Here is a 72,089-nt window from a genome sequence, read left to right on the forward strand (position 1 = left end):
TTCAGGACTTAACCTCTGACTAATCTAATTCAATTAAGATTACAAAGGCCTTCTCTTTGGGGAGAATACCTTATGAATACTTAGGGCAGGCCAGAGATTGAGAGGACACCACAGACTGCTCAAAATACACCTTTTCCCATATTCTCTACCTACCATTTGCCACTAAATTTAGTGTAAATGGAACATCCTGCTCAAAAAAGAGACTTTTGTAGAGTTTTTTAAAGCATGTTTATGTGACTGCACATAAATGTTTGTGTAAAAAGGGAGTTATGACAGTTTATACCACAAAGGTTACAGTAAGAAAAAGCACTTCTTTATGACAATAATTCACAAATTCACAAGAATCACTTTAATATACAAAGCAATTACTACCATTCTGAAACACAAAGCAGCTAATATGTACATAGTGTTAATAAAATGCATTATAACCCAGTACATTTTTTTTTAAACACAGATAAAGCACAAAAAAAAAGTAAAAAAAAAAAAAAAAAAAGGAACAGAACACAACAGGGATGTTTCTAGATTTTTGGGGAGATGTAAAAAAGAATTTATTTCCCCCCAATAATGGATTTTCATTTAGTCTTTTAACTTCCACAAGTATGTGGGAGTCAAGCTCAAATACCCTGTTCTGTGCTGACATGGTTTGGGTAAAGAATCAGAAATGCAGATGAGGTGAACATACTCTTTCCAGCTTACACTACAAAGGGAGAATAATAACCCTCGCTCTGGAAGCTTCCCTGAAAAACATTGTTTCAAAACAATTTCAAATTATAAATCCAGAGTAGAAACAACTTGTTTTTGAACTGAACAACCAATCTATGGATCAAAGTCAGTGGAGGGGTTGGCTGCCAACTAGCACCTCTTCTTGCCCTGTTCCCATCCCAAGAAGTCCATTATAAGCAGCACAGTTTCAAATCTCATATAAACTTGAAGTTGTAGAACTTTTTAAAATTAATGTTTTCATATAAATAAATGTAATTAAACACACAAAAAATGGAGTGGCACCTGGATAAAACATACCTTGTGGAAAGCACCCAAACGTCCTTAGTTCATAAGAGTGGCCATTTCCAGATACATGACTGGCTCAAGGCCTGCCTTCCCCATGCTCTCACTCAGCTATCCCCTCATTTAGAGAAATACGCAGCTGAGGCTGAGTGAACCGACTGCTCGAGTCCTGAGTGCACGAACACTCAGCTTATGGAGTGTGCCAGCCATGGGTCATTCCAGCCTGGCCCTGGCCCTTTCCCTGCCAGCACACAGCTCCTGAGGACAGCTGACTGCTCCTGCCTCTCCTGCTGAAAGCGAGTCCTGAACTCACCACAGAGCAAGTCACAAACCTGCACTTGCAGTGCCAGAAAGCAAACAGGTCACTCTCTTCAATTTGTGCTATGCAAATCAGCCCAAGCACATCTCTTTGCAGGCCACAGCTTAAATACATTTAAAAAACACATTCCAAGGCAAAACACTTGAAATGCAGACCCTCTTTACCACCTGGATCTGGTCCCTTTTCCCCAAAGATGCACAGGCTTAAGCCTATCTATCTGCAGACCTGAACCTGTCACAAGCACACAGTAGGTGGATTTCAGCACCCTCTCTCACCAATCTGGCTCCTTCCAGACCAACTGAGCTTCAGGATACATTCAGGCTTCTGTAAAATTGTGTCCTTTACAGCTAGCAAATTACACAGCTCAGAAAAAGGTTCCCAGACAGACAACAAAGAACCATCAGTGTACTGTATGCTTTTTAAAACCTGCTCACAGTGACAGACTTCAGGGTTATAGTTGAATTATCAATATTCCTGCAAAAGAAAGGTGGTTGTGCTTTTCAAGCAGGGTGACACACTGTCAGTGTACCTTTACTTCCTGGTGTCAAATTATTGGAAAGCCTTTTGATTCATTTTCTTGGAATGCAGCTTGTAAAATCTGCAGACAAATCTCAAATTAAGAAAAGAGGAATAAAGTGGCTGAAAAATAGTTTAGCCTTCCTTCCAAATTAACATCCTTTTCCCACATGGGATCACTGAACTAGTTCTACTCTAAAAATAATTTCACATCCATCCTCTACATACTGCTCTGAGACACCACACGCTTGATTCTTGCCCCTTCAGCTCTCCTGCCCTTCTGAAGCAATGCCTGCTGGGCACCAGGTGCTGATCCGCAAGTTACATCACAGAAGGAGTCAACTGCTGGGGAGAGGAGCGAATTGTGTCCAGGCAGCAGGATTACAACAATTATGCCAGAAATCTTCTCAAACAAACCAAATTTATCTTAAATTTTGTTCTCTGTATTTTGTTTGGGGTTTTTTGTTTTCTTTTTTTTTAAAAAGTGCACATTTTAATTAAGCATTTACAAAGAACATAGTGTAACAAAAATAAATACATGACCTTTTGGTTGGATCATTGGCAAATGTTACATCACTAACCAGGCTCCAGGGTGCAAAAATTAAAATAAAAACAAGGTCTTAGAAAATCAATTAAATCCTCTATGAACTGTCATAGATTTGTAACCACTGATATTGAACTTGCTTTGATGGGTGGACTTATCTTTAAACCACAAAAAGCACTGTCTACCATAAATGAAAAAATAAAAATAAAAAAGCAGGTGCTGGTTTTCACTAACAGATGACTACTTTCTGCTACAGTTTACTGGAAGCCCAGATTTAAAAAAAGCAACCTGCGGTACAAATTCAGGTCAGAAACTATCAGGGCTGTTTTTCCTTATTATATCTTCTTTTTTTCCTGAGCCTTTTTATGATTCCAAACACCCCACCAATTTTCTGACCAATGTACAAGTACCAGAGAAGACAGTGATCTACAATGCAAATGCCAACAACTACAGGCCAGCCCGACCTACAGGTGTCTGAGCAGTCCTGACGAGCACAACAGGCTAAAATTGTGCTTTTGGATACAAGCAACGGTGCCGGCAACTACCCAGTGCTGGTGAAATTGCTGCCTAAGTAAGAATGCGTTGCCACCACCCCAGGAGGAAAACACAAGTCTTACCAGTGGTTCCTTTAGAAAATAACACCTTAATAACTTTTCCAAATGTTTTGCCTTTGATATATAGCTGCCAAAGAGAAAAAAAGCACAAAAGTGAATTACTCTGGGTGGTGGTGGTTGTAAAACAACTGTTTATGTAATTTCAAAAATCTTCATCAATAAAAAATAAACCTCACAAAAGCCACGAAAGATGAAATAAAATTATTGAAAATGGGTAACTGAGAAACAGCACAAAACAAATCAGTAATAAGCGCTAGAATAACGCAGCCCAGAGCTACTGGGGTGAGGGGAAGCTTTCACACACACACACACATCCACACACACCCAGACACACACAGAAAAGTAAAAATTCTTTTTCTGACCTCCATATACTATAATACTCAGCATTCCTGACTTAAAAGCTCTCAGAGCTGTAGATTATATACTGTGTGTATATATATATATATGTACATATATTATACATATGTATTTTCCAAGAATATCTAAATTAAAAGAGCACCTTTGACAATATCTTAACTGCCTGATTGGTGCTGTTGTTTTGCAAAATAATGACATTACAAAAATTATATTTCAAACCAATTCTTGTTTATTATGAACATAATGGATCTAGCCCTTTCTAACCCTCTCTTCAGGTAAAACAGGCTATCAGTTCTTGAAAACTCACAACTGTGAGATATAAAACTAATCCTCCCTCCCCCTTGTCAGCATAATTTACATCCTACTTCCAAATGGCCTTAGTTTATAGAAGCTTATTACCCCAACCTCACTACTTGGTAAGTAACATAGGAATGGATTCCTGTGTCATATTCTTTCCCTTTTTGGGTCAATATGAATAGTAAAGCATGTATGGGTAGCCTAGCCAGCCCTGTACTTGGTCTAATACATTTTTTATTATTGTAATTTATATTTTCATTAAATAAATTTGTGTCCCTAAATCCTCAGTGCAGCACAAATAAGATTCTTGCAGACCCCTATGTACTTTAAATTACATTCTTTTTCTTAGCGAAACTTTATTTGCTAATGAAGTCTAGGCTAAAACCACAGCAGGCCACTTGGAGACCACACACAGACAAACTGGTAACACAGCTCTCCGCTCACTGCCACACAAATTTGCACCAACTTGGTATTAGGAGAACCCCACCTGGGCACTGTTTTAGGCTCCCATGCCCATTCAGCCCCCAGGCTTTGTGCCCAGTGATTATCAGCAAGCTCTAGGCAGTGTTTATTACCCACTGGACAGCCCTCAGAGCCCAGCTTGCCCTGCTCAGGTTCACAGCAAAACCTCATGTTTTTGCAAACAGATGTTCTACAAAAGAAACAGCCTTAATGTGGGCATAGACAGCCTCTTCTGTGTTTCTCAAAGCTGGAGGAACCATTCCATGCAATTGCAAATGAGGCCACCATGAGCTTCATGTTTTACAAGAATGACTCCTGCATTATCAACATTTCTGCTTCAGTACTAGTTCTGGAAAATGTAACCGTTTTATGTATTTGTATTCACCAATTTTAAGAATCAGATAATTTTTATAAAAGCACTGCTGAGAACTTAGGGTCTTCTTTAAATTTGCATTGCTAACTAATAGATTCATTTCCCATTAAATAAAAACACAAAAATCAACTCTCTATGGCAGATAAAAATAGACCATTTATAAACCCCCACAAAACTTGTGAAAGTGAATTATGTCATATTTCTGATATTTATGTTCTCTTCTTGAAATACAAATGTAATTTGAAATTCTTGATAACTCTAGATTTAACAATAATGCTGTAAGTTTAGCCCTGCTCCTTTTAAATTAAGTCTCTTGGAAACTGAATGCCCTCTCAAATGAGAAATCTAGAACTTTTAATACTGCTTAGGTGTTTGAGACTCAACTGCCCAGAGTGTTCCAAGTATTTTTCTTGTAACGTCACACTGATTGTATAACCTTTTAGAAGCTTGTGTGTGAAATTTATCTTAAAAACAGACAGAGTGAATGGGAAAAAATATTAGCTAATACTCTGCTAGGCAAGGCATTAGTATAGACCAGAGCCTTATCCACGTTTCTATACATAGAAGTTTGACCAGAAGACCAAAGTAAACTTACTCCATCAAATGACCCAAGTTAGCATAGCAAGAGCCTGGCTTCAGAGGGCCAGTACACAAACCACACATGATTCTTTTTGACACATTCTTTTTGACAACTTCTTGACGTTCTTTTTTGGTTCCTTTTGAGCATGATTCTTTTCAAGTCCTAATGCATAGTACAGAGTTTTTTTAAATATGAACTACCTTTTTTAACATCATAAATCTGGGGAAGATCACAGTTCCTCAGTGCACAGAAAAAAATCTGATCTTGCAAACATCTGAGGCACATGAGTAATTTTAGTTGCAGGAATAGATTACTCAGTAAATCTGACCCTTACCATGAAAAAATACCCCAAATAAATTAAGAGTTTAGCTAACCTGGCCAGGTTCAAATAATCAGTGTTGTCCCTTGCAAAGCAGGAGTTGGAATACTTGTGTTTGAAGTCCTCTTTAATATTTGAGATTGTCCTAGCAGTTGTCCTACTGCAATTTAATTTATGTATAGAAGGCAACCTCAAAGTTTGAAAAAGAATTTAGCAAACCAGGCTGATATTTCTATTGAGTACAATAATTTCCATTGCGTAAGACAGTGGTAGGGAAATAAAAACAACCTCATTGCTTGAGAGGACTTGGGACACAGACCATACTGTCATCAGGGAGTACTTAAGTGGAGCTGGCCATGCTTCAACTGCTTAGTTGTTCTGCATACAAATAGGTAGTGCTTTCATGTGTTACCCCTGCTTACTATGTGACTGTTTTCAGAACATCACTATTGCATCTTTTTAAAAATTATTTTCTTTCCCATCCAAATATAATTTCCCAACCTATATCCTATGAAGTTGGTGTCTGTTTTCTGTGCATTCAGAATGCTGAATGCACGTGCACACATAAGCTATGAGAAGCAACAACTGACCAGTGAAGCTCATTTCAATGCATTTGTTTATGAGGTATGGAGAAGGTTTTACTAGTCCAGGAGGGCTTAATAGAGATTGCAAATCAACCCCCCTCCTGGGCTAGTTTGAAAAAGGTCTGTTATCTCCACACCAAGAACGTGACAGTGAAGCGCCCTTTGTTTGGCATGCTGCTTAGCCGTGTGTCTGTACAGTTTATCGTGAATGTGTGAAACCAATTTGGCGACCATTGCTGCTTCATTGTACTATGCATGCTCCACCTATGCGGCCCACAGTTGTCTGGACCAAGAGGCTGGGATGGTTCTGTCTCTAAGGCAATGGAAAGAGCTCAGCACAAATTCTTGACATCTTTACAAAAGGACCCTCCCCACAGTAACTTCCCAAGTGACCACTGTTACTCCTTGAAGAGGATCGGGAGATGAGAAAGAAGCCTGTTCTTCTTCTTCTTCTTCACGCTGAGATTGATGATGAAATTCATCTTGTAAGGGGAGAAGTGGAGGCAAGTACTTGAACATTCACAGTTTGATGCAAAGCACAGATGAAGTATATTCTGTAGTTGCTTCAGGCAGTTTTGCGCATAGAAAAAAAGAAATGTTTAGAAAATAAAAAGTTTACTTTGTCTTTCTGGGTATAGCCAGAACCAGTCTCTATCCCACCTGGACAAGTGAAAATGAGAATCCAAAATTAATCTGATTTGTGGCAGTAAAGGTCCTTAAGTGCTTTCAACTCCTCAATCAGTGTCTTGTTTTGGTTTTCAAGCACAGCCACTCGATTTTCTAGACATTTCACATACTCCTTTTTCTTCCTGCGACATTCACGTGCTGCCTCTCTGCAAAGCAAAAAAGGCCATTGAAACCCAGAACAATCATTTGCAGACATGGGCTACTTAACTGCTTTTGGGCAAACCTTTACTAGTACTGCCATTTTCAGCATATGGAGGTATTGTTAAGAAATGCAAGTGAGGAAAAAACACCGAGTTCATAACAACTGCTCCTCACAAATCACACAAACTCAAGATCCACACATCATTTCAACATAGAGATCCCAGTAAGACAGCACCAATAAAATTCTCTTTCTGTGAGAAAAGGATCCTATTCAGTGATAAAATTTTGCTTTCAGGGATTTACATTAGAGCCTTTAGGCTGAGTCAAGTGCTGCTGCAATAATTTAACTGATTTTATTATCATCTTATTCTTTTTATAGTCTTTAACTTTTCCCTTTGCTGCAGTCCAACAAGATGATCAACTGGTGCAAAAAAGCACTATTTAGAGCATTCATGTATCTGCTCTTGAGCAATGCTTTCATTTTAATAATGATGTCTGCATCACTGCAATAATATTAATGACTCAAATAAAAACATCACAAAATAAACAGTAACTAGGAACCATATAATTCTTTAGTCCCTGTCAGCTATGCCAAAAACAGACCTCAAGATAATCAAACTTCTAAGTCTTGCTTGTAAAGAGTGAGCTGCCTGTAGGTAACTTGGTAACATAACAAGAACACCAGCGAAAAATACCAGAAAGGTATTAATGTGCTGCTGAGCATCCTGAAGGCAGGAACACCAAGGCAGGAGCTACCCTGCACAGCAACACAATGGCACCAATGTGCAAAGTAAGCACAAGGCTAATGCCACGGGCAGATGGGAGCCCAGGCAGAGGGCTCTCCTCCTGCAGTGCAACTTGTCCAAGGAGCACTCTGCAGACACATGGAAATAAACACACTTGTTTGCCCTGAACCTTCAGGTGCAAAGCAGAACAGCTTCAAAAATAAGAGTCTGTGCGTTCCTTCATTGCAAACGCTACACAGACTGGTGAGACAGTCAGTGTTCTGGGAAATGAGAGGACAAATTAGAACCCAGTTCCTTCCCTTATTAGATAAATAGTAGCTGTAAAAAAAGAATGCATTCCAGGACCTAAATGATAAGAAGCCTCTAAGTAATTTTTGAAATTCAGCTCCACAAATGAGACAGGATGAAGAAAACATAGTCTGTAAGCCCTGAAAGGACTCAGGTATTCATTTGTCAAATACAATTTCACATACTTGCAGTGCTTCAGTAAGCCAAGTGTAACATTTAGAATTTAAGTAATTTTGGGCTGGTACCAAAACATTAAGTACTACTGGATCAGGGAGTGCCTCCCAGTGCAAACTACTAACATGTCCCCTTGGGTGACAACATTTTCTTTCTGTGACTTTTTTCCAGCTTAGGCTGTGTATATTAAGCCACCTCAAGTCTGTGTGTGCTATTTGTTCATTATGAACAGCCAGAATTATACTGAATTACAGAGAACTTTAAAAATGTAAAATTTATACAGAAAATTTGCACAATAATATCTATGAATATTTACACTATAATCCTCCAATAAGTACCACCTTACCATCTGCCTCTCTATCCTTTTTCCCCACTTTGCTATGGAGCTTAGATTTGCAAGTATCTATTAAGCAGACAGCCTAAAAGCACCACATGCAACATGATACTGTTGCAAAAGCTGTTGATTTAACTCAAGTGGGGTAATTCCCCATTGTTTTTCTTGGCTTTCACAAACACAAAAGCTTTCTTTTACAAGAGTAAGACTGATGATTAAATGAGGGCATTCTGTGATCCTAATTAAATTTTTTTCAATTGCAGAGCCTGAAAGGGTGGTATCTACTATCTACTATTCACTCATAGGAGAAAACTATATAAAAAGGGAGAGGGTGACATTCCGTACAAAAACCTTTTAAAAAAGTGAACTCTGCTGTTCAGCATTATTTCCTTCATTAAAGCCCCTCGCATAAGCACTGGGTCTGCTCAAGTAAGTTTCTATTGTGTTCACAGCACAGCAACCTAGAGAAGATAAATGAACCTGTTTTTTTTGTGAACATCAGTTTTTTTGGACTGACAGATGAAGTTAACAAGGCTCTCAGGGGGCTTCCCCTGCTCAGAAGGGTGGGAAGCACTGTGTTCCCAGTGTTACACAGGCTCCAATCTGTGGCCTGTGGATAAGAGTTTAAGGCTTGATGTGATGGGTCAGTTCAGGCCCACCCCTTCCCACTCCGACAGTAACAGACTTCAGGAACATCGTGCCCACCTTCTCCCTACTGCTCCCTTCCTTTGCTACCTCCACCCACTCCCACCTCTGTAAGCTTAGCTGTTCCTCCTCACAAGCTGAATCCTACAGAATCAAGTCTTCTCTATCTTTCGTTCAGCCTGTCTGCTGCTACGACTGGCTCCACAAGACTTCAGTCAAAAGGAATAGCTGCTCGTTTAGCCTTTGCTTGAGCCTTTCTGCCTCTGGAGGAGAAAACCCAAAGCAGCTAAAAGACCAAGTGAGACAATCAAGAAAGTACTCACGAAGAGCACACATGGGCCAGCAGCAAGGAGAATGCATGCAGGAGGCTAAGGGAAAGAATCCAGGAAAGGAAACCACATGAATGTAGTAACTCCAAAAAAGCAACTCATCTTGGTGTTTGTAAGAACATATCTGCAGTCATACAAATATCTCACCAATTACTTTTCTCCTTATTGCAACAACCAAATTCACGTACCTCACAGAGTGAGTCTGACACTTTACTCAAGGTTTCACAGTCACAACACACGGCATTAGTAGATGTGTATCTTTGCTTTGCATCTTTAAATAAAAGCAAATTCTTCATAAAGCATTTCATAACATGACTAGGAAAGATCAGGACTCTTAGTGCTTGACACTCCAGGCCTGACTAGAGCTGACTGGGAAAAAAGAAGTGATGTGAATATACGTGCCTGTTCTTCATCAGACGCACTTCTCTCTTCCGCGCGGCCTCTTCTGCTGGCTGGGTCGGAAGTGCTGGAGAGGATGCCATGACTACTCCTGGTGCAATGGTGCTGGTCGGGGCAGTGCGGATCTGGTAGGTCTGCACATCTCCTGAGGCAGCTACAGGGACACACGGGAACAGGATCAGTCTGGTGACAGCGCTGTCACACGTGCTGTGGAGAGCACCCATTCACCTCTCTGACCTGTCATCTCTCTAACCGTGCACCCTGGGCCACAGCTCAGGAGGGACGGCCATCATCTGGGCCATCACTGATACCTCACACTTAGTTTAATAATACATGCAAGGTTTTGGGCATTCCTGCTGAAGAAGTCTTCACTTGTGCTTGATAGCCTGATTTGTCTTGCAGTATAGCTGTGCTTCTTTCTCCCTCAGTGTATTTCTTTGTACTTCTCTGGTTTTCAGGAAGTTCTAGCAGTTCCAGAGAAGGATGGGGTCAACACTATTTTCTAGCTATGCTCCGAAAGTCTATCTTCAAAAGGAGGAACTGCATGTGTAAGTATCTACCAGAGAAAAAAAGGTGAAAAAATGTAGTATTTATGCCCACAAGAGGAGGACAGCGCATTCTGTTGCTTCTCTAAAATAAGCAAGGTCTTAGCTTTCTTTTCTTGTCTTTATTGTAATCTAGGAGTGTGTTAATTTTGCCTGAGATCATAAATAACCACAATACCACCTAAAGAAATTAGATGTCCTTAAGAACACAAAAAAGAAGATCAATGCACCAGTAGTATTCTTCTCTGCTATGCATTTTTACTGATGCCTGATAAACTCTTCACTGGATAACTTTCAAATGAACTACTTTACAATCACAGAAGCAGGGGTACACTTCTGCTGTTATTTTCAATAAAAAATTTTGTAATACCCCTCAATTTTTAATAAACCAAAATATGTATTTTAATACAATAGCCCCCCACATCTTACTCTAAGAGAAAACAGCTCTGCCAAATTGAGGGCTAGACCAAATAATCACTTAAGGCACTCTCCTAAATAATTCTGTGATTCCAAGACTCACTGATTGAGTCACTCACTCAGCGACTAGTTACAAAAGTCACAGTGGGAAGGAATTATGACTTGCAATTGAAAAGAGGAAAAAATTACTAATAAATTGAAGTGTCCTTTTAGAAAGAATCAAACATCCTTCTCTCCTATCTTCAATGCTTTGCTTTAAATTTCCTATTGTTGCAGATATGGGAGAACTCAGAACTCTAAAGCGGTATTAGTTTTTGCAGAACATATAAAAAAATTTGTGTGGACAAAATGCAGGAAATACAGCATGGAAAAGTAAAAATAAATATATTAAACCTCAAATATCCACAATTTTACCAATCTAACAGAAGAGGCTTTAAGAAAATGTGACAAACAGCTTTGTCCAAAATTTCAGTAATTTTATGGACTTACCTGTGCCAAAGCTGTTAATTCTGTTTCCTGACACATTTGAGGGAGTCAGGTTGGCAACTTATATCTGCATGGAGAAAATATTACACAGAATGACTGCCTGTGAAGTTTCTCACCTTGTACAACAACTTGGTTGCTGGGTACAAGTATCTGCTGTCCATCTGTGGTCTGTGCATATTGTAAAATGGTGGTGCCAGGTTGGGTTGCAGCTGCATTGGTCATTGTCAATGTCTGGAGACCTTGTACTCCATCTGTGCCATTGTTGGACAACTGTATTGCTCCTCCTTGGGTGATAGCAACTGCAGACAAAAAAAATCAACCCAGCATTTAAGACACTAATTTACTCATTAACTTACAGAAACCTAGGTATGGAAGAATACTGATCTGAGCTATAAATCCTTTGAACACTAACACCCCCCCAAATCAAACATGTGGCTTCAATGCACATGAAAGAAATCATCCTTTGAAAGCTAAGTTTTCAAATGTTTGTGAGGGCCAAAACCCACAGCCTAAAATACAAAATAGTTTCCCTAATAAAACAGCATCACACAGAGGAGCTACAATCCTTCCCCAGGAATATTTTTTAATCTGTTAGTTAAGATTTTCTTCTTGGTTGGTTTATTTTTCTCAGTCCTTACTTTTTCTTCTCATCTGAAATTCCTCTCATCCTCTGTGCTTTATGCCCTTCAGTCTCCTCTGCTGCTACTGCTATCCATCTTGTGTTTCACTTTCCTTTGCTTTGGCATTTTTTTTTCCTGCTGACTGTATCCCCCCTTCTCTACAACTTCCTCAAACCCTTCCTAGGCTGTTTTTTCATTCATAAAGGTACAGTATGGTTTAGGCATTCTTAACTTTGCTGGCTTTTTCCCCTTTCTTTCCCTCAGTCCTGTCATGCAGGTATACTGGGACATCACCCCTTTTGTGACTGCACAGAATTTCATTGTGTTCCTGTATTCAGACACAACAAAATCTCAAGTGTCTGCACAAGCAGTTATTTTACAGTTATAATAGGAATCAGAAGCAACCACATCTGTTTCAACAAAATTAAGCAGGGTACAAGGCAAAGGGGCTAAGGAGTAAACAGAGATACAAAATTTTACAGAGATTTTAAGAGACAGATGTAAACAAGTAGTTCTCCCTTTTGTATGTGTTGTATGTCTCCTACTGTATGTGTTTGTGTGAGATATGTGAGCATGTCTTTTATCTTGACTGCCATATCCTCAATCATTCTTCAAGTCAAAGCACTGACTCTATAAAATCTTATAAATAAAGAAAACACAGAAACATGTACTTATGATATATATTAAGGTTGTTGACATTCTCATTGTTTCAAGACTTTCTAAAAATGTAATTGCAGACTGTCATGTTTTTTCCTAATGATGAGGTTACAGTTTCGTGAACAAGTGTTAATAATCTGCCAAGAAAGAAAAGAAACTTCTGAATTCCCCCATCCAGTTCCTGAAGTGAAGAAGTTTATAATAGCATTATAGTTAGTTCTTATTTTGCCTCAGCATACACTAGCTGCACCAAGTGGCAAGCAGTCCCAGAATGTTAACTGAGCCTTTCAAATGCTTACAATAGAAATGTGTTTAAAAGGCCTGGTTATCAGTCAAAATAAAGTAAACTTTTTTTCACCTCCTGCTTTGTCCTAGTCCAAACAACGGTTATAGAAATAATAGTTCTTCATCTTCTCATCCCCACTTACTAGCACCACTGAGAAATTCAGACTACATACTGTACTGCCCACTGCTGGTTTGGTAAATGGGAGTTGGCACCGTAACAGTGGCGATGGCAGGTGCTGCTGTTTCCTCTTCAGACTTTTCTTCTTCAATCCTTGGCACTCCTGGGGCGTCTGAGGACAAGTCATTCAAAATTTTTCTGGCAAAGACAGTGTGTTGTAGAGATTTTAATAAAAATTGGGGGAGAAAAATAGTCTATCTGATACACAATGTTGGGGAAAACTGTGAAGTGCAGCAAGCCAGTAAGGAAAATATGAATGCAGAATGAAAACCACACACTATCTTCAAACTCTTACTGGAGAGGATTGTTCAAAATGCCAAGCAGTGATGGGCAAGGGAGCCAGCACAGAACAGCTGTGCTTCTCAAAACCCACGATACATCTATCACAACCTTCCCTTTTTCTTCAGAGTATGTTTCTCTCATCCATTTTTGTTTCCTGCTTTTAGCTATACAAACATTTGAAAAAAAGTTAGAACCTGTCACCTCACTTACACTGGGGGAACTGCTCCATTTCAAAGACTATGAACACCTTAGCCAGACAGCTGAGTACCAAGGGAGTCAGCAGGAATACTTGCAGAGAGCAACCAGTTCATAATTTAACACCTGCCTGGGAGACAATACCAAGTGTTTGAGAACAGTCTCACAGTTATGTTCACAGGTGCCTTGCCTGAGAAAGTTCATGGGTAAAGGAAAGAACAGATTTTTTCATTATTTCCATGAGCTAATTACCCAAAGTCAAAACTTCTAAAACATCACTGCTACAGGTCCCACTGAACATGACTGCAGACTGACCACTACAGTCACTGCAATTTGCATCACTGAGATCAAACACTGTCCTTCCTCAGAGGACTGTCAAGCCCTTCTCACTGCTTGCATATTCTATTATGTCACTGCAAAATGCAGTAAATGCCCTTAGGTAAATGTAATGCCTTCAGGTAAAGGGCAATATTTTTTGTAATTCTTCTCTAATGTTTTCCAGTGGACTGGCACTAGAACTCACAGTGGGATGAAGCAAACACAGCTGTAGACTCCAAGTTCCAAGACAACACTAATTTCTTATACAAGCATCCTAAGGCTGTGGGAGCCAGAACACCTGTATGAAGCTCTCTGAGGAGAGTACTCATTCTGCTTAGCAGCTTGACCAACAGAGCTTTGCTGCTGCTGTTTTGACTTTGTGCGCATTCAAGAACCCCAGCACTGAACAACACTGTGAAGAACCACTTGGACAAATAAAAAATTCCCATCCAAAGAGTTTGCAATATAGGTGTTAGACCAGAAACTAGGTGAATGAAACAGATGAAAAAATATGGAGAGAGCAGGGATGATGAAGAACAAAATCAAAAGAGATAAAAAAAAATCACTTTTTAACCTCCTATCATTATGACATGGTGGTTAAAACCTACCTTTGCCATCATAAAGATGGATTTAAGGTAAAAGATAAGGTGGCAGCTTTACAAATACAGGAGCTATGAACTGACATGGAATATATGATGCACTTTAGTAGCAGAATCACAGAAGAGTCTTTGTGGAAGAGGTATAGCTTTCAATTCTGTGAACATATCTGCACCTATCTTGTTTCTGGGGCCAGTTACAGCAGGTTGAATAATGCCAGCTAGGAAGTCACTGAAGACAGAAGTGGTCTGGCTCAGCCTTTCCAACATAACCAACACTAGCCCAGAGTCTGAGCTGCATACACAAGTTTTAGAAGTTACCAAGTGTTCTTGAGTCACCACAATCTGGTCTGAAGATAGAGGCTGTGTTGTGGAACCAGTGCATGCAAAGGAGGCCTTCTCAATGAGAAGTCAGCATGCACAAGCATCCTCTTCTCAGTTTTGTTGCTTGTTTATTTAGCTCTGTTTTCTCACCATATACAGCCACTCTGCCATATATAGTAAAATCAAGTGTCTTGCTGCAGAAGCAGACTGAAAGGAGTCTGTGGCTGCCTTGAAGTTAACACTGCTCCTCACAAATAAAAACATTTTTCCAGATCTGTTATGGCTAGGGGTCTTCAGCAATGATTTTCACTATCTTCAGCAGAACAGCCTTGGAGGGCTGCTGGACAAGGTACAGAATAATCTCCCAAGTGCTAAAAAAGTATCATGGTTGAGATATGCTCAGGCCTACAGTCCAGCTTCTATTTCCAAGGCTATGCTCATAAAGAAAAAACAAGCATCTGAATTTTCTAAATCAGCAGGAACCCACAGGTCACTTAAAACCTATGGAACCACAGAGCTGTTCCTTAATGCTATTTAGCATGTTTTAAGAATGGAAGTGGGATTTAGTACAGACACAAAAAGCTGTACGAAGGCCATTGATTAAAAAAGTAACATGACTAACACCATGTGAAGGAGAACCTCAGTTGGTTTTGCCAGAGGTATTTGCCATGAGAAATAGAGACACTAGATGCCTTTCACTACATTTAACTCATACACTGACTTAAACTTTAAACACAAATGATTTTGCTCAAGCAGAAATTCTCTCTGAACTATGGAACATCACATGTTCATTAAGTCTCATGGGAGAAAGGAATTAAGCTTGATTGGTGCTAGCATTTCAACAATACTGAAAACCAGTAGAGATGATTTTTTGCAGACTACAGATTACACAGAAATCACTTTCTGCAAAGCTTCAGTGTATTTTGGGCATTAAGTATTCATTAAAGTTGTGTCTAATGCATCTAGCACAATGATACCTCAATTTTCTGAAATGTGGCAATTAGCACATTCTCAGCTCACTTCTGTCTCAAGTGAATATAAATGCTGAGGTTTCTTCCTCCTCCTTCTATTTGCTTATCTCTTTACATCCCATTCCACAGACATATTCCATATTCCAATTCCAAGACATTATAGAAGAGAGATTTCAGTTAAATGGTAAATCTAAAAATAATTTATACAATCCCACTGTTTGTATCCCATGTGAATGCATCCATCCATCAAGTAAGATGCTTCTGCTTTAACCTCCATACCTGTAGGAGGGTCGTCTGGAAAGAATTTCTCTTCGTTTCTGTGAGTCTGTGACACTGTCTACTGATTCCTGTGAATCTTCACTTTCTGCTATAGTGGAGATCTGTAAGTAAGAACAGCAATCAAATTTAACAAGACCCTTCCAATGTCTTTATTTTAAGGAAATGTTGACATCCTGTGAAAAACACCAGAATGTAAGTATTCACAATGCAAGTATTCTATCTAGACAACGAACAGAAAGTTACTGCTTAGTAACAGATCCAGGAAAGGATGATCACAGTCAGTGATCTACCCATCAGAATGTTCTTTATAATTTAAATACTCCAATAAGAAAACATAAACAGTAGTACCATTCAGTTTTTGCCTTCTGTGGTATTTTGTTTTCATCCATTGCAAGGAAACAAAGATTTTTTAGTAAAATTAAGGGAGAGAATAACTAAATCAAATTAAGATAGCAGAAATGTTTGGAAACAAAGAATAAAATACGGAAGAAACATCAATTTATAAATAATGAGGTAGATGTGTTAAAGAGAGACTGCCTTTTACAGGGGAAATTTCCAGGAAAATGTCATATATGAAGATATTAAAAAATAATGTAGTGCTGCAATTCTGAATAGCTGTGCTAAAAAAAGAGAAATGCTTATGCAGGAAAGCTAAAATAAAAATATATTAAAATAATTTAGATAATTTTAAATTACAAATGTGCATGACAAAATATACAAAAGCTAATGATGCTTGTGTGAGAAACAGAGCTCATAGCCTGACATTTTATGCACTGTAGAGAAGATTCCTAAAGGCTCAAAACTCTTGCTGGCATCCACACTTCACAATCGTCAGATAGAGGGCCTGAATATGTCCAAGGCTGACTGTGTGCTACTGGGCTCTGAATATCAAAACACAATGGATCTGCATTGAATCAGGTGAATTCCAGGCATGGCTTCATTGCCAGTCTCTGATCTTCCACCTCCAGGCTTGTCTTACTTATCTCAAAACTGCTCACGTCTGATAGATTAAAACGCTAAACTTTTGAGTGCAATGGCTGAGAATGGTAGAGCCTGCCACAGACTCAGCACTGAAGCTGATAAGGAAAAAACAAAGGTTATTATCAGAATGGCCTGGTTTTAAATTATGCACGCCTTATTTTTTAAAATAATACCCAGTAAAATATCTGTATGAAAAAGTCACAATACCTACTTTTTGAAATTAAATATGTTTTGGGCTCAGTGTTCTAACAGCAAATAAATAATGTACAGTCCTTGTCCTGTGTAGCTGCTGTACACCAAACAATTTTTGCATTCAGTAACACTGAACGTCAAGTGAATAAGAAACAAGTTAGAGGTTTAAAGATTTCAGACTACTTGTCTCCTCTATACTCAAGCTACCTCACCATATCACATTACCTATCCTGCTTTACAGAAGAAAAAATGCTAAGGCTTCACAAAACACACAACACTCAACCGGCACATTTTAAAACCATTTCTATGTAAGTACTGGTAGGTTTTATTTTAAGCACCAGTAACATACAGAGACCTGTTCTGTAAACCAATGCAAATATTTCCTATGGAGCAAGGACTCTCATCCTAGAATACTGGCCTCATTAACTACTAAAAATTACATTATTAAAAGAAAGTTCATCCTTTTGTTCACTTCAGAATAGTATGAACTCTTACTCAATAAAAATGTATGGAAATACCGTAGAGAGAAAAAGTAGAGTAATACTGTAAGAAAAACCGTAGAGCTGTTAAACTCACCAAACAAATTCTAGAGGGAAATGAAACTCAGCAATGTTTGAAAATGAAAAGTGGTTAAGCCAGAACAGAAAAAATAGTCAGAGTAGCAAATACTGTACAGATTTGCAAAAACACAATCCAGGACACAAATACATTAAAACCAGTGCAATGACAGGCCTATTTCAAAGGCCCAATTCACATATTAGGAATTTCTTCAGTCAGTACCTGAACTGTCTGGACCTGTGGAGACTGAATAACTGATGGCTGGGCAGCCTGAATTACTCCATGCACTTGAACCGTCTGCCCATTGGGCAGCTGAACTAAGGTCACCGTGGGTGCAGAAGACGTTGCATGAGCTGCTGGCATAGATACCTGCAAAGAAGAGACAGTGAGCATAAATTAGGTTACTGCAAAATCTCCTTAGTTCAGTATTTGTTCTGGTGAAAGAACTATGTCTCTTCTAGACCCCAGTTAGATGACCCAAATGTTTCAGCATAATATAAAACCCCCTGAACTGCCTGAGACCAATATCTGACCTACTTCACAAAATAATCTAATGCAGAATTTCTACAGGCTCAAACATAATTTGTAAAATCACTGACAAGGAAAACACAACTGTCTCTATTTTGAGGTAACCTGATACGAACACATCATTACCTTTCACTTACTTCACTTGGATACTGCTCAGACTTGGGTATACTCCTACAGACACTGCTGAGTCAGAGGCAGAAACATATGGGAGTGGAGCTATTTCTGTTCTCACTCAAGAAAATGCAAAGAGTTTGCCAGATGTAAGAACATTTTTAGGGAATCATACCTTTCACTTTCTACAGATTAAGCCGTATGAGTAGCTGGCAAAGTGCACGTAAATGAAGAAAACTGACCATGTACTCAGACAGAAACCCCATGAGTTTGCAGTGGAAATAAGTATTCTGTAGGCAGTCATTGTGATTATTGTGTAACAGGTCAACACAAACCCTAGTTTCAAGGGTTATTTCTATGAGGAAAAATTGCCCACGTTTGTAAACACAACTGTGTTCCTCCAGCACAGACCTGCAGGCATGGCAGCTATGCCAACAGGGATACACTGAAGACCTCAGCATGGCACATTATGGCTTGGGCTTTGGGGACAGCGGTAGCCACACAAAGCTCTTTCACACTGCATGGAGCAGCCTCACCCTGGCAGGCCACAGGAACTGCTCTGGGTAGCTGAAGTGCCATGTACCAAGGCTGCTCCATGGCTGGGCCAATGCCCAGTGCACATCCAGCACTCCCAACTATCTGGTGACACGATGTGTGTGTTTGGGGCTGGGGGGGTCCTGAAAGGCTGCAGGGTGCCAGCACTGCTGTGCCAGCATACCCCGCCCTCAGTCTGTGTCCCTCCCACACATCATTGCCCTCAGGGAAGGACTGCAGGCAAGCTCGAGCTGCTCTGGCAGACCTCAGCTGGGTCATGGGTCACTGACTAGCCGGCCTTCTTCTAGACACCCAAGTTTGGAAAATCTAACAATCCTCCAGGGTTGAACAGCATTTAAAGAAAATTTGATCCACACAGCTGTAGTGCAAGAAAGGGCTGCACTGCTGTCCTACCTAATCTCAGAGGGCTGCTATATACTGGATGCAGAAGGAAATCCTCTGCTTTCCCTGTGAACACATGGTTCTCAAAAAGCTGCAATAGCTCATCTCTGAATTTCCATAAACATCCACCACTTATAATGAAATCTTGCTTAACAACAAAATTAAAGGGAATTACATGTAGACCTCTCTCCTCCACAGCTGTCTGTCCCTAATCCACCAATTTGCATTTGCAATTTTCAGGAAAATTTTTCAGGAAAGCAGCTGCGGCATTACATGGTGGTACTTAATTCACATCTGAGAGAAACCTGGACTGAGATTAACATGAGAGCACTTTCCTCTGGCAAACCGTATTCCTTTACCAAGCAACCTTTCTTAATAATGTATGTCTGACTAAACAGTCTCTGGCAATGACAGCAAAGCTGATCAACTGGAGGCCACTGTGGTTGGATTAAGCCCACAGCAGAGTGTAACTTCCGCAGATGTCTCTGACTCATACCTTGTGGAACTGGGACAAGTTTCCTTTTGATGCTGAAAACTACCCTGAACTTACTAAAAATGCAGCAATTAAACCAAGCTTGCAAGAGGGGTGACCTTGCAAGAGATAATGAAAGAATTAAATTGACATAATTAGTTATTTGTATTTGGCTAAGCCTCTGAGGGCACTCCCTAATGCCAAACACTGCCACTTCACTTATTAAAAATATCATAGTAACGTAACACTGATGTGAACAACACAAGGAATTATGTTTAGACTGTTGTATCGCCTCCACAAACCATGTACAGGCTGGGGAAAAGCTAAGGTGCAAATAATACAGTGAATGACAACATGGGGATTTTAACCATACCTCTGTAGTGTTTTCTCACTTGGGAAAAAATCTCATTCAAGTACTGGCGTAATTATGTCTGAGTAAAGTGCATTCTACCCACTACATACGTGTAAGTTCAGCTCCCTGGAGGTCACTATGTTAGCACTTAAATTTAAAACATTCTTGCTTCTCTGGACTAAACCTTAAAGCACATCAAGTGAAAAGCAGTTTACTGATTTTGCAAGAGAAATAAACTACTTCCACTTCGTTCACACTGAAGTGTTATTCACACCACCTACATCCTGTGCCTAAGTTAGACAGTGAGAAAACTGCCCAAAGAGGCAAGCTGGTGCAGGGCAGCTGGTGGCTTGTAAATTCGCACTAGAGCTTCACCCAACAAAATCACCCCGTGCATTTAAACAGCTCCAATCCCTACACTATCACTTGAATGGAAGTGTACTATCTCTGAACTACCAGAAGGTGTAATGACTTTAAAAAGACACTAATCCTTTATAAAAAGTTAAGTGATTTAACACTTGTGCCATTTAAAAGACACTCAATTCCATAAACTATGAGATCAAAAACACCTATTTGTTCTTTGCGGACTACAAATAGTTTCTAAATTAAATGGTTACAGAAGAGAGCCAAACAGATTCTGTAGTCATTTATACAACCTTGCTTCTGCCAACCATAAGTGTATTTGCAAATGAAACCCAGTTCCAAAATCAGAGATGTAGCTGGGATTGCATTTTTTGTCTCTCCAAAATAATTTGGGGATAACAAATGATGTACTTCTGTCTCTCTAACTTGCCAACCATTCTGTGAAACTCTGGAGGCAACAGGATAACACGAGCTGTCAGGTACCAGATTGTTCCACTTGATTATAATGCTTATAATATTAATCCAATTTGATAAGATGTTGTATTTGCTGCATTATTTATCTATGTATTCAGTTTGTTTTCTTCAGAATTAAACTGACTACTACAAACAAGTTTTTAACAGAAAACACAACAGCAAGACAATCCAGTCAATATAAAAAAGACAGTAGATCACATGTACTGAAAAAAATACCTTTCAGTGGTATGACTGTGGTAAAGAATGCTAGAAATATTTCCGTTCACTACTGTGTTAACATTACACAATTTACACACATACAGTTCTTCAGAACTAACACAGCCTAATGTGATGGGAAGTTAAAAATCTCTATTGCTTTAAAAATGTGAAGACAAATATTAAAAGAACTATACATCACACCTGTTTCAGAATGGTATCAATGGAATCTTCTCTCAGGCCCGTGTGCAGACATTATCCCTCTTAAAAATATTAACCATAAATAAAACTATTACACCATATGATTTTTATACCTGGGCTAACGTTGCAATCTGTGGTTGTGCCTGTACTGTCATCTGTTGGGTTTCTGCCTCTGTACCGGCTGCATCTCCACTCTGCTGGTTCTCTGCTCCAGATTCCATGGTCATTTAGTTACCTACAATCACAATATTTGTCGTAAGTCTGGGTTGGTATCAAGTCCATTATTCTTGGTGGATCTGGCAGCAATCACTGCAGCTGAATTCCCATTACTACATACTGTTTTAATTTGCTTATTAAATGTTGCCAAACTATTAGTATTCAGGCAAATTCTTTTCATGCCAGGTGTTTGCCTCAGGTTGATTTTTCTGCATGTCATGTTTCTGAAAAACAAGTCCAGTCTCCTCCAACAATGAGAACAGAAAAAATGTGTCTTGCTCATCCTAAAAAAATGGAGCAATTGCACTGTGATGACCTAGCACCTCTGCAATTTGGAATAAAGACCTGTCAGTATGTCAGGAAGGGCACTCCCTCAGTGCCAAGGTGACAACATGCCCTGTTACAGCCCTCCCTCTCCCCCCAGCTGCAGTCTGCAGATACCAATTGCAATTGTTTCTGTGCTGGGCGCTCAGTTCTGTCATCTCTGCCTGAACTAAATATGCAACATCTCCATGCAAGTTCCTTCCACAACCAGACTGTGTATGGCTCTATGTCACAGCAACAGCCTCTTCCACCTAGTAATTTTAAAGCCAGTATACAAAATGATGGAAGCCATTTCCACTTGAACCTTACCGCAAATGTTTTTATATTTAGAGGTACACAGTAGTTTGCCATGACCTATGTTTTCTCGTCATATATAGCTCCTAATGCACTTATATTTCTAAGCACTAACTAAGCAAACCTAGATCACCAGAACACACAACTCTATAAAAAGAGGTTGCATAACTTCCAAACCCATGCATGTAGGCAGAGCACAATGCCTGTTAATTCTGCACTGATCTGAGAAAATCACTTTTCAGTTCTTCTTTAAGTACTGATATGAAAATATTTGATATAAAAAGGAACTTCAAAATACAAGGAAATTATATAGCAATGTTACTGTATTATACAGAACTCCAAATACCAAATATTAAGAATGGGTACTACTACCATAGCCACAACACTAATTCTGTGTAGCATCCTGTGCTGCTCCATCTATTCAGGCCTCTGGCTGCCCTAGGGCAGCACACCTCTCTTCAGAGCTGATCCAAAACAACCTCTCTAGAGCATTTCTGCTTTGGGAAGGGGCCTGGAGGCAGAGGATGCTCAGATCAGAAGAAAGGTGGAAAGAAGCAGAAATGCCCCTCTCCTTCCTCAGCTTAACTGGCCCCCTGAGGAAGACTCAATAGCATCAATACAGGTGGTGGCACCCTGTTCACACTCCAGACATTTCATTTTAAACACAAAGTCAGGGAAACTTCCATTTCAATGCAAACTATACTTCACTGTTACAGGAAAGAGAATACCTTTTATACTGCCTATAACAGCAGAGTCATATTTCAACCCTGAATATGAAATGTCTGTCTTACAATAAGCGATTGATAATCAAAAAAGATAAAACAGCATTTCACAGTAGTAACTGCATCCTACATCTAAAGAAAGCAAGTCAATGTATAAAAGCCAAAATCTGTATATTTACTATTGAAAGTGACCATTCAAACGAGCTTGTGGGTTTGTGTGTGTGTGTACACTGAAATGTAAAATACCAAAGATTTAGTTCCAACATCAGTAAAGAAGGAAATGAATTAAACCTGATTTTCCTTAAAAGCGAACAACAAAAGAAAACATACCAGATTTTAAAAAAAGCAAATTAAGTTATTCTAAGCAGTGGAATTTTGTTATGCCTCTCTCTCCCCAAGATTTCTGCGCTACAAACCAAGTACTAGTCTGACATGCCCACAGATAAATAATACTCTGTCTGTAAGTATATACTTGTAAACTGGTTATGAAAGAAATTAGTTGTAAACTCACTGCATTTTAAGTAGTCCAGATATTATAATTTTGTAAGAATTTCAAGAATAGCCTGTATCAGCGCAAATACAATAACTCAGTTCTTTCCTACAATACCAAGTCTTTCCCATGTTGTGTTTCATATTTCAAAAAGCACACACGAAAATGCATGCACTATTACTATTTGCAATATACATTACCAAACAACTTTTAAAGACTTAATTACAACAGCTGAAGTGGTTTTCCATCCCAACTTTAATGCACAAGTTATATTTTAACACTTAGTCCCATGCTACATGCCCACTTTTGAGTATTCTGTACTTTGAAAACTACAAACCAGACTACCATAGGTTTCCCTTTGATTTTTACCATTTCCACTACCATTTTACCATTTGCCCAAGGTAAGCAAATCAACAACATTTTCCCAATTCTCTGCATGTATCATGGTGACTCCAGCCAAAAGACTACCTCATCAGAACCATTTCAGGAGCAGATCTTTTACATCAGCAACATCTCCTAACAAGCATCTCCGAAGAACTTAAAAAAAAACCTTCCCAGCTATAAATCCAAGTATATTGCAAAACTAATAATGCTTTTGTTTGCTGATAGAAATAGTGACTCCACCACGGAGTCAACTGGGATTAGAAATGGATGAAACGTGCAAGTATCAGGTGTTTAGCAATGTTCACAAAGGTAAATGTGTTGCCAAATTCCTGCTGATAAATGCAATGTTTTCCTAGGAAGAATTTCCAGTCCTCTCATGCACTATTCAGCAAAGGTCCTCTGTCGTTACAAGCTTGGCTTCCACAATTCCATCATCTTTTGCATATATAATCAGCAAAAGGATTAACTGTTTGAGATACTCCCTCTTCTACAACACCAACACTTTGGAAATCAAATTAACATGAATTGCAAGCACCTAAAAGGAACTTCCTCTTTTCATACTGTAAGCACCAAGCAATGCAGGAAGCTGCCTGCAAGATTTACGTCTTGACACATGCAGTTTCAGTGAGTTTCCAATGACCCGTAGTTTTTTGACAAGCTCTCAGTCTCATGTTATTTACAGGTTCTAAGGATTCTGGTTCAATTTACCTTGCACTTATACATCATTTGTATTCTAACAGCTTCACTACTACCTTTTACAGTAATTTGTGAGAAAAAGGAGGAATCAGATTTTTGAGCATCAAGGCATTGTATTCTAGAGACATTGGTCACTACATAGTTTTATGCTTGGGTATGATCAAAATTGCCAAGATATACAGCACCATGCACAACAAACACAAACACTTACTAAGTTGTGTGTATGGGTAAGGCCATGGTGGCTGAAATTAAGGTTATCAATTCCTATTAGTTCTTGCAATTTACAGTGTTAACAGATGAAAATATGTTTGGTTTGAAACCTTAACCTCCCCACGCATACAAATGAATGCCAATCTGTACATCTTCTTTCTAAGCTTTCGTACCCCTAGTCTAGACAAGCTTTGCTGATCAGTATCCCAGCATCTTCCTGTTCTTGTGGGTGCCACCCCCTCCTTATTCCTCCTGCCCTGTTCACAGTGGCCCACCCTGCTCCCTGGCACTGATTTTCCTGGCAGGCACCACACCAGGACTTCTCAATTGGAGACAGGGATCTGAAAATGCCCCTAGTGGGAACAAGTCTCCAGGGCATGGACAGCATATGGGAGCCAAGGGAGCACACTTCTCATTTTTCCTTGTTTCCAGGCTACTTTCCAACTTGTCAGGAGAGGACACCCACATGCACATACTTTGAGAAAAGATTAGTAACTGCAGTAGTTGAACCAAGTATTCTAAATGAAACTAACTGAAAACAACAGCTATTAACAATCAGAGCTGGAAAACCAGAGACTGCTTGCATAAAACATCCTGGGTATAAACTCTGAACACCAGAAAGCTGATGAGACTACCTGGTTAGAGAGATGGTTTAACTCATGACTTTTGTAATACACTTTCTTCATTAGTTCAAAAGTGGCAGCAGTATTATATTTACTAATACTTTTTATTAATAACATACTTACTAATGATCTCAAACTCTGGAAGCGAAGAGCTGAACAACGAGACATTCAGCTGACACATCGGCATTTATTTTAGCCAAATCAAGACTGGGAGAAAGGAGTTCAGCAGAGGGTAACTAACTGTCCCAGCTGAATTTACACCATGAGCACAGAAGACAGATGCTAATAAAAACAAACAGTTGCAGAATGCAACTGAACTACACACACTGAAGAAAAATCCAAATAAATCTCTCTCCTTAGGTGCATAAACCTGGAAAGGGCACATAGCTAAGGACTGCTGCAGAGAGATCACTTCAGATTTCTCCTTGACACGCATTTACGACAAGAAAAGCTAGAGAGTTAGACTGCAACAGTAACAAGAAACAGGGTAATCCTTAACTACTATATTTGTATAGCTGAACTCTATACATCAGCTGGATTACAGTGCAGAGGCTGGGAGTCCGTATTAAAAATGGTTTCTGTGGAATTTGGGTGTTCAGAGAAAGCAAGTATTTAGGGCGATGAAAACCTGTTGTATGAAAAGACTAGACAGGTTTTTATTATTTATCCTAGAAAAGAGAGGAATTCTTCAAAACCTAGAAAATCTATTTAAATTATTTACAGGGTAAGTAAACTAGAAACATGCATTGTCTGCTTATAAGCAAAGCTTAAAGATGTCAAATTTTAAAGTATAAAAATGAAAAATAAAAAAAATTATTAAAAACTTTGAAAATTGATACTTCATGTACTGCATAAATGGAGCAATGATGCTACTGAGGATAAGAATTTTATTAGGATTTAAACATCGGTTAGACAGGCACTTGGGTAAAAAGCATATCCAAGAATATCCTAAATCAGTACCGTTTTTTCATGCCAAAAAAAGTGCAGAACTGAAAGGAAGATAAAAACCTAATGAGTCAGGATTTAAATTGATTGATAGGCTCTGCTCCTTGTTTTCCCCTTGCTCACACAAACCGTGGAGCTTTCCTACTCTGCAGACAGGCTGCTTTTCATCTCCCAAGGCAGACTGGAGAAAAGAAAGGTGGAGGTCCTTCCCAAACACCATTAAATCCAAGAACCAAAGGACCACACTGTGGCTGTTAGAGCAGATGAAACTTGCCATCCACTTTCGTATGTGAAAGTCCTCAATACCCCAAAGTTTCTCATGTTTTTCAGATGGACAGCTGGCACAGTAAAACACAGCACCTCTCCCCGCAAGCCTTTCTTTTCACTCTTTATTAGCATTATGGTGACAATTCACTGTCAGCAGTTCAATTTTATACTGACAGTTACTGCCCATACGACACAACCACACCTCCAGGCAACACGGTTCGCTTTACACCTCGGAGGGACTGTCCCACCTGCTCCCCAGCTTCACCAAGAGACACGCTGTAAAGAACGCTCCGACTTCTGGATTTATTTTATTCAAGTATATACACAGATTCTGAAGAAAAACGACAGCCTCCAGAAACAGTGCAGAGCAGAGACCCAACAGACTCACGCCTACTCTGAGCCGGACTTGTACCACACCCACTCATTTGCTCACCCAACACCTTCAGAGGTCACTCTACTGACACATTAGGCTCCTGATCCAGGGAAATATCCAGTCAGCCAGTTGCTCACGGCAGTGAAGGACCAGAGCAGCTGAGGGAAGGGAAATTGAGGCAATGCCTGTTTCTCAAGCCCTGTATTCACAGCAGGTGTGCCAGTACAATTGTTCAAGAAGCAAGCACCTCTCCAGTATCCAAAGTTCCAGGAATTTGACTCATTCTGTATTTAGTGCATGTGGCTTTATAAAACCACAGATCCACTACGACAGCACTAGAAGATAACAAACAACACTCTGGTACACAATTGTTTTCACAGTTCCAGCATAAGTACTGAGAACATTGACCTGCAATCTGTAAACATTTCCACTGTCACCTTGCAGAGTGGCAGCCCTTTCAGCCACAGCTCAACAGCCACTTTATGAACTCCATTCAGCAGCTGCCAGACTGAAAATGTCCAGAGAAAAATAATTTTATTTACAGCTAACACATGGGACTTCAAATAACCAGTAACAAGTGCTTAACAGGACAAGACAGGCCCATAATTATCTCTCTTTGTCACTAATGACTATAGTGGGTTGGCACAAGAACTGCAATTTACACCACAGCTTCTTTGTCATCCCAAACTGGCACTGCCACTGCTCCTGGGTATTTGCTCCCCCTGTCCTATCCCTTGGGTGACAGGTCTGTGCGTCATACTGTGAACACAACCTACGTTTGCTGCTTCATCTGAAATCTACCTTTTACCACTTCACTGAATGGGTTCTCCACAAAGCCATTTGATGATCACAGCAGCTTCTGGGTCAGGGAAGCCCAAAGGCCAGGCAAACCAAGTGGAAGTGGAAATAAAAGAATGGCTGCAACAATCAATGCCACTAAATATGCCAAAAATGAAGAAGAGTCTTCAGATTGTGTTCTGCAAATAATCTGCAATAAAGCAATCTGCCAGGCAAACTGAAGAATAAAAAGCTGGAAAAATTCTTCTTGTCACTGAAGTTAAAGTATTTCATCTTGAACATACAAGAAAAATTTAATCTCACTGTAAAAATATCTCGCACAAATTAGAATCATTCCATCAACAGAATGTAATATCTGTAGTCCCACCCTCTGTCTCCATCAATATGACACTAAGAGCAGTATCTAAAAACTCTCTGCTGACTGAATACAGGCTGTAACAGCCACTGCAAGAGATGTTAACAAGATAGTATTTTCACACAGAACACAGAAGAAATGCAACCAGGACTCTTAACTAAAATTAACAGACTTTTCTGGCTCATGACTTTTTCAACAAAACTTCTACTACACTTCTAAAGTCAGTGAAAATTTCTCATACTTACCAGATTTAGATAGATGAGTGATGAAAGTATTGGAAATTACTTGTGTTGCATGCTCAGCCTCCCCTTCACTAAAGAAAAAGCAGTGGCAGATTTTAAAACAAGGGCAGAAGACCAAAACTGTAATCTCACAACTACAGTGGTGAGCACCCAAACCAGCAATCTCCTCTAGATTTTGTTCTCTGTTAGCACAGTTCAAGCAAGCTGGCATTTACCAGGCAGATGGTGAATCAGTAGGCACAGGTAAGGTGTATGAGTGAAAGTTGCTTAAACACTCTTCGTTGCTGTATCTTCCTTATTTGACTCCATACTCTTGGCATTGTTCTAGCATCTAGTGTTTCTGCCTTCAAGCTTTCAAGAAGGAAAAAAGACTCTGACAGCTATTAGCTGCAATTAGTTTCCTATATCACAAATTACACTAATAAATACAAAAGCATCCAGCAAGCATTTGGTGCACACACATAATTTAATTCAAGTTTAACCTATACTGCCTTTTTTTGTTCAATATAGATTATAAATATACATATATATAACCCCCCTGCCCCTTTTTACTAACCTTATCTAATAGCTGGGATAGGTCTTATGTGAATACATAAGCAGAGCCCAGTAGAAGTGCCCAAGGAGAGACACCAAAGCAAGCATTTCCTAAGGCATTAACAGTGAAAAGCAAACATGACTCTCCACTGTCTCATCCCCTCCCTATTCAGAAATGTCTCCAAAATACTCGGAGACTTTGCTTCGACAAAACAAAATGTCAAAACAAATCGCAGGAAGGTTACAAAGTCATTAGGTAACTATTATTATTATTATTGAAAATGTAATCCATAAATATATTCTATTTATAAATGCTCTATGCTCATATTGAAGGCACTTAGGGTATTAAAACACTAATTCACATGCTTTAAGTCTGTGATCCTCAACATGCAGAACAGAATTATGATAACTATTTATAAACACCTTTATATGCACAGTAAAAAAATCCAAAACCCACCAAAGGATATCTGGCAAATTGAATTTTAGAGAAGCAAGACATTTTTAAGAATGTCCTGGCCAACATATTCAATCTATTCACACAGACTTCTGAGAATTCTGCCCATTTTGTCATTCTTAACACATTCGTTGCCAATATCATATTTATGCATTTCAATTACTTACGAACTGACTGCACTTTACTGCAGCTTACCATCTGTTCTCTGACATTATTTTTAGGACATAAAAATCCCCTAATTTTCAATCTAGGCAGATTTCTTGCAATTCCTAACAACTGTAAAAGCTTTCATTTCACAAAAATGAAACCACATGAAATTGCCAAAATACATGCCTCTTTTCTCCCTGTGTCTGCTGAAAGTACTGTGGCTCATCTCATCACGTGTAGCTGCTGGTTACTTAACAAAACCCACCACAACAGTGTATCTGAACAGTATCATTTGTCAGCAGACATCTTTAACACAACATAAAATATAGGCACCAAATGATTTTTTATCATGTTGTTGGGGAGCTAATGCTCCTGCTGAATACACCACAACTCCAGGAACAGGCTCTTTGCAATTGGTACAGGCCTACCAAGTGCTCAATAATCAGCACAGCCACTCATGATGAGCTTTAATTTCTGGCCCTAATCAAATTCTCATTTTACCTTTGACTGAAACTGCTGTGGGGGGAGAAGTGAGGAATCCATGACTCCATGGCATCTGAAGCTGACCTCAGCCCAATTGAGGGCAGCCACCTGAAGCCAGCCACTTCTCATATTTGCCCTTCTAACTCCAGTGCTGAACTGTGACTGCACACCAGTGTGATGGCAGTTTTTATTTTAAAAGGATGACATGATTACATCTATACTATGACAAGTGAGGGGGTTCTGCTCAGCCCTGGGTGGAAGCTTGATGGATGGAAACAGCACCCATCTAAAAGCCTATTAATGCAGCCTGACCCCAGGTAACTGGAATACAGAGATGGGTACAGTAAACTAACACCTTTTCTGCTAAGGAGGCCCTGTGCCCGAGCTGCTACACCCTGACTCTCAGCACAGGCTGTTAGCCTGGGCTCAGCACCACACTGAAGCAGCTCCATGACCCCTGATAAGGAGGCAGGTTGTACCTGGCTGGCACAGTGAGCAATCTAGAAATAGTTCTCTCCTACCACTCAGACATGTAGATATGCCAAATAAATAATTTACCCTGCTGTGCTGGTCAACCAGCAGAACATTTTGAGCCACTTCCTTTCACAGCAAACACTGTTTGATGTGTGAAGGTGTTCCAGCAGAACAGCTAAGGCAGCCCAGAGTGACAGAAAGGAGAGTAATTCTGCAAGCAGTCGGAGACCTTCTTCTTTCCCACTCACAGGGAGAAAAGAGGACTGTGTCACTACAGTAATTAATGGAGCATCCAGAGCAGAAAATGACACCAAGTTAGCAAGGCTAAGATCCATCTAGAAGAAGGTGCATGTGTTCTTTTTCTCCACTGGGCAGAGCTATCAGCACTTGAGATTTCCACCGGCCCTGCCGGAGTCATTCAGATGAATATTGTATTTGTTCTCCTCCATATGCATTTCTATGTTTTATGGTTTTTTACTGCCTCACCATTCATTCTGGCAGAATAAGAACCACCTAAATGCTGTATGACATATTTTGACAACCTTTTGACATGTTGCAAGGATCTTTGTCCGCTTGCCAAGCAACCTTTAAATATTCCAGGTCTGAGGCATCAGCTGGAAGAAGTGTTGCAATTCCAAGCCTGGGGCAGCCTGTAACTCTCTGTAGGAAGAGCCTCTACGAGTTCTTATTAAATAAAGGGTTATCTCTGAGGTGAGGGAACAACTAAAACTTGTTCTCAGCAAACAACTACAGGAACGATGACTGACTGCTCAGCAGAGTCACTCTCCTAAAGTGAAGAAGAACTAAGGTGTTGTTAGGACAAGGGTATTTAATGTGACTGCCTCCTGCACAGGCTTCACTCTGTAGATGTGCTAGGGAAATCCACAGTCTCAGTCACTGGGTGTGTGACAAATGCTTATGTGAACAAAACTAAAGCTACTTTGAAACTATACAGATCACCCAGCTCCCTTGTGGTGCTCTGAGCAGATGAGGAACAACTTCTAAAAAGATACAAATAAAAACCAGAGCATTACACAGGCCTATACCACTGGTTAACCTGAGTGCTCCAAGCCTAAGGGCCAAGAATACAACATACAGTAATCTCAGACCTGTAACAGAAAAAGGAATCACCTCCATAAAGGTGTTTCCTTAATTGTATTAATTTAAATTACATATCAGGTATGCTTTAATGGAATAATGTGATAAAGCCAGAGAACCACATAAACATGTTTATTATTACCTGAAATCTTTTTATTCCAAAGAAATGTTTCCAGAGTCTCTGTTAATTTTACAGTGTGAAAATATTAATAGACACATCTAATTTATCAGAATAGAGTACTGTAAGACTGGACTGAAGGCTCTTCGAGATTACATTGATTAAATATGACATTCTAAAGTAATATGAATGTAAATTTATATTCTGAAACTCAAATCTTCTGGGAAGTCTGATATTCAGGGGACTTTCCCATGAATAAAGTAAATGTTTCCTTTTCCACTCTATAATGAAGGAGATCAACCATCAGTATTTAAAGTTCTTTGTATGGTCTCAAATGTTAAATTAGATACCTGAATTTCATCATCCATTTGTTTTATGTAATAATAATTGATAATAATAAAGCCTGAAGTTTAAATAATGTAGGTCACCTCAGCAAAATACTGTACACTGAAAAGAGTCAGATACTGGAATCCCAAAGTGACACATACCACACTTATTTTCATATTATTCTTCTGTTGCAGAGAACTATCAAATCAGTTAGGGAACTCAGGGCAAGCACAGAGTTTCAGGTATTTATAAGCTGCAGAGTTAAACTTGACATGATTTTAGGTAGAATTTGTGTCTGCTGTGATTTTGTCTGCTGGTGACAAGGGACAGCTCCATGACTTATGTTTCTAACCCACTTCTGAATGTCAGTGGCTAAAGCATTAATTCATAAAAAATGTCACTTCAGGTATCTATGCTGCAAGCTTGACAGACGTAACTATTAAAACAAACAGTAATCATTCTGTTTAATGCCTGGAACGTATGTGGTATTTCTAGAGTTCAACCCATAGTATAAAAGCATGAAGTTATGTAACTTGGTAAACATTGAAAAGTCTTGTTTAAAAAAAGCAGAACACTTCTAATGAGTTCAGAAAGAAAACACAACAAAATGGATGTTTCAGACCAATGCTTTCACTGCTTTATTAAGATTTAGAAATGGTCACCTGAAAGTAAGACTGAGTTATTCATACAAAGCTGACAATTACCAATATCAAGTCAAATGTCTGAAAAGAATTGAAAATAACCTGTATCTGTAAAAGCAACACACTTAAAAAAAATGATTTAATAGCTTTGTTTCATTTTTAACAGGCAGTATAGAGTATTTTTTGTTTCACTGCTCTCCAGGAAGTGAAAACCTTAAAATTCTTTCTGAGGTTGAAGTGCTAGAGTAGAGTATGCCCAAGTAAAACAGCACTTCCTTACAAACCTTGCCCTTGTCCAATTGCTGAATGGATCCTATTCACAAAATTGATTGCAACATTAAAACCAAAAGATCTAGGTCTTAAACCACAGCTCACACTTGGAAATACTTTTAAATCCTGAAATTGCTTTGGCTTTACTAGTTTTATTGAAAACATCACTGCTTGGTCAATTAGCACTAGTCTTGAAGCATTATCAGACGATGTTGCTTAATGCACCAAAATTAAATCTGTGACCCAGCCTCTCTCTAAAAACCAACTGAAATACAACAGTGATCAAACTTTGTAGTAGAACAATTCTGACTAACGTTATAAACCAAGTGGATTCTGGTTGATTTTTCGTGTATTTTTAAAATTTGCCTGGGCAGTGCAGGAGAGCCTTTTAAAGGAGAAAGATCACTCATATGCCTGCCAGCCAGATCTACTCTGCAAAAGCATTGCCTCCAAACAGAGAATAATGTTTCTCAAATACCTAACTGGAGTTCAAGACCTGCGTTACCTGTGGGCAACATGACTGCCTGCATGGAACAGGGGTGTGATTTGCTGGTAATGCTGAAGGTCTGCAGTGACCCGGAGTAAGCAACGGGAGCCACTGAGGAACCAGAAAGGGCAAGACAAAGAAACAGAACCTGTGTTTTACATCAATGCGTTGCACACAAAGTCTCTGTTTTGCTTTCTGCAACTACAGTCTTGCAAGTATTTCTGCTGGCAGCACTGCCAGCTCAGGCTCTGGTTTCCTCTAAATTCTTTCTTATTTACACCTTTACACTTGCCTGTGAAGCTGTGTAGTAAATGTGGCTGGACAACCAATTTGCACTACAGACAAGGAAACACAACAAATTTCTAGCCTGGACCAGTTATCTGATCAGTTCACAGGCAGCAGTACTGGTGCTACTGGCACAGGAGAAGGAACAGGGAAGGTGGAGCAGAGTCTACCCTGCTGCAGCCAGGCCTGTCAATGAAAGCAAAGTAGATCAAATCATGGGTATAGGTGTCACAAGACTGTGGGAAGCCAACAAAGATGCTGAAAAAAACCACCTATATTTCTGTAATTTGATTATTGTTGTGATGACTCTGCTTAAGAGTGGGAGGCTGGAAACAGGATGAGTACTTTTTATATAATCAACATTATCTTTCTGAGGACTGGGCAGAGATGCATTTTTCAAACAGTCATGTTGCTGACAAAGCAGCTATTTGCAGCAGGTAACATACTTCTTCCTCTCCCCAACCCAGGGTAATGTGCAGTGGTTACACATGCCACATTAACTTTACACTACAACTTCCATGCCAGTAGTTCCAGCCACGATTAATTATTTTACAATCTGGAAGACAGGCCAAGGCATTTATCTGTTTGTAGCAACAGTGACACTACAGCGAGCTCACTGCCCAGGTGCTTTGGGCCAAGTGACAGGATGCACACCCAAGTGTTGGACCTGGACCCCTTCTGGAGCTTCATATTTCAACTTGGGCTTCATTTAAGGTATGTTGTTCTCCCCAGCTGACTGGGCTCCTCATAATGAAAAAGACCTAAAAGGAACACTGATCTAAGCTCTTGAGAAGACTGACATCTGCCTCTGATAAGCAGCAGTCAGTTCAATCACACAGGTATCACCTGACTTTTAAAACAAGGAAACCTTCCTCATTTGGGGTTTGTCTTTTTTCTTTGACCTACTGTGCTGTAGCTTTCCTAGCTCCAAAGACAAACTCATTTGGCTCTGATCACCATGAACAGAGTCTGACCCTTCCTTCTGTCGCTCCAAGTCATGGATATGCTGCCATTCCCCAAGGTGGGTCTGCTGATGCAGCTCTCTGCTGCTGAAGGGAGAAAGCTGTGTCCCCCTCCTTCCTTTCCACGGTTGCTCTGCAAATTTGCACCGGTGTTTGTGCTAACAGCATCTCAATCACCAACCAATTCGGCTCACTCATGCAGGGGAAAATTAATCTACTAAAAAAAGCACAGTTCTCTCCTGGGTTAGTGATCTGAACTGGCTTATTACAATTTATATACAATCAACACTACAGCCAATGTAAAGGGATGGTCCAACACCACACAACCAGGAGCAGGAGCGGAGAGAGCAACATGTCTGTCTCTTGAGAGACACATACAATTGTATCAGCTCAGACAAAACCACAGCAACATTACTTTTGTTGGTATGCTGTTGGTTATATTGTGGCATTAGTACACAGTACCCTTTTTACACATCTTCCTTCCCTTTTTATCTCACAGAATTTTCCTATCAGCACAAAAGGAAAATTGGATAAGAGGGCAGGGGTCCTACATCTACAGTAATGCCCTAGACTTTTTTTTCCCAAGAGAAAGAAAGCTCACTACAATCTAAAAAGGTGTAAATTTACAAATCCTGCTCATATTGTATGCTACTTGGAGGAATGGACAGGCACCACTGGATTTTGAGGCCAGGCCAGCTACACACAGCTAGATGATGTGTCATCAGAAAAAAAAGGCAAGAAAATGCTTCCCATCCATTATTCATTGGGGTATAAAACATGATGAGAGAAATTTTACAGATGAGAAGAGATTTGACATTCAAGTCCCAGGAAAGGTGCAAGGGAAAGTAAAATCTAATTGATACTGGAACAGCATAGAGAATGAGAGATTTAGGGTAGCACCTATAAGAAAAGTGCATGTAATACTGGATCCAAAATGTCACAGGAGGTTGTAGAGTTTCTGAAGACATGATTAAAATATTGCAGCAAAGAGCTGCAGAGAACAGCAACTGGCAAACTTAAAATGTGAAGAATATTAAAAAATGAAGTAAAGGAAGTGCACAGAGAACTTGCTAAAAAAACACACAAAACGTATTTAAGCCAAGTAAATAAGTAGCACAACAATCAATATGAATACATGAAACTGAAGTTTGGGAACAGCTGCTGTTCATGTTCATTTGCTCATGGTTAGCACATGTAAGAACTTAGACTTAGCTCAATGATCCAGCTCTGTGGCAAGAAGAACCCCAGCAGGATCTGTGTCATCCAGCTTAGTTATAAACACAGCAATAATTTAAAAATTTTTACGTAGGCTGCATTTTCTCATTTAGCCTCACAGCTGCTTGAGCTGCCCTTATCTCCCTGCTCATTCCAGCCCCATCCCTTCCCCTGATTATGCTGGTACAGCCACTGTGCAGCCATGCACCAGTGAGGGGAGGGAATGATCCAGGTGAAAAAGAACCAGGCTCCACACCTCTCAACCAGCTGGATCATTTCCCCATGCAGTAGCCCACGCATTTGCGCAAGTGCAATGGAAAAGACAGGAAAGATGCTTCGGCCAGTATTACTACCAAAAAATGTTATGAGGAACTATGGTTTCACTTCATCAGCCAGTAGAATTCCTGCCAGCTTCAAGAATTCCTGATCTTTTATAAGTTTAGAAATCTATCTGAAAACGCTTCTGCCTGAAGAGAAAAATACAACCCAGCTTTAGTTCTTCCATGTGCTGGGAAAAGGAGTTTTCCTGATAACCTCATTGACTAAACAAGCTATCACTGAACAACACTTAGAAGATCAGAGATTTTTACACATCAGCTTAACTCTCCACTCCAAAAAGCATGAAAGCATCGAGGATAGAGATTTTTATTTGTTTCCTGCACTAAGGTAGCTTCAAAATAGTTCACTGTAAGGCTTCCTGCAACTATGTCTCAAGTAGCCAGTCTAGTCTCCTGTCACAGAACAAGTGAAAAGTTACAAAATCCACAACAGCAACTGGCAGGACTCTCCTATCTTCAGAACTAGTTTTCCATCTTTCACCTAATGGTCTTGATTTGTTAAAAATACCAAATCTCACAATATTCTCAGGAGAAAAATAGGAATGTTTATTATCTTAGGATAATATCCTGTACCTCTCTGCACTTTACTCAAAATCACTGTAACAAGTATCAGTGCTGCTTCAAACTTATGTGTATGTACATATGTTGGGTAAACCATACACATGCAGCCAAACAGGAACACACTTCCTCCAAATTCTTTATCCTCTCATCTTAATGTGGCTCTTCCAACACTGAGTTTTCTATTCTTTCCACTTCACACATAATACTATAAATTCAGCACTGCCAGACAAAAAGCGCAGGAGAGAATCCTTGGCTGTTTTCGAGTGGTTTTTTTACCTGAAAAACCAACTAGAGCCTGGCACATTTTCACCTCCTGTACAGCTGACAAGGCTGTTTTAAAAATATGGAAAGCTGGAATGTGCTGTATTTGTTCTCACTCACCTTTTTTTAATTGCAGTACAATCAAGTGATCTAAAAGCTTTGAAGAACAAAATAGGTATCAATGCCTTCATGCTGGGAGACGTACATAAGACCATTAATGGCAGGCTCCTCAGGTTTTCACAATCACTATGAAATATGACCTCAGAGACTGCATATGAGGCAACACAATTTCTGATTCAGAGAAAAAAAAAGTCACTGCTTTGTCATGAAACTTCAGCTGTGGGCAGGTAGGGTGCCAGAGAGCTCAAATCAAGCTGAGTAGGGTTGTTTCTGTAGATGAGGATTGCTGTCACCTCCCATGAAACTAAGTTTAGTTAGATTAGTGGCAGAAAGCTAACACGGCCTTCTCACTGCACAAAAGCCTTGAGAAGTGTGGCATGAGTAACTGATCTCCACTTGCTTCCAGAGATCCAAAAATAGAGGTGAAGTGTGAATATCTCATTTGTTTCAAAGCAGTGCCAACAGAAATTCCGAGCTGGGGCCTTGTCTCCTATCAGAATGTGCACCTACAGAGCTGTAGCTGCACTTAGGCAAGAAGAGGCTGCTTCTTACTGCAGCAGACCAGCTACTCTGCAGAGTACGATCTACAGATGATTTTGTATAGCAATAGATATGCTGGTGCGGGTTTCCAAAAAACAGCCAGATTGATGACTTGACAGTCTAAATGAGATGTTTCTAAATCCTCTGTATAAGCAAACCCCTCTCCCCCTTTCAGACCTTTGGGGTGTTTTTTTGTGTTGGGTTTTTTTGTTTGTTTGACTGATTCTTTCCTTTTTTTTACCCAGAGTAGTAGACACACCTATCACCAAACCTACGAGAAAAAAATTAATTAGATGCAGATCACTCAGTGCAGATCCAAACACCATATTGAGAGCACTAATCTGAATACTGGTGTTCTCTCAATTAAATGAAAGCATTAAAAATCATTACACTCTTCTTAGCTACATGCAACTATTTCATTTCATCTGTAAGTGATGCTTACCAAATATACAACCACCTCTCTGTTCCTTTTTCTCTCTGACCTGTGAGCGGACAAAGCTGGTGAGGAAACAGAGAGATCTGTGTTTGAAAATATGGATCTGAGAGTCTTCCACTCTATTATGAAATAGAATAAAATGTTTTTCTAAAACTACAAAAAAAAAAACCAAGCAAGGATTTTCTGTCCCATTTTTGTATTTAAAATGTAGTGCGTATTCCATCAAACCAAGAATGAATGAAATACACCAACAATTACACTCTCTTTAATCACTATCAATAGCTACATTGCTTACTGAAGACCTCATATGTCTATTAATCATTTAAAACTTTAGAAACCCTCTTCTCATGTTGGTATTAATTCAGTGAAGTGATGTAGAGCATCTTTGGCCTTCATTTCAAAAGAAGTGGTGGAAGTGACAGAAAACAGAAATTCACATACAAGGAAGTATACATGTGAATCACAAATATCCATTTTGAATAAAACCTATTTCAGTGACTGCGTATTTTACTGTATAAATCCACATTTGTTGATACACAGAAAGGATGCAAGTAGAGTCTCAAAATTCCTGTATTCTAAAATAGTGTTTAGGAGTGCTCAGAATGGGACTAAACAGAGATACATGGTATTTCTAAGAAGTCTCTAGTCTTTTATTTAAGAAGTAGGAAACATGCTTCTAACCCCAGGGAAAAAAAATACAGGTGTTATTCCAGAAGCAGATTGTGAGCAGGAATTCCAATATCTAAGTGGAAGAAACAAAAATTTAAAAAGCGTTTCATGAAGAAAAGTATTATGACCATTTAAAATTTTATATCCTTGTATACATTTAGCAGGTGTAACAATCTTTGCTTAAAAAGTTTCTTAAGTCTGCCACGTTGTTTTTACTTATTACTGTACACAAAACTGCAGATATCCATGATTTGAAAGCAGAACAAAGTCAAAACACTGTCTTCTATTCTAGGCAAGAAAAGAGGAAAAAAAGCCACGCCGCTGCAGCAAGGCAAGGCTGGTGTAAGGTGGAAAAAGGCATTTGAGCTGACATTTGCTATTAAAGCTGGGATAGAGGTCAAATCCTGTTCGCTGTGCAGAACCCAAGTCTGTGGAAAACTGGCAAAAGCAAATCCCAAACCGAGATTTACCAGCCGCAGCCTGGCTCAAGTTCACTTTGGGTTAAAAATACTACCAGGGGAGAAGCAGCGCGGCAAGAGGGAACCGTATCCCTGTTACGTGACCTGCGCGCCGGGCTCGGGCTCTGCCCGCGGGTCCCGCCCGGAGCGCGGTGTTGGGTGACCGGCACCACTGCCCGGCGCGGCCTCCCGGAGACGGAGTAACAGCGAACCACCAGACCAAGCGCTGCCCCGGCTTCCGAGCACAGATTTTATTAAAAGCTTCTCGTTACAGAGCCGGGGAGCGCCCCACGCACTCGTGTCCATCACGGCGGGAGTCTGTTTGTTTATCCGTACAGCGCGCTCGGGGCGCCGGGGAAGCGGAACTCCGGCGGGCGCGGGGGGCCGCGGCGCCCCGCGGGAGGGTCCCCGGAGCCCGGCGGGGCCGGGGGGCGGCAGCGGGGGAGCGAGAGCCGGAGCGAACACGGCGGGGCGGGGGCGCGGGCGGGAGCGCGGCCGCCCCCCGCTGCCGCCGCCGCTCCCCCTCGTCGTCGTCCTCCGCCGCCTCCTCCGGGGGCCGGGGGGCGCGGTGCCCCTTCCCCGCCGCGCTGAGCGCCGCCGCTGGCTGCCGACAGAGCCGCCGCCGCCCGGCCGTGGCGGCCGCCGCCGGGCCGGCTCCCATCCGCCATTATCCTTTGTTCGCGGCGCGGCGGCGGCGGGGATGTTGCAGGGCTCGGCTCCATCTTTAAGGCGGGCGCCCCTCCCGCGGGCGTTGCGCGGCCGGGCCCCCGCGTCCTGCCGCCCGGCGGCTCCCCTGGTCCCCGCCGGGCTCCATTTCCTTCCCTCCCCCCCGCCCCTGTTTGCTGGGCGCCGTCCTCCTCTTACCGGTTACCAGGCTGCTCCGTCACTGCTTTCGTTCGCGCCTGGGATCTCGCCGCAGTTTTATTCTCTCCCCCACGTAACACACCGCGTCAAACTACACCTCCGCCGCGTCACTCACACACACAGGCGCTCCCAGCCCGGCGACAGGCAGGCAGCGGCCGACTGAGGAGCGCCAGCCAGGGAGCAAGCGCCGAGCGCGCCCGGCCCCGCACGGAAACCGCCGAGCACTCACGGAAAGCGCCGAGCGCCCGGCAGGCGGCGGGAACGGCCGAGCGCGCCGCCGGCCCCCGCGGAAAGAGCCGAGCGGCCGCGGAAACGAACGAAGCGCCCCGGAGGGGGAGGCGGAAAGAGCCGAGCGGGCGGCGGGAAGGCGCGAGCGGCGCTTCCGCCCTGGGGCGGCCCGCGCGGGAAGCACCGAACGGGGCTGCGGGGAGGAGGGGGGGGGGCGCGCGCTCAACCCCCCCGGTACCCCCGCCCCCGCCGTGCGCGCGCGCGGCCGAGGCGGCCGGAAACTCGCGAGCGCTCACGGAAGCGGCTGGGAGGACCCGGAGGCGCGTGTCCGAGCGCGCGCGCGGCTCCTCTCAGGCACCCGCGCCCCCCCTCCCCCCCCCGCCCCTGTTTCTCCACAGAATCGATTAGGTTGGAAAAGACCTCTGAGATCATCGAGTCTCATCTGTGACTGAATACCACCGTGTCAACTAGGTCACAGCACTAAATGCTTAAGTTCCTTAAACACCTCCAGGGACGGTGACTCCACCACCTCCCTGGGCAGTCCATTCCAGTATCTAATCACTTTCTGTGAAGAACTACTCCCTGATGTCCAACCTAGACCTCCCCGGGCTCAGTTTAAGATTGTGTCCTCTTGTCCTGTTGCTGGTTGCCTGGGAGAAGAAACCGACCCTCATCTGGCTACCCCCTCCTTTCAGGTTCTCGAGAGTGAGAAGGTCCCCCCTGAGCCTCCTCCAGGCTAAACCCCAGGTCCCTCAGCCACTCCTCACAGGATTTGTTCTCCAGCCTCTTCACCAGCTCCATTTCCCTTCTCTGGACACACTCTAGCACTTCAGTGCCGTTCCCTAATAGAAGGGCCCAGAACTGGACAGCACTCAAGGAGTGCCCTTACCAGTGCAAAGTACAGGGGGACAATCACTGCCCTGATCCTTCTGGCTACACTATTTCTGATACAGGCCAGGGTGCCATTGGCCTTCCTGGCCACCGGGGCACTGCTGGCTCATGTTCAGGAGCTGTCAAGTAGCCCCCAGGTACTTTTCTCTGAGCTGCTTTCTAGCCACTCTGCCTCAGCGTGTAGAGCTGCATGGAGCTGTTGTTACCCAAGTGCAGAACCTGGCATTTGGTCTTGTTGAGCCTTTTGCCACTGGTCTCACCATTGATCCAGCCTGTCCAGATTCCTCTGCAGAGCTTTCCTGCCCTCCAGCAGATCAACACTCACCCAACTTGGTGTTGTCTGCTAATTTGCTAATGGTAGACTCAACCCCTCATCCAGATCATCAATAAAGATATTGAAGAGAATTGGGTTCTGTGCTATACTTGGGGGACACCACTAGTGACTGGATTCACCACCACTCTCTGGGCCCACCCATCCAATTCTTAGCCCAGTGAAGAGTGCACCTGTCTACATCATGAGCTGCCAGCTTTTCCAGGAGTATGCTATGGGAGATCAGGTATCAAAGGACCAGGTATGTCCCCACTAACACACTGGTGCTGTGGGGGACCTGCTACCCCCAGCTCCACAAGGCTGTGTCCCTCCATGGGGATCCCCTCCCTGTGTGCCCCACTGCTGGGGCCGCTGCCCAGACCCCCTTCCTCAGTCCCCAATGTCACCCCAAGACCCAACCTTTGCAGGTATAGCACTGCAGGTGAGATGCTGTGGCCAGGCCATTCTGCCCCTCAATGCACCCTGGCTTCCTGATGTCCCTACTGTCCCCTCCCCATGTGGTCCTTCAGGTTATTCCTCTAAAATCCTCTGCTGCCTTGTTTTTACTCCAGCCTGCGACTCCTGTCCTGCTGCCTGCCCTTTCTGGCCCTGTAGGCAGCCCTTGCAGCCCAAAACCAGGCACAGGGTTACTGCTGCTCCATCATGACACAATATCCCCATGGAAAACCCCAGCCCTGAGCCACTGGCCCCACGGGTGCTGGAGGTGGCAGAGATGTGGCCACCAGGCACATAAGCTATCAAACCACCATGTTTAGAGGAGCTGTAGGCAAGGTGGGGGTTTGCACACATGGCACCAGCTCCCTGCTTTGCCGCCTCTCAGGAGAGACAAGTTGGCACCCCAGGGCAGGGGACCAGGTATGTGTTTTTGCCTTGTCAGAGAAGAGGAGCAGCCCTGTGCTGTAGTCCTCAATGTCATCTGCAGTGCCAGCGTAATGTCCTTCGCTGGGGGTTTTAAATGCTGGATAGGTGAGCTATTTCTGGAAAAGGTGTTTCAAAGAGCTGGTGCCACCAGGGAGCAGGGAAAGAGCCAGTGGTGCTCCAGCCACATGAGTCCACCCCTGTCTTCTCCAGTTCACAAACACAGCTGAATGCACTCAATCACACACCCTGAAGAACGGACTGCTCCAACTACAACCAGATAAAAACTATCTGTACTCAGAAAAGCTGCTTTTCATTTCCCAAGACCTCAAGATGGCACTACATAACAAGATTTGAAGCTCCAAATCGGGTTCATTTTTGCAGCTGGCCTGGCACGACACCGCTGCCAGGTGCACCGCATCGCATGGCACTGGTGCGCCATTTAGTCCAGTTCATCTCAAGTCTTGTTTTCTCAAAAAGGTTGAACTGATTTTACTTATGCCGATTTTCATCTAACTCCCCCCAAAATTGCAAGAGATGGTGCAAGGAGCTATTACAGCTGTACTTTGCCTTAGATTTTGTTGATTACAGTTATTCTAAAATAAACCTTTGATATTTAAAAAGGAGGAAAAGGTAGCTCAGGTTGAACAGCTAAAACATTGTTTCATTGACAACACTTACTATGGCCTGGGCCACAGCTCATTTTCTGCTTCTGCTGCACTTTTGCCCTCTGCCCTGCCTGCAGACAAGGTTACAGGACAGCATAGCCTTGGCTGCCGCCCGTTTTTGCCCCAGCTGTTGTGGACTTCAGCTGTGCCTTTGGCTCATACCCGTTCCTGTCTGCAGTGTATGCCTGACATAATTTTTGAAAATTATTTTTCTTTTTTAGACTCTGCTAGGATATGATAATCTCCATGCACTAAACAGGTCTTTTACAACTCCTATTGTGAGCAAAATGTTTCTTCCACTTAAAGATTTTGAGACAAGCAAGGAATCTAAACTCAGTGTTCTTGATTTGGTCCTTTCACTGGCAGTGAATGGAAATGCTTCTCACTCCAAATCACCAACAGAGGTGCAAAAGGCTTGTCTTACCATGACATCCTTCTCATTTCACAGGATACTGAGGTGGAGGGTTGTTTGTGATAGTGTTTTGACACTTGAGCTCTAGCCCCATTGCACAGAGTTTTAATATTTTAATGTGTGTTCTAATAAAGTATCTTCTCTGCACTTTGTTATCATATACAGATTTAAATCAAAATAGGTAGTTTAAAATATGTTTTAATTCATCTAAAACAATGAACATTTTGACATTTTGCTAGAACTTCTTCATTTCCAGAAGTGAATCCGAGATAAAAGTATAAGGATTCAGCCTTTGTGCTCCTTTTAGTAGTAAAGTACTTTGTGTGAGAAAATATTTATGATGAGCAGAACAAATGTAGCTATCTGAGTCTCTTGTTTGACTCATGGATTTCTTTAACTGTTTTCCCATCCTTCTCTTCGCCCTTTATGTTAATGTTTGTGTTTCGTCAGCTTTTTTTGCTCACACAAGTGACAAAAATCACATACATTTACCACCCATGCATGATTCCCAGAACTGAATTGCTTGCTCCTGTGCAGCAAGCCTAAAGAATCACGGCAATTAGAATTCACGGGAATAAATTCTGGTCCTTGAAAGGCAAATAAAGTCTAATAATCAGATCTGAGCATATGGCTCCCATCAGAAACCTGGGCAACACTCTCAGCCTGAGTGATGAGAATGCCACTGGTGGTCCTCCAGACTAGGCAGGACTGCCTTTACGCAGCTGCAAAGCTCCTTGCATGGCTCTGATCCTGCTGCGCCTTTGGGGCTGATGCCCTGGCACCCTGCTGACTCTGCCAGTCCTGCTCTCACTCACAGCTCCCTGGCAGCTCCTCTGCACTTCTCTGAGAGTCTGTCAGCTCACTGATGAGTTTGCATAGGGCATCTTGAGCAGTGGCTACTTCTCTGCCAGCCAGTGTAGGCTCCCCATATAACAGACAGCCCCAGAGAGCAATTGATTTCAAACTAAAACAAATGCCTCCGATAGGCCAGATGTCCGAAGGGATTTGAGATTTCACCCAGTGTTGTGTGTCTCCATCTCCTGTGCCATCACAGAGGCTTAAACCATAGACGGATGGGAGCTGGATTCATGCTTGACTCATACTGGCTCAGTGTCAGGGCAGCATGGACATCTCATACACAACTGCTGTGGAACCTTCTGACAGCTGTTTTACACATTCTTCCTTCCCTTCTGAGCAAACCTGGGGCACTAAGCAAACTTGGAACTTCTTTGGGAGAGGGAGCAAAAGTCTGAGCTGCAAAACCCCCTTCCCTCACAGACATCTACACCTTCCTTTAGCAGATGTCTCTAGGGGAATCTGTAGAAAATAGGATAGCAACAGTGTGCCAATTACCCACAAAGTCCAACAGGGAAAGGCTGACTTGGAGAGTGAATTGGAATGCTCAGCAGTTTTCTTCTTCATCATCAAAAGTTTGCTTGACAATGAGTGAAACCCAGCAAGATTAATTACTTTTCTTACACTTAAGCCTCAGAGGCAAATTCATTAGTTTTCAGCTTCGAGGTTGGGTACCCTGGGCATTGCAATTGATTGCCCATGGCCCAGGTCCATAGAGGCTAAAGAGTGACAGGTAGATCGAGAAAGGTGTGGGCTTGGCTGTGTGGCATGGCAGAGTTACAATGCACACGATGTCGTCTGGAGCAGTCAATGCTGCTGCACTGGTAGCACGAAAGACAGTATTTATTGTGGAAACACAGAAGCAGAAGCATTTTCAGTCTACATACAGCTGTAAAGAGAGCAACAGAAAAGTATTTTTTACAGGCCACTGCCATCACTGGGAGTGATTTATAACAAAATAATCTTTCAGCATCAAACACTCGCTGACAATTTCTAGAGGACCACTGTGCTCTGGCAGTGCAGAAACAGAGAGAGCGTGTTTTGTACAAACATGACATTAAGCACAAGTATCGCTGGGGAGAAAAGAAGGCAAAGAAGGCAGGGTGTGCTCTGGGGCTTTGCAGCTGCATGCAATAATGGATATTCTCCCAAGGAAAGGGAGAGTGTTTGCAAAAAATGAATGTGGAGGGGGACAGATGTTGCATTAGACAGTAAAGCATCCAGCACTTTTCACTGTGCAGAGTATCACAGTGCAATTTCCAGCCTATACAAACTGAGCAACTGGTTTTAAAGCAGATGTAAGAGAAGGCAGGGGGTGCATCCATACCCCTATGATGGACATGGCCAGTCAGCAGCACAGACAAAACTCTGAACTGGTGCTGACTTTCTGAGGACAAGGAAGATAATGAAGAGGTGTTATTCTGAAATCCAATGACAAAGGCATGCCAATTCTCCATTTTGGCCTCTGCTTCTGAGGTAGATGGAGGCTTAACTTCAAATTCCCATACAGAGCAGTCTTCTATCATTTCATAGCCTCTCAGGATCAGCTAGAACTGCTTACTCATCAGGATGTGGACAAAACCCTACAGGTTTAGTATCTGCCACAGAGAACAAGATTCACTGGACTCCCTGAGCACTTTATTACAGAACTAGGTCTAAATTCACAGTTAACTCAGAACAAAGTAACCGATAATAGAAATGGTTTTTCAACATCATCCCACTTAAAGTTAATGATCTGCAGCTCAGGTCTGCCCTTACTGCTTTTGGACATTCATCATTGCTAATACTAATAAATCTTCCTGGCCAAATACAGGCTTTACAAGCAGGCAGATTGCATGCTCAATTAGCCCAAGGAAATTGGTCACTTTGCTTAACCCCTGCTGTTTGAAATATGGAGCCCCACTGCTGCACCATCCTGCTGGACCAGCATCACATCTCTTCCACTGATGGAGCAGCCGGGGAGGGGAAATCCTCTGCCTCGAGCCAGGGATTCAGCTGTTCCCCACCACACGTCTCCTTGTGTGGAGCAGAGGACCTTCCCAGCTCACAGGTGGCTGCAGCAGGGTTTGCCTGCTCTGGCCAGTGTAGCCATTACTTACGGAGCTCCGAGTGCTTTGATTACAGTTTGTGCTAAATAACAGCCCGTTTCTGAATTATCAACTATCACCTCTCCCAGAAGCAGAGGGGATGTTTCAAGGGCAGGAGTGTGGGAACAGATAAGCACAAGCAGCTTTTCGACAATTTGACAGTGTGCTGTGTTTTCTAAGGGTAGCTGGAAAAAGAAATCTTCTGGCTTTTTGAGCACACTGCAGAAAGCCCAGCCTATCCAACTGTCTGAACTCCATGCAGACTAGGAAGAAGTCTAGGCTTTCCCTTCAATATATGAAAAATGCCTCCTGAAAGCCAGTGTTTTCTTCCCATTAGAGCTTCACTTTTCTTTGTCTTCCTCATTAAGCTGAATTTCTTCTCACTTTGCTTGAGGCCTGTTTAACGATTTCTCGTCTTGGTTACTTTGTTCTGAGAATTTAGACCAGATTCTTCACACAGTGTCTTCTCATTGCAGAGATATCCTAGCGTATATATCCTAGGCTTCTGGGGACCCCCAGTCCTTATCCAAAGATAAAAAATGAATTGTGTTCTCTCTGCCCCTCTGACTTAGCGAAGGTGTAACTTAGGCTCAGCACTGCAGTACCAGCTCAGGTACATCCTGTCGACCTCCCTCTTCTGTGCTGCTTTCCGCCTTAGGATCGACAGATGCCGGCCCTGCAGAAGCACCGGTTGTTGTTGTTATCCCATCTTATGGCAAGTCCCTCATGTGCCAGATGTCAGCAAAACTGCTTTGGGCTGAACCTCTAAAGGTCACATAAGCTTTAAAGAGCATCTTGTGTTTTCATGTGACAGATTGTCACACAGAAGGGAGAACTGAAATGAACTGGTGACCAGGGAGGGGGTTAGACATGCTGTAAATACCTGGTACTGATCCAAACAATGGTGACTGTTTTCCTGTCTATTAAGCCCTTTTATCAGATACTTCATGGCTTGTAGGCCTGGGTACGCTCAAAAACTTTCTGTTGCTTCAAGAGCTAGAAAGAGCTATGATTGGTATAATTAGCATTCAATAAAGTACCAGGCATGGCAAATATAATATGAATGGGATACTGACCTGGCACTGAGGTATACCTGGGACCCTGCATGCCATGATGGAGTTGCTGTCATGAGGCCACATTGGCCCTACACATGAGGGAGAAAGAGTTGGGGCTTCCCAGTAACATACCAGTTGGAGACCTCTTCCTTTCAAAGAGGAATGGGATTTCATCTGCTGCACATGGAGGAAAAAGCTGTTGGATGGGACACAGTGGAAGTGAAAGCTGAAATGAGAAGCCAAACCAAACACAGTAAATTCTGTCAGGGTGAAAAGGGAAGAGAAGAGGAAATCAGGGAATAATTCCTGGAAATACCCTCAGCTTTGGCCATGAGTGCCTACATTTTAACTCAGAGGTGGCTGTTGAGGGTGGTATATTCTATATTGCTCTGATGTTAAATATCCCATTTCTACTGCCACAGCCTGCTGGTTTTGAGCCAGTTCCTATCATACAGAAAGTATTATTTAGACTGACCGCACAATTTGAAAAAAATAAATCTTACCCCTCAAGAAGCTAGCAAACACTAATTTGGTGAATAATTTTGGTTCTTCTCCCAGAAAGAGAAGAGCCTGCGTGTGGTGCTTGGTTTCAGGATCACTATCTCACAGTCTTGGTTAAACATAATCCTTGTACATTCATCAGCTCCATTTCTTAGCACATCCATTTAGTATAAACTCAGGTTGCAGGAGTTAGGGGAAGGAAGGAGAGGTTGTTTAGAAAAGAAAAATACAGTGAAAACACGTAAAAAGTAGTGCAGGTTGATCTGAAACAAAATGCAGGCGAAAAAGAGGGTGGGTGGAAGGAAAGAATGATTACCATTAGCCCTCTTTGGTTTCCATAACAGGCGTGTGCTATCTATTACTAATTTAGCTGATGAGAGAGCCACAATTTCTTTAAAACATGCCAGGACTCCAGTCTGTCTCTCCGCCTGTAATATCCAAACAACAAATTGGGTCCCAGCTGGGATGTGTTTATCAGCTTAAAAAGAACTGATTTTCTCTTCCACAGTCAGAAGGAAAGAATTGTCTGACAACACGAACCAAGATCAATGCTCTCCCAAACTCCCTGCAAATGGGCAGTTTTGGCTATTGGACTGCCCAGATACTGATTCTGGCTCTGCAGCTTTAACGCTGCCCTGTTTCTGGCAGCCCATCGCTATTGTCCATCCCCATCCCCATCCCCGTCATCCATCCCACCAGCAGGGTCCATGATCACCTTTTTTCCACCTCCAACATCTTCTGTAGAACTAATTATGCTTTGACCTCTCTGCCCAGAGGCACTGGCTTAAGTGAAAATGAGTCTAAGCTGCTTTGAATCGGAAACAGGCAAGCAGGAAGTCTTGGTCCAGATAACTAGGTTTAGCCTTTTTGTGTGTGCGTGCTTGTTCTTGCCTATTGTCTTTCAGGTTGATTTTTATGCACTGCTAACTATTAAAGCACAGTGATTTGTACAATACTTCCATTAGCCTTGCTATAATGCGTAGGTAGGAATGAGATACTGTATCTAATCACAAGTATTTATTTATCCAATGATATAACATATTTACTTGTGTGGCTATATAACATACAATTTAATTTGTTCTATGAAAATAGTGAGCCTCCTTACTAGATTTGTGTCAAAGCATCTGAACATAAATTGGAATTCAAATAAAAAATCACATTACATTAAAGTATTCTTATTTAACTATTGATAAAATAGCTCAGATGGGCACAGTGTAAATGACAGTAAAATTGGCATTTACAACAGCCCTATTAGACAAAAGGGAATTGGACTGAGAGAAGCAAATCGATTTTTTTCTACACTGTGCTTGAAGCAAAAACTGTGTGTAGAGAAGGAATCTACTAATTTAGAAAATCTTAGTCAGTTAATTGAGGTACAAATGTTTGCTTTCTCCCTCTGTGTCTCCCTCTGGGGGCGATCTCTCTGGTGTGTAGGCGAGGGCTGTGGTGGGAGGTGGCCTCTAGCCCTCCCTGAGGACCCTGTCTGACCTGGTGTCCCCTCTTTGGGATGATGACCCTCAGTCCCACTGAAGTGACGCTCACATGCCACTGCTGGGAACACGCTCAGCAGCATTTTCAGCACTGCCCGGGGGCTCCTGATGCTGCACCTGCCTTGTCTGCTGCTTCCAGGCAGCCCCAGTGAGCTGCTGCTGAGGCCTGGGGAAACAGCCCTGGGACTGTATGTGTGAAAAAGCAGCTCCTCGCCTCAATTTATATGCAAAGTATCCTTTTTTTTTTTTTTTTTTTTTTTTTTTTTGGGCAGCCCCTGCTCATATCATACAGCTGTGGAAATGCTTGTTTCCCTCCCATTCTGTGGTTCCCCCAAACCCCAAGGGTACAAAGGGTTTGTGTTTCCAGGCCTCCAGCCACAATCAGTGCTCCTGCAATGCTGGTGGTGCCCCAAGAGCTGCAGGGCACAGCCGGCTGTGAGGTGCTCTCTGGGTGTCCAGCCATGGGTTGTACCTGCTGCCCAGCTGTGGGTGTGGAGCCATGGGATTCACAGCACCAGCCTGGCTGGGCAGCAGCAAGTGGGAGCTGGCTCTGTGTGCAGGAAAACTGGAGGCTACAGACTGCAGATCCCCTTGGCAAGATAACTATTGATTGCCCCCCTTTCCCCTCTCCCTTAACTGGTAAGATTTGATATAAATGAGTTCCCATGCAGAGCTATATACAAAACAATATTATACAATGGGGAAAAGGCAAAGCCAAGCATTTGGCTGAGTTTAGGCTGTTCTGTGCGCGATAAAATTTAACAGAATTATCTCTGTGTGTGCTAGTGCTTGTAGAAGGTTAATGGTGTCAAAATGGCAAAAGAAAATGAGGACAGGTTTGGGAAGGCAGCATAGTGTTATCCCTACATGAGAAGATTTGTGGTTTAATTTGAATAACTTCACCTTGCAAAGACTCTGCTCTGAATGGAGAGTAAGTTATTCTGGGAGAGGAGTTCTCCTGCCCATTTCTAACGGTAGGAAGAGATTAAGAACAGTGGGAAGGATGCTGCTGTATCTGGATGCAGCCCATGGAGAGCTGATGTTGCTTAGCAGAGAATATTTCCTCACTTTTATTTAGTTCTGGGGCGTGGGTGCTCTCTAACCCTATGCCCACCACACCTGTCTCAATCTGCCAAAGACATTTAGCTCTTTTGGGAGCATAAGTAAACAAGTAAAACCAATGTAAATATCCAGTTTGGTTTCATTCATGGATGCTTTTAGCAGAGAAGGAACAAATAGGACACTACCTATCCAGGTTTCTTGCCTCAGTTTGGAGTTTCTGCTGAACCTCATCCAGATGAATCTCAATATCAGAAAACAGAAATGCAGTAGGAACTTCGTAGTTTGCAAAGCCGTAGTCAGGTCTCCCACCACAGATTCCCATGGTCGATACGACACCTGCCCTGAGTTACAGCAGTTTTTGTGTTCCTAAGCTCTGAATTTCATCCTCCTCTCATTCTCTGGGCTTGCCTTCACTGTCACTTCCATCACGGCTACATCAACTACGTGTCAAACACAAAGGTGGGATAAATATCCCAATGCTGCTTTTGTCTTTGAGGCTTGGCAGCCCTTATTGTAACTGTGATTTGAGAGGAACGGGAGGGATCATGAACTGCAGAGTGAGAAAACAATGCAACACAGTACCATTTCAGTGCCAAATTTCCATGAGTTGGCTGACACAAACATCTCAGCAAGGCAGAAGCGTGGGAGCCACAGAAGTCTGAAAATGCAAGAGAAAGCACCATGCTACAGCACTAATTCCTGGTGAACAGAAACAAGCTGTTTCTGTAAGCACAATGCCAGCGCTCTGTTCGAGTGTGCCAACCACAGTCCACGAGGAATAACCTCAAGTTAAACAGCTGTGCAGGCCAGATAACCTGGGGTTGGCTTCATCTGCAGAGGGTAGTGGGCTGGGGGCCAGTTACTTAACCAAGTAAAAATTTGGGTGATGGTGTCTGCTCTGTTAGGCAAGCTCACATCAACTACCCTAGGTCAGACACCTTTGGGGAGGAAGTCTGGTTTTTCCCAGTACTGATTTCTTTGTGCAGGATCCCTGGTTCTTAATGACATCTCATTTAGCATGGGCCGCTATGCAGCCATGGGCTCGTCAGGGCTCCAGAGCAGTGTCTGCCATGCCGACATTTGGAATGATAGCACAGCTGCCAAAAATCCTGATAACAGTGTTCTTTGATCATTCCTTTCCCCATCATTTCTCTCATGTCATTTCTGTGGGGAGGTATCTCAGGTGATGAAAGGTTTGTAGGGAGAGGTGGTTTTTCTGATCTGAACAAAGAATACAGTTGGAAAAACCAGGCAGACTTTGGTGAAGCCCTCCTCTGTGCTGCTGTGCAGTGCAGGGCAGGGGTGGCTGCTGAGTGGTCTGTAGGATACCAGCGGTTCCAAAACTCCTCCATCAGCTTTTACCACAGCAGAGGGTCTAACAGGCGGTATCACCTTACCCTGCAGATCTGGCCTTGCTTTTGGGATGGAAGACTGGGTTTCCATGGCAAAGTCTTGGTAGTGGGGGGCTACAAGAGTGGTTTCACTGAGAAGGTTCCAGAAGCTTCCCTTAGGTCCGATGGAGACAACTCCAGTTGGCTCCAAGACAGACATGCCTCTGGCCAAAGCTGAGCCCATCAGCAAAGGCTGGTAGTGCCTCTGAGATTACACATTTAATAGCTACAGAAACACAGGTGTTACTGATACAGGAAAGAAAAACTGTCACGGAAAAAGGTTTGGTTAATCATTAGATTTTCCTATGACTACCTGCAAGTAAAATCAAACTCTTGAAGTCCTGTTTAAGATGGGCTTAATGCAAGAAATCATGGAGTGCCATGCCTAGGAGTATGTAGGATGACATAGGTATCTGGGGTTTGGAACACCACCGTGAAAAGCTATATATATACCTTGAGTTACTCCGATAATTCTCTTTGACTGTGCCACCCTGCTGGGACACCAGCATGATTTCTCTCCCCAGCACTGAGACAGTTTCTGGGAGATCAAGATTGTTATTTTTTTTTCTCCCTTTAAATCTTCTGAACAAGAACTTATATGCAGCCTAAGCAAAAAGTCCTGAGGCTGCAAATAGCAGAGAAAGAAGTTATAATGACCATATATATTTAATGGCAGGTTGTAAATGACTGGTGATGTGTCAGCTGGAGGTCTTCAGCAGTGGAAGACTTGCTCTCAGAGTGGTAGCTGCCACCCATTATCTGCAGTGAACCAAATGGAAAGACTTCTGTGTCTTTGCTTGATGCCTTTTTTATTGTCCCAGGTTTGGAGATTTCCCTTGTTCCCGTGAAGCTGACTGTGCTGACAAAAAGGAAAATGGCTTGCAGCCGGCTTCAGTGTGGGAGTCACGCTGCTAGCGCAGCCTGCACGCTCCCAGACTGCTCTCTGGGGCCTGGCTTCTGCTGTCCTGCTCCCATTGCAGTCACGAAAGACAGACCCAAGCTCCTTCAACCCTTGCTCCTTCCTAACTGCTTGTGTGGACAGTCCCATCCCAAGGGGATAGCACTGGCCAACTGCTTCAACCAAACGTGGGTGCTGGTGATAGCATCTGCTGTAACCTCAGTCAGACCAAGTCATATCTGTTCTCTTTATCTGTCTTCCTATCTTTGACCTTCTCCACCTGGATTTGTGCTCATAAAGAAAACAGTAATTTCTTACTGTTTGTTTTTTTCCACACAGTCCGTGGAGTCACACAATTTCTAACCAAGCCAGGAAAAAGATGTAGTTCGGATCGGTCCAGATTGTTTAGCTGGTATAGACCCTCATGGAGTTATTTCACTCTTTCTAAAAAATTCCATTTATATCCAGTGCAACAGCAAAAAAATCTGTTTGAAGAAAAAGTGAAATATTTTGATGCCCTGCTCCATCACTGTGAATGCTTTATGAGAGACACAAAAACCTCTTGGGACTTCAAACAATTTATCTCGAGTGCTGATTTTGCAGTGGTGTCCATCCAGTGCAGCTCCCTGGCCTGGCAGCCAGCACTCCCGACAGTGCCAAGTGCTCTTCCCGTGAGCAGCCAGGACAGGGGTCTGCCTGTGGGAGTACTGGGTTACCCAGCGTGCTCCCCCTGCACAGCCCTGCTGCAATGCATTATCAGGGCAGAGCTGAAGATGGCAGCAGGAATTTGGTTTCTCTTCCCGTATTTTGTCTCCTTGGGAAGTGCAGCGCAAGGCTGCTGCAAATGGGGCTGTGATATGGGTTTAATGACATTGTTCCTGGGGTCACTGCAAAGAAAGAAACTTTTATTCCCTTGCATTTAACCGCATTTCATGCACAAAGAACACTGCAGAAACCCAGAAATCTCCATGTGGGTCTTGAACTAAGATGACTGCCTTCCCTAGGGGTCCTGCATTTGATGTGGGGACACAGGCTGTAACCCCAGACCCATGAGCTACCTGCACACCTGTGCTCCCGGACAGACTGACATCTCCATGCTATCTCTGATGGGTTTCAGGAATGGGCACCATGTGGGTTTGCAGTGCACAGCTAGAAAAAGAAAAAAAATTCAAGACAAATTTATGTTTGCATGCTGGATGCCTTGCATCCCCACAGGGCTGATGGCCAAGGGGCTGGCAGCACGTGGCTGGGGAGGGGGCACTGACGACGGTACTGGGGACTGGGGCTTTGCCTGCTCTACCAAGGGGGAATCATGGCATAAGATCTGCTTGTATTATAGCAGTAGGAAAAGGAGGGATGCCTGGTGCTCTGCCAAGTTTGCAGTCGTGAGCACTTGACTCTCAAGCCAACAAGAGAGAGGCCAAGGAAAACAGCAGGAACTTTATTCTACATCTTAATTTATTGATGTTTCCTTAATCCTCTCACAGACCTCATCTGTTTGAGAAATCAGGTTCATATGTCACCTGTAATGTCTCCTTCCAGACAAATAGCACCACAGCATCTGCAATTTTCATAAGTGTGTTGCACTTTGAAGACGAAGATACATGGGACACTTCAGCGCAGATTGCTTTTAAGTGCTGCAGGATTTGCCTCATCAACATGAAGGTCTATTCACTGTACAGTGTATGCTGGTATTAGTTTCAAGTTGCTCAGATGCATCAAAAGCAGAAGAATCCATTGCCCCAGGCAGGCACTGTCAGCTGATGCATTGCCCAGATCCTCATTTAGAAGGCAGAAATTGAGAGGAGGCCTCAAAAAACGAAGGAAAAAAAAAATGGAAAAAAATTGCAACCCTGTAAACTTTACATAATTTCCTGGGTTTCATTCATTTTACTGTAATTTTACACGTCTTCACATTAAGAGCTTATATTGTCAGAGGAGCACTCAGGATAAGTAATGTCACTCAGCGAGTCACAAATGGAAGCCATGTCGGCTGGCATTGCAAAATGGATCTATAACTGGCTTTTTGTCCCTCAATTTGACATGATTTAATTCGATTTCTGTGATTTATGGCTGGGAGGAGGATGCTTGCTGTTGCCCCATTCCCTCCATGCACCCAGGCTTGATGTCTTCTCCTCTTCTGAATATCCTGGCTTTGGAGGTAATGAGTCTCTGAAAGGGCAGTGCATGTATTTCCTGCCTGAACTGATTTGTAAAGCAGTAAAGGGGAGAGGGAATTCTTTTACCTGTCTGTGCTGGTTTGGACAAATTTGGAGGAAAATATCCTCTGATAGAAGGGAGGTTACAACCATCCCTCCCCCACCAGGTTTGGGAAAAAAAAAAAAATTCCTCGGAGGAAAGTGAAAGAGATAAAAAACTATTTATTTAACAAACACACAGGAAAAGGATAATACTGCTAAATAAAAAAACCTCTCGCTGTGGAGAGAAACCTTCTGTAGGTGTAGTCTCTCCCCTCCTCCTTGGAGCTGGGTCGGTGTGGGCCTGCCTTCAGGGCCTCGGTGGAAAATTCTCCTGATGTGTTCTGATGTTGAAACAGTCCAGAAGAGAAGAAGGGAAAAACCGAAGTCCCAGGACAACAAAGTTCAACTGCTCTGGAGAAAAGAGCTGAAAGCTGGCTGAAAAGCAAGCAGGGTGCTTCCTCCACTCTTGCTGCTGCAGAAGCAGAATGCAGAGGAGTGTGTATCTGTGTCCTTGAACAACTGTTTTGAAAAGTTTGCTCATTTTTTTTTCCTCTCCCCCCTCTCAGGCTCAGTTTAAAGGCACAGAAAAGGCACAAAATTAATTTCTGGGCATAGAGCAGTGATAGGGGATACAACATCATAAAGTCACCCCAAGGCACTGTCCTTGCTGACGTACCAGGATAACATGTATCACTCATGTCAGCCCTGAATTTGGAGATCATGGTGAAATTGCATTTGTAAGAAAAATGAGTGAGGCATTTGGGGTGAGTTATGGAGACCTGCAAGAATTTACCATCACAGCACGGAGCTGCCAGTGACAGCAGCAGCACCCGGTGCTACTCCAGGCTGCTGCTGCTTGGAAGCCTCCTCTCTGCACGTTTATTTACTCACTTAGCTCTGACACAAAACCTGCCCTGTCGGTGAGTTTCCGTGGGCTTCAGCAGGATCAAAGCTGTGACCTATAACAATAAACTGTAAAATCTCGCAAGCTGCTCCTCGGGTGAAGAAAGAACCATTGCTTAATGTACTATGTCTGATTTGGCAAGAGGCATTGCATCCCACTATCAAATGCAATTAATATCAGGATAATCATGCACATATAGCAGAGGGCCAACACATTCACCTTTGTAGACACAGTGTGTTGACGTCCCAGTCGCCAGCTGAGGCACTCCTGCTCCTGCTGCCAGTGCAGAGGCCGCAGCCTGGATACACCACGTGCAGCTGAAAGCTGGGGCTCTTTGCAGCTCACCCCGACTAGAGGCCAGAGCATCAATGTACGAAATCCACTTGCTTAAACATCACCTCTTCCCCTGTGCCCGTGCCAGCCACTGCAGTTTCCTGCTCCCTGGAGTGAGGCAGCGAGCCCCTGGCTCCCAGCAACCAGGTCAGCACCAGCTGTGCCACAGCTGCTTGCAGGCTGTCTGTTGGTGTGGTGTGCAGGGCAGGGGGCTAGCCATGGGCACACAGGGGCTCTGCACTCACCTGGGCACTGCTGTGTGCCACGCACACCTACACGTGTGCACACGGGTGCACACAAGCACCGCTCCTCCGAACTGACCCCAGCTGACAGCTCTGGCAGGGTAGATCCGCACTGCCAATCTAAAACCTCTCTTACTGCTCACCACATGCAGTGCTCTCCCTCTCTTGTGCTGAGGCAGGGTGTGGGTATAAGCTGCTGACCAGCTGCAGATTCCAGCAACAGTGGTTTCTATGAAAGGAGAGACGATCATCCCTCATCTTGCTCATCCCAAAGACACTCATGTTGCTAGCTCTGTGAACAGCTCTAGGTAAGCTTTGTCCTGACCTTGCCAGTCAGGATTTTAGGAAGAGAACAGTCAGGGCTGCTGTTGTGCACTCTGTGCTCAGGCCGCCCACCAGGCCCCCACACTACACACCTGTAAAATCTGGGCAAAATTTACTGCTGGCTGTGACAGTAGTAGGACAGACAGACTCCTGCCATGACCCTGGTGGGTCATTCATGGCTTCCCGGTACCCTCTTTCCTTGCTGCATTACGGTTGAGTCATGAATATATGTATTAACTACAGAATAGTCTTAAGCAAACATTTATCTTGCGGAGCAATGGCTGTTGTTAAAGACACCAGGGATGGATGTCTAGGAAAACAAGCCCATTCAAGCACAGCACTGGAAATGAGGACGTCCTCACAATAATTTTTTCCTTGGATTAACAGTTTCCAAATAAGCAGGTGAAATGGTCTGAGGTGATTAAAGCAATAGAGAAGATTAGTTTTGTTATATGTAATCACCTTTGCTTCTCTTTTATGTGTGGAGTGATTTTCTCAGCAGGATGTGTTATCTATTTTAGGGAATGCTAGTCTTTTTGTTATTCCTTTTTTTTTTTTTTTTAATGTAAATCAGCTTTTTAATCTTTTTGTGTCAATTTGATAGACTGTAATAGCAAGTCTGTTTGGTAGTAGATTCCCCCCTTCCCCAAGCACTTCTTTGCCTTTAATTGCCTTAATTGTTCTAATCTGAATAAATCTGGGATCACACCTTGGCTTGTGGAAATTTGCTGCAGATCTGTGGTGTTCTGCATGGAGCCACTCCTTCAGATTTCTCTGTCAGTTCTCACAGGTGGGATGGCAGGGGGTGGGGGGAAGGTGGAAAACCCAGGTGGGGACTGCTCTTGGCAACGAGAGGGTACAAGTGCTCCTCTAGGATGGGCTACCTCTTCATCTCAGCTCTATTTCACTCCTGCTCCTACAGTGAGTGGACACCTCATCCTGCTCCCTGGCTGCCCCCGTCTTCTCAAAGGGATGAAGTTTTGGGTTAAATGAGGCAAACCTCAAAACACACCTGCATTTTTTTACTGTTGCAACTTCTTCTAGCAATACAGGCAGTGCTGGGTCACTCGTTTCAGCAGGATTTCCTCTCCCTGTGCCTTGGAGGAAGGCATGGATTTAAAGTGCTTATTTTAAGTGACACAAAGCAGTAGCAGCCTTTTTCAACAGTGTTTAGCTCTGTTTCCCCCAGCACTCTCCTCATTTTGGAGGGAGGATGCTCATAGGGGACATTCCTGTCCAAACCCCTGTGCTGCTCATTGCCTCAGGAAGTTGCAGACCTTGAGCTGTCACTCCACTTTGGATCAGAGATGGAAAGAAGGGAAAGGTGTAATTTGGCATCCCTGTGCATTTCATTGGTGAGATAAGATAATTTTACCCTGGCAAAAATACATATCTCCATCAATCCCTAGACCTTGGGTGGGGCATCCTCACTGAAAGATGCAACAAGAAGATAATGCCTCCATCAGTATGGGATCTGTTCATGGTGGCATGTGAGCTGATACAGCCTGTCAGGTACATGACAGGGTGGAGAAGAGCCTGAGAAATTATTTCTTATAGATCACTTGGAAAACAGTCCCTGGAGCAGCCCAGATGAGAAGGGCTCCCTTGGGAGCACTGGGAAATGAGCATTCATCTGTCAGGGATGTCTTCAGGAGGTGGAGACGGCTGTGGGCCTCCTCCTGGGCTGCCTGGCCCAGACAGGGGGATCTGTGAATGGTGACGGGTCCCTGCATGTGGGGTGTCGCCTGCACTGGGAAGCTCCAACATCAATGAGGAGGTAGAGAGGAGCTTTATTTCCAAGGAAATTGTGCCCAGAAGGCATAGGGCAGCACAGAGAAGGCAGTCCTCCTTGCTCAGTCTGTCCCCATGTCATCCAGCCCGAAAGCTGCCAGGACTGGGGGGAAGTGATCTTTTGATTAAGCTGCCACGGCGGGACTCGCCAGCTCTGGGGTCACTGCCTGCTTGCATAGAGAAGTTAAATGGTATTGGGAAGTAAAGAGGGAAAATGCTAGGTGATTACTGGGGAGAAGAAAAGGTTACAGTAAAGAAGGGAATTAAGAGAAAAATAACAAGTTGACCATTATTAGGGAGGGAGATGCAAAGAGATAACGGGGGGAACTAATATCTAATACAGTATATTAGACTTGGGTGCGGATGTAAGTATAAAATGCTCCACAAGTCCTGTAATTGAGAAAATCCATCAAATGTCCTGACAGCTGTTCCAGCATTTCCAGAAGCGATAAAACTTGAATTTATTTCACTTCTGGAAAGGGGGCAGTATCACCTTCTGGCGGCTCTAATGAAATGCCATAAAATTTGAGGAAAAACTGTGCTGTAAAGTAATAAAAAAGGGCAGTCGGCAGCGAGTTGTTTGCTGAAACACTGTCGTAGGGGACGTGGAGGGGTGGACCTGCTCCCACTGGTCACAGCACCCAAGCTGAGGGGATGCTCTGGGCCCTGGCCCCATTCCCTGCAGCCACAGTGCTTGCAAGTGGCCATAGCAGAGCTGAGCAGAGCTGGGTCTTGGCCCTGGTCGGGAGGCATGGAGGTCACAGAATAACCATTAGCTTGTGCCAAGGCTCAGGCAGGGCTGCAGAGGAGCTGGGAGAGGTTTGTGTGGCAGCCACCCACTGCTGGCCGGCCCCAGCACCTGGGGTGATTCAGAGCAGAGGAAGGCTGCAGAATGCAAGCACTGAGGAGATTTTTTTAATTTGGGTTTTTTATTAACTGTGCCATTTGGTGACAGGAGAGAAGGTCATTGCTATTTACCTCCTATGGTAGCTGCTAGGCAATAAGCTTGTTTTCTTATTTAATTCGTTAATTGAAACTAAATTTGTAATACAACGTTTAAGTTATTTGAAGGCTCTTGGACTCTGTAATTTCACCCTAATTTGTTGGCAGGAGAGCACACCTTTTGCATACATTTTTCTTTTTGGCTCACCATCATCTCATGTAATTGCTGAGATAGTTTTCTTCCATTGCCTAATTTTGTGTAAATGCTGCAGGCACCTTGGGAGCCAGTGTTACTAGCCTCAGCTGGCAAATATTAGGGATCTAGGTAATATATTTAAACAAGAGTGGGAGGAGATGTCTAAAAATAGAAGGGAAGGAAGAGCAGTGCTGGCTGTGCAGAGGGACCCCTCTCCTCCTCCTCACCACTGTCAGGGGTTGGGTGCAGGTGTGACCAGGCACACCTAGTCTTCCCTGGGTGGCACAAGGGGACAGTGGCCAGAAAAGCAGAGCAAGAGCCACCAATTTGCTCCCACTAAAAGGTTAGTAATGTAAAATCCTCCATGCCAGATGAAAAGCTTTGGATGAGGCCATAAGGATGATATGAGCAGTAAAGCACTGTGTACCACTGGCTTCTGCTCTGTGAGACCCTGTACCCAGGCACTGTGGCCATGGTCAGTGCTGGGTTTCCACCAGCATCTCCCACTCTCAGATACCTCCTGTGGCAGATGGACCTTTTGGGGGTAACTGGGACAACTGTATGGAATCCAAGTCTGCACTTTGGTCAGACTGTGGTTCCCAATACCTCGGCTGCAGGATGAATTATGGGAGTTGTTTGGGAGTAGGGGTCTGCTGGAGGGGGCTCAAGTTGAGGGAAGCATCTCATTGCCATTGTGCAGGAGGTGCAGCTGCTCGTGCTGCACAGCACGCTGGGCACTTTACACCTCATACCAGAAAATAAAGACAAAAAAGGTGATCTGTGAAAGGATTATGAAATTTCTAAGTGGACTTGTCCTTTCACACGCATTGGTGTATATTGGCCAAATTGGAGAGGCTGGGCTCTGCCGATATCCTGTGTGCTTTATTCTGTGTTTTCAGCCCAAATCCCTGCTGCTTACAGAGGTGTTGAAATGAGCAAGGGAATGATTGTGTTCAGCCCATCATGAGAATTCAGAGCCCTTTTCTCCCAGCAGGCTGTTTGTGGTCTCTGTTCTCTTGCTTGGCAGTGTGTGCAGTGGGAACTAGAGCCATCCTTTGGTGTCTGACCAGGTGCCACAGACATTTCCTAGACTGCACATTGAAAGGAGCGTTCTCCACAATGAGTACTCTGGTGCAGCCCAGGACTTCCAGTAGGAATTACCTGAGTGTTAGGGAGAGGATTTCCCAAAGCTTAGGTGACAGTGTATTGGAGGCTGATACTAAAATACCCTTTAGCGGGGCAGAGCGAATCCCTTCACAAGGAATGGTGCTGGCCCTGCATGGGGGAAGCCCGGCTCCTGCCCAGCCATGGGAAGGATCCTTCTGATTAACCCAAGGTCCAGATTTCTACATGAGGGTTCCCATGGCAACCAGGCTGCATAGATTAAATATTTAAAAATATGGAAGTGATGCTGATGTGCGAGGCGAATGCAAGAACTTTAGGGCAAGTGGTGTCTCTCCGTTCCATCCACATGGATGGGTTGTGGCCCACGTTGTTGTCTGGCAGCCTGGCCACTGCCATCTCACCTGGCAAGGCTTCTCCAGGCTGGGAGCAGCCACTCTGCCCAGCATCCTGCCCATCAGCATCGCTGCCCACAGCCTCGGTGGGACACCCCCTCTCTCAAAATGGTTTTCCACACCAAAAACTTCAGGACACAAGGCCACCCCTTTTGGCAGTTGCTTCCTTTGCTACCAGTGCTCTTTAGAAAAGAAAGGTGGAAAATGCAATTTAAGTGCTGAACAAACCTTCCCCAGGCTTCAGCCCAGTGAAACATCATTTGTGGAAAACATCAAAGTGGTTGCCAATAATCTGGGGAGTTGGGGGGAAGTAAAGCAAAGAACACTTGCTGATTTGCCTTCATTGTACACCTGTTGGAAAGCACTGACTATTGAAAAGCAAAATGCTCTGTGGGAAGTGATCAGTTTAATGATACTTTGATGGAAAATTTCTAATCCACTAGAAAGGAGTAATCTGCTTTGACCTTGTTTTTTTTCTGACACACTGTTTCACACATAGCCTGTGGCTTGCGTAGCCCTGCTCACTGCGCTAAGATAATTCTGCCAACTCCAGCAGTACCCATCCAGTGGTAAACCAAAAAATACCACCTACAGCAACACAGGATCTTCACTGGGAATTGCACATTTCAAGCTCAGGGTAGTCATGTCTTTTCCCACTAGTCAATGCTAATTTATTGATCCAGCAATTGAGAAATAGTGGCAATACTAAAGGAAGGTGGTGCCAGCATCGGGGCATCTGCAGGGAGGTATGGATGGCCTCTCCAGGCACAGTGGAGGTTTAATGGCACTGCAATTTCAGTTCCCGTCTTTAGAAAAGAGATATCTCATCTCTGAAATGACTGGAAAGTTAGGGAAGTTGAGTTTTTAATGGCACCCACCATACCTATATCCACTTTTAAGGTTTCAGCCTTGTCTCTAAGGTAAAGAAGAGTGAGGCTCATTAGAGCCCTTTTCCTAATTAGCTGCTGCAAACAGATTTTATTTTATAAATGCCTGAATGTAAAGTTATTTGTGTACCTAATTTCTTTTTTATGTTACATTTATTTTTAAGTGTAATTCACAAAGGCTTCACATTTATAATTCTTTCAGGGGCATTACAACCAGCGATGCACATTTATTACAACCCCTTAATTTGCTGCATTTTATTTCCATATGCTTTTGAATCGCTATTGAGCTTGTTTCATGCTCTTCCCATCGTTAAATTGTATTTTTTTATTGTACATAAATGGTAAATAATTGATACCTGCCATCTGGTGCTAATCATCCTGCCAGCCCTATGTCTCCACCCTGTCCTTTCATTCCTTGCTAGCTCTCTCCCATCAGTTCTTCCCCTTTCTTTCCCAATTTTCTCTGCATCTTCACCCCTTTGCTCCCTGGAGGTGCTTGCAGTGATGTGGTGCCAAGAAATGCACTGCCCTTCATCTCTGCTCAGTCCAAATACTCCTGACACCTTTTGGGGGAGGCAGTTTCCCTAGGGATACTCAATCTGCCATCCCTGCCCAAGCTCCCCTCATCCTCATGGTCTGTCCAGTCCCATCACCCAGGGATCACTGCAGACCTCTCAGCTGGAGCCATTCTGCACCAGCAGCGCTGGGCTTTGCAGCACATCTCCTGCGGTGCCCATGTGCCTCATTGCTTCCTTGCCAGCATTTCCTCCTGTGTTAGGCCCCTGAGAGCTGAACACTGAACTGCAGGGCTGGGTTTCTCTCAGTATAGGACCAGGCTGGAAAAAAAGCCGCCAGACATTAGAGATTACTGGCAGCAAACCTCCTGTGCTGGTGGCTTCAGAGAGAAGCAGCAAGCCAGAAGCCGTGATACTGTGACCACCTCCTGCCCTGTCACAAAGCTCCTCTGAGTCCTGACATTGCTCAGGAGTGAGTTACATGTGTACTCTAAAAACCACATTTGCAAAGTATTCAGTTGCCAAAGTAGGGAAAGCCCAGAGCTGCCTAAAACCAGAGAACACTTTCCATGAGCAAAGTAATTTCTTTGTCTTAGCCTGAATGAAATCTTTCTAGACATAAATAAAACCTCCTTGAAGGCAGATTCTTGGGATGGAGAATGTTTGTCTAAATGGTTCAAATTTTGGCAACATTGTGAGTAACCAAAAGCAGTGCTTTAAGATGGGGAATACTTGGGAAAATTAGGAGCCAGCATTATTACCAGCCCAGCTGATAATAACAGCTGGCGCTGAGCAGATATGTGACCATCCGTGCTAAGCTAATTGTTGATAAAATCCTAGGAGTTATAATTAGCCCCTATGGGACTCCTCATGCCGCTAAAATGAAGCACACACCTCTCTGTTTGCAGGGGAGAGCTGCAGGGCAGGGGGTGGCTCAGCACCCTCAGGGTACAGGGTGCAACCTGGGGATGCAGACCCTGCTGGGCAGCGCTGTCCCCAAAGGAGGGAAATCTGGGGCTCTTTGAGGGGATTGGGATTAAATAAACCAGTGCCTCCTACCTTTCCACATGATGGCCAAAATGGGCTGTTACAGGACAATTTTTCCCCTGCCAGAGCACAAGCCCTTCTGCTGCTTCTGCTGCAGGACAAAGAGGTTTCGGGATGCTGTACCTGAGCGCCCATCTGTCTGTCCTGAGCACTGTATGCCAGGCACAGGTGTGCAACGCTCCTCTCTGCTCTGTGCAGCATCCTGAGTGCAGGAGTGTGGCTGCACGCGGTGCCCAGCCCCTCCAGCAGCCCCCAGCACAGCCTGGCCGTATCCCCAGGGGCAGGGCAGAGGTGGTCCCGGTACCCTGTTGGGGCAGGTACCAGTGCCGCTTCTGCAGCCGATGGGCTTTTGGCCTGTCCCTCAGCGCATCCGTGTGGGCAAGCCGGGATGATCCCCGCAGCCCTAAATCTGTGCATGGCCGCGGCAGTGCCAGCCCATGACCACCGCCGGAGAACGGGACTCCGCGGCGGCAAAGAGGGGCAGCAAAGGGGCCATGGGCAGGAGAGAGGAGGTGCGAGGAGAGCAGCGGGAGACAGGAGAAGGAAGGGAGAGATGTGGGGAAGTCTGTGCCAGTGCCAGGGCTCAGTGCGAGCTCTCTGAAGCGGAGGGCACTGCCAGCCGTGGGTCAGAGGAAGCAGCTCTGTGATGACCGGTGGTGCTAAGCGATGGAAAATCGGCTGAAGGCTAAAGGCATCACTCCTGCTGGACTGCTGCCTGCAGTGTATTTAGTAAAGAGCCAGGCTCCTTTCCATACTGCCTGTATTTTAGTGCACAGGGAACAGCCCTACTGAATGTGCCTCGAGCAACTAACACCCAGAGAGACACAGATGGGCTTTACTCTGTCCTGAAACCTCCTTTTTGGCAATCTCACTTCACTGGGGGACCGATCAATCAATAATTAAAACAGGGGATAATTAAAATCTCATAAAAACCTTCTCTGAGTCCTCCAAGTGAAATATATCCGTTTCTCCACCAGCTACACTGCTTGTACGGATTTAGTGACGTCCCCCACACATGGTGATCTGACCACAGTTTCTTGCTGCTGTGGAAAGCAGGAGCTGACAGCCTCCAGGAGCACCAGTCGCCAGCGGCTCTCTCCGGGGCCCTGATGCATTTCCAGCAGTGGTTGCATCATTTGCAGCATGGCTGCGTGCGGGGATGTGCTCATGTGTGTGCATGCCAGCTTTTGTTTGGGAAACAGGGCAGTTTTAGCCGCTTACATCTACCAGAAACTGGAAGCTCTGGGTACCCTTGCAGCTGAGTAATGCCTCCACCAGACCTGAAGAGTCACTGAGAGCGCAAAGTGAAATCCTACCACAACAGAGGAAGACTAAAGGCATTTTACCTGTTTACTGCCAGGTAAAAGGTGACCATTCCAAGACCTGAACTGGTAACATGGGCCCTTTTTTATGTGTTAATAAATCTAGTGATGACAGTAAAATGGCAGTTTTGCTACAGGAAATACAGACCTTTTCCAGGCATCTAAGGGTTAAAACGCATCAAGCAGACTTTGAACCCTGAAAGAAAGCCTCTCTGCCCAGGGACCTTTTCCTGGGCGCATTCAGGCCTCTGTCACACTCTAGCTAAATGGCATTCATTAGTTCAGAGGAATTTCTTTAGAGGAAAAAACCCTGTACTGGAGCCAGGTGCTACCAACGTGTGATTAATAGCAAGTGGTGGGGTCTGCGCTCGTCAGCTGAATGAGGGAGGGGGTGGGAGGTGGGGGGGCTAGAAATGCTCTTTCCTTCCCAAATGTCTTTGGCACAAGCCTCAGCAGCTCTTTCTAAGCTTTTCCTGAAATCTAGCTCACTTGTGGGATTAAAAAAATGCTGCTGCATCAATAGCTGTGGTTACGGGAGCAGGTGAGATGCAGCACTGACATTTCGAGGTTATCCAAGCGAGACAGCTCCTGACCGTAGCTTTGCCCGGATGCTAATGTTGGCTGCCAGGCCACATCCCCCTGGATCCCCCAGGCACGCAGGGGAATAAGCTGCAGGGTGGGGTGTTGTCGTCCTCCGGCAGCCACCCGGCCACGAGGCCACTCCTGCGGTTCCCCCCGGGAGCCCGGATCTCTGGGGGCGTCCGTGTGCCCTGCAGCCTCCGCATCCCTGCGGGCCACGGGAATCTGAAGAAATGGCTGTCATTGCCAGAGCTGCTGGTGCCCAGAGCTGGCACTGAGGCTGCTGCCGCGTCCAAATCCTCCCACGCCCCCGGCGAGGCTGCGAGGCTGGCACAGTACCCGGCGGCTCCGCCGCGGCGCTCGTGGGGAGGGGGACGTGCCGGCTCATGGGCCTGAATTTTCTCACTTGTGTCTGATGGGCTAATTATTATTGATTGACATTTTTGGAGGTTTTGGGGCACTTTGGGGAAGCGTAGAGTGTGGGAAGAGGAATATGTTGACAACTTTTTCACATCCTTTCCAGCCCCCTCATTATTCAGTCAGCCATGGAACGCATCCAAATATCTGGGATTTTAACGAAATTATAAGCAAGCAGACCCAAAATCCCTTGAAAAATACAACAAACCATCCACAAATTTTTGTTTCCTTCCTCTCCAGCCCCCATACCACAAGGCTGGGATGGATATCCAAGGAGGTTTGGTGGTGTTCTAGGGAGGCTGCCCTGGCGCTTGCTCCCAGCCCCACACCAGGGCAGCTGTCCTGGACCCATTGCACCGCATGGCTGCCCTGCATGGGTGATCAGGTGGTGTTTGGTGAGAGCATCTTCCCCTCCCTCCATGGTCTGCCACCAGGTCCTGTGATAAGGACTATTTATGTGACAGTCCTGCCCACACCAAGAGCTGCATGGCATCCTCAATCCTGTTCCAAGGGAAGGTCCAGCACCCCTCTGTGCTGAGCTGCCTTAAGCAACATTTTAGGAGTTATAGCTGCTGGTGTGTATTTATCCTAAGCTCTGAGTGAAACCCCACCGGGAGCTGCACCTCAGCACACACAGTTCAGGATCCCCAAAGGGCTTCAAGCATGTTTGTTGCAGGAGAAAAGGATAGCTCTTGATATTAATAAGTAACAGTCTACTTTAGCTTAACTGAAGTGAAGCAAACAATTTGTGTGGCACGTGCCGTAACAAAGCAGTTAAAGGTGGTTACAGGGGACAAGCAATCACACATCCTGCACACAGGAGCGTCAGCATGTGCAGCCTCCACCTCAGCTGCTGTAAATGCATTCACACAGGTTTAGCCACCGCTGCGGGAGGTAACTCTCCTATTGTATCATGGACAATGGAAACTGTTGTACAGTAAACACCTAACTGACAAGCTGGATTTTAAACAAATTTTCCTTGGAAATGGCAACCCAAACTGCCTGCATGGCTGGGAGCATCGCTGCTTCCTCACTGCCGTGGCTGCTGGCACCGGGCAGAGCCGGCATGGCGACGTCTACAAAAGATGATCCCGTTGCATGCTAATACTGCGAAGGTACAATCCAGACACAGCTGGAGCTCTGGCTCCTACAAGATATTCAAACCTCAGCCTGCAAACACATACTCTTTCTATTTTCCCTGGGCAGCTTGCTTAGCCTTTAGGCTTCCTGGGTTTTGAATTGACTCTGCCTTTTGAGTGGGAGTTTTAAGAAAAAAAACCCCAGCAGGTTGAAAGCAAAAGAGCCGGCTGTGCTGACTAACCTTTTTGATTTAAGGCAAATGTGGGGAATACTGAGGGGAGAAGCAAAGCCTGTGCTTTGTGAGCAGCGCAGGAACAGTGCAGCACGCGTTTAAAATGGATCCCGATACCTGCCGTCCTCAGCTCAACATTATTAATGTTACTTAACCTAAACAAGACTGGACAGGAGGATTTTCCCCCAGCATGGATTAGTGAGTCAGGAGAAAAATGAAATTCAGCAGAAATCCTCTTAGTCATTTTTATTGGGGGTAGATTTTCACATCTGAATCTCAGCTGCCAATTTGCATGGATAATCTCAGATTAGCTTTAGTCCATGGTTCATTTTTTTGTTTCCCCACTAAATAAGCCCACTTTTGCAGTGACAAAGGAGGCAAACAATTCTTTTGGAGAACGGCTGTGACATCTAAATAACAATGATAAAAAAGTCCATCCAAAACCGAGCAGCTCGGCACTTTCGGCTCCCCCCTCTTCGCTATGCATTATTCATGGTAGACAACAGGACCAAATGTGTATGCTCCCTGTGCAATTACCAGGAGAACATATTCAAAGACATATGCTAGTGCCTCTTAGTGAAAGGAGATGTGCAAGTACCCATTATTTACTAGGCACTGTTATAAAATCTGCAAGTTTGACTCCAAGGTTGCAGCTTAATTGACTCCCCCTGGTAGCTCTTGTCATCCATCTAATTCAAGCCATGCGAAAGCCTGGTTGTTGTTTTGTGTGTGTACAATACACTGGCTGCTTTGGCACATGCTGGTGGAAAAAATGTGGTTTGCATCAATTAACCTTTTTTATAGCAAGGAGTGTGGCTGAATGACAAGGCTTCTGAGAAGCGTGTAAAACTTCAGCGTGTCACTCACAGCAAATCATCACTGAGGTCGTCTGTGTTATCATCATGGCTGCCTTTGGCCCCACTCCCCCCAAGCACAGAAGCCTTGATAAGGATCATCTGCTTGGTTTATTGCCTTCTTGATCCAATAAATATATTTCCTGTGAGAAAACCCTTCTGTGGGATTTATTTAAATCAGCCTCCCCAAATTCATCTCTGCAAACTTCCTTCCTCTTCCTCCCACACTGTTTCTCTCTGCGTGCCGTAAGCTTTAAGGATCTCTGCACTGATTCCTTTCCATATCCCCTTCCCAAGCAAGCAGTAACCTCTGTGCATGTGGAAATAATTTTCCTCTAATCAACCATAGCAGTCCAGCTCCTCATCCTGCAGTGCATCTCCCAAAGATGCACTCCCCTTTAGAACTGGTGCACTGAGGGGCAGTGGGAATGCCTGAAAAAGGAAGGACAACAGTTAAACAAAGTTTTGGGAAGAGACTACAATACTGTTCCTTAGCCAGTGAAATGAACATAAGCATCTGTATGGAAACCCTCATTCTAATTCTGAATAGGAACAAATTCAAACAAATAGGTGTGTTTTGGAGAATATGTGTGAAATATGCACACTTTTTTAAGCAGTCCTGCTCTCTGCAGTTTGGGAAGTAAAGCATCGCTTCCAGCTTGCCGAGACTGGGAGGAGTGACAGAGCGGCGATCCAGTGTTCTTTCCATGCAAACCCTTAATGTAGACATGCTGCAGCACCGCAGAAGGGAATTGACTTCACTGCAAATGAAGCAAGGCCTTAAGTGCTTTGCTGAACAGCAGCCGAGCTCTTTGGTAATGAACAACAGTGACAAAAGAAATAAAGAAGCAAGCCGTGATAGCCCGATGTGGTTGCAGTGGAGTAGCTGTTCTGATGGCTGCTGGCGTGAGATGACATGTGAACACAATCTATCTCCACATGCTGCTGCAGTCTTTCACCAGAGGCTAGTTTAAAAACATTGAAGACTTGGCAATTAAGAGGACCTCTAATTGAAACAGAACAACGGTAGCATTTTAATTGCCATGGAGCTCCCCTCCAGAGCATCATGGTCTAGCAGAAATTCAAGGATTCCACAAGCAGGTTTAAAAGCAGGTTTTAAAAATCATACAGAAACCACGTCATGTGTGTTTTGCCTCAAGAGCCATTTGAATCCTTGGGAAAGGGATTAGTTACTCCACAACACCAGGCCACACACTGGGGTAGAAAAGACACGTTGCTTCGGTGGGTGACACGTGCCCTGGAAACATTCTTGCTGGAGGACAGGGACACCAGCTGCAAGCACCAGGCAATTTAAAATGCATTAAACCATGCACTGGAGCCCAGATTGAAGCTTTCTTAAAACAAACCACTGGGTGATAGTGATTATCAGCTGGACAGGGACAGGGAAAACCCATCGGTGTCAGTGTCATGCAAACTGAGATGGTGGTATTCTGATGTGCCCTATGGGGGTGATGCAGAAGCTCAAGTCACATCAAAAAAACCCCAGAACCAGAAGTCTGGATATTCCTTTTCATTACCTGGGTTATCCTATTGTTTGGTGGCACAGGGCTCTTCAAGGAAGGGACATTCATTCCTCTTAGAGCTGGGAAGAGAAACACTCCAGATAGCACTTAGAGTGATAATAAATGGGATTGCAGCAATCTCACCCCAGGACAGAGTGTGGACTGGGACTCTTCAGGGGAGGAGGGAGATTCTGGAGGTGCCGGGAGCTCTGCCAGCTTCCCCTGTGGCGGGTGCCAGGGCCCGTGCTGGGCAGGAGCCGCTGGCAAGTAGATGTTGTAATATATTAATATACTTTTATAATTCCTTTCATTTCCAAGAGCCCCAAGACACGCTGCAGCAGATAATCCTGCTGATTAGCCAAATCAAAGCTTTGTGAGCAAACCCTGCACACTCTTTAGGGAGCTGTGCAACATGAAATCAATGTATTGAAAGAGCACTCTCCACAGCAAGTGCTGCTGATTCACAGCCCTCATCTGCTTCCCATTTCAGGGTAAGTGACATCCAAGGAATGGTCATGGTGTTGTTTTCCATTATTAATTATCTGCTGGTCCTGGTCTGGATGGCATTCGGGACATGAAAGACACCGTCCCTTCTCCAGGGAGATGAGGACCAATGCAGAGGGAAAATCAAGGCCAGGACAGGAGGTTTCTGCTGTGCATCTGTGTGAGACACCCAACCTAGGCTGAAGAAGCAAATGCATGATAGGAACGAGTCTGCAAAAAATGGTGAGCAGGTGTCTGGCACGAGGAGGAGAGGAAACACAGAAAAACAGATGAAGAATAAAGGTCTTTTCCTCTCACCAAAAGCTGTATGAGGACTCTAAAACCAGTCAAAGCCAAACCCCTCGCTGAGAGCTGGGCATTCGCCGCTTGTTTTTCAGGAAATCCCAATGACAGGTGCTCCCACCGGCAGCTGGTTCCTGGTGCATGTTTCAAAACTGGGTCTTGGTCCTCCTTCAGGGAAACAACAGTGCTGGAGGGAGCAGCACCCTGCAGGACCCCTGACACAGCCCCCCCTTTTCATCACACGTGGGGAGGCTACACCAGAACCCTTGTTTTCATCCCCCCTGGCCCTGGCGGCACCGAGGCAACCTGACGCTCCGCCACGGGAAGGACCTATTAGATAATTGACTGCATCCCCTGCCAAGGCAGCAGGTACTCTCCTGACAGAGGCTGTAACAGATATTAAACATACTGCTCTTGATCTCAGGAAAAAAAGGCTGCTGGAGTAATTTTTTTTTTTAACCCACTAAGTAAAAGCTTTCTAGCTCATCTTAATAGGTTTTATCTGATGAAAAACGTACATTCATCATGGAAAGGCTTTTCTTTTTTTTCTTCCCCATTTAACTTTCGAAGAAATGTTTTAATTTTTTTAGACTGTCATTGATTTTTTTGTAAGCAAAAATGGACATGTTGGAGCAGAAAAAAAATCCATTTCATTGTAAGCCAATTTTCATTTAGGAGAACATTTCAACATACAATTTCCAATTTGGTCTCATCACATCCTCCTTGTCCTGCTGTTACACAGGTCAAAACATTACCAGAGATTGATAAAAGTGCAAAAATGTGAGCTTGTTTTAGCAGTAATTGGTACTTTTATATTTGTTTCCGGACAGTTTTGTCTAGCTGCTTTACTCTTTTTCTGTCAGCCCAATAGAATAACACCCTCAGGTACCTGCGTGTCGATGTCAGGCCCATCATGGGGAGATTTGTTTTTCTCCCATTTTTAAACAACTTCCTCAACCAGACAATGGAGTATGACCCATATTCAGGTGAGCAGACACCAGCATCACCAGCACATGTGATGACCAGAAAGTAATTAATTTCTCTGTTAAAATCAATCCCCTTGCTGAAACACTGCTTGTCCCACACTCCCAAAAGCCTTGGTGCTCTTGGAAGCCTTGCCCTGCTCTCACTTCCCATCTGGGGTTGCGGGGGATGAAGAGTGGGGTGGGGGACCTTGGGGGGCAGATCCCCATCAGGGTCCTGCTCCCCCTGTCTCAGAAGCACAAGGTCACCAGCGTGGTGAACTGCTCTGCACCTGGTTAACATCTTCTGCCGAGCTTCTGAATATTCCAACAGCCCCTTGGTGCTGGCAAATACCGGTGGCGGTGCCAGTGCTGCACCTTTGAGCCCTGTGGCCTCCTTAGCCCCAAATTATGTCCAGCCAGGGCTGTGTACAAGCCAATCTCCAGCAGCCAGGGCTTCCTGTTGCCAGCTCAGCACCTCTGCCTGCAGCCTCGGATCTATTTTGCAGTTGTGTCCGTTTGGTACCAACTGAAGGAAAAGAGGGAAAAGGTGAAAAGCAAGGAAACAGCTCCCGCATTGTTCATCTCCAAAGGAGGGAGGGAAGCTGCTGCTACAGCCCGCAGGGGCACCATCTGTCGTGAGTCAGCAACCAGCCAGATTTACTGCCGATTGATTAAATTAACATTTGTTATAAGCCAGGGAAGGGAGGAAGGGGGGAAGAAATCCTCTTCACTGCTCTTGAATTATTTATGCCCTGGAAGCCTCCATGCCATGCTCAGGGCAGGCAGCAGCGACAA

General features: G+C 43.8%; 1 protein-coding gene across 1 annotated transcript; it reads right to left on the bottom strand.

Moving 5' to 3' along the window:
* Positions 1-270: 270 nt before the first annotated feature.
* Positions 271-40,300, bottom strand: CREB1 (cAMP responsive element binding protein 1). Its single transcript, XM_082284869.1, has 8 exons — positions 39,911-40,300; positions 21,343-21,464; positions 17,820-17,966; positions 15,867-15,967; positions 12,897-13,039; positions 11,278-11,460; positions 9,717-9,867; positions 271-6,803 (listed from the first exon to the last, which is right to left on the bottom strand). The coding sequence occupies exons 2-8, from the start codon at positions 21,454-21,456 to the stop codon at positions 6,659-6,661; spliced, it is 984 nt and encodes a 327-aa protein (XP_082140995.1). The 5' UTR covers positions 21,457-21,464; positions 39,911-40,300; the 3' UTR covers positions 271-6,658.
* Between the last annotated feature and the right edge of the window lie 31,789 nt (positions 40,301-72,089).

Source organism: Coloeus monedula, assembly GCF_965178545.1.
Source record: "Coloeus monedula genome assembly, chromosome: 7".
Classification (NCBI taxonomy): domain Eukaryota; kingdom Metazoa; phylum Chordata; class Aves; order Passeriformes; family Corvidae; genus Coloeus; species Coloeus monedula.

What these genes read in the sequence shown, in the direction of transcription:
- CREB1 (XM_082284869.1), bottom strand. Translation starts at nt 21,456, where the DNA reads ATGACCATGGAATCTGGAGCAGAGAACCAGCAGAGTGGAGATGCAGCC. An exon ending in AGATTGCAACGTTAGCCCAG is followed by an intron (nt 17,967 to 21,342) that starts GTATAAAAATCA and finishes TCTTCTTTGCAG; the next exon opens with GTATCTATGCCAGCAGCTCA. An exon ending in TCCAGACGACCCTCCTACAG is followed by an intron (nt 13,040 to 15,866) that starts GTATGGAGGTTA and finishes TGTCTTTGCCAG; the next exon opens with AAAAATTTTGAATGACTTGT.